Here is a 72,089-nt window from a genome sequence, read left to right as displayed (position 1 = left end):
TTCAGACACAACTATTTATTTTGAGCTATCGTGTGCCCGGCGAGTAAATAAAAAGATGACTGCCGCGTTCCGAACGGAAGATAGGAATTCCCTCATCTCTTTCTTTCTAGAGCGTCGCTTCACCTCTGCTTCTCCTTGTACTCCCCGACAACAGTCACCTACATTGCGAGTTCGTGTGGCGAGTGCACGTGCCATTAGGTCTTCGTCTTTTTCAGCAATACACAATTGTCCTCTTGGAGGGCGCATGAACCTGGGGGCGTTTTTTAAAGATAATTTCTGCCTTGTATCATTATCCGCCCTCCAAGAAACCATGAAGCCGATGAGTAAAGCGATGAACTTGTTGACAAACTGTTGTCCATACTAAAGTTTTATGTGCTACAGAATAGATGTGCTTCGTAGAATATTCACTGCCTGTCATAACCTGGCTTCATTGTGACCACATGCACAGTTTATGTGCGACATCGACATCGTGACGAGCTCACGTGTCCTTCAGGTGTTACTTCGTTGTTTAAGGAACTCCTGCGACGAAGTACTCGGTAAGGGCCGAAATAACGGCGCAACAGCTTTTCGGACAGGCCACGCGACTGCACGGGAGCCCACACACATAATCTGTCACCTCTACTTGGCCGCAAGTTGTATCGGTCCACGTCGATGCGCTGCCTTTACTGAATGTGATTTCGTGCCAGCTGACGTACTTCTTCGACCATCTGTGTAAAGTCGCTGATGTCAGGGTACTGTTCTACGCTGTCGCTGACAGGCAGCATTGCATCCAAGGGTGTGGTAACTGTTCGGACAAAAACAAGCTTGAATGGCGTTACGTGAGTGGTCTCTTGCAATGCAGTATTGTAAGCGTGTGTTGCAGAGGGTTGTATTTTGTGCCCTGTAGGTTGCTTTAAGTTTACGTAAATTCACAGCATATTTGTCAGCGTCCTCTTCAATGCTGCGCCCAGCCCATTTGTTTGAGTGTGATAGGCAGTTGTTTTGCTATGGCTGGTATGAGTCAGTTTCATAATGGATTGCGTCAAATCGGCTGTGAACGCAGTTGCTCTGTCCGTGATAAAAATTGCAGGAGGCATGGTGTCGTAGTACTACGTTGGCGAAAAAGAATTCAGCCACATCAATGGCCATTGCACTGATGAAACATGTCTCGGCATATCGGGTAATGTAATCTGTCGCTACTAGAATTCATTCTTTCCCTGATGACGATGTCGCAAATGGCCCGAGCAAGTCCATTCCTACTTGTTTGAGTCGGGTATCTTGGGGTTGTATTGGCTGAAGGAGGCCTGAGGGTTTTAATGGAGGCGTTTTGCGTGTTTCGCAATCCCGACATGTTCGTACATCATACTGAATTCAATAGCTTTGGCCAATAGCACTTGGCATCAATTCGGGCAAACCTTCTACTTCACTCCGAGGTGTCCTGCCGATGGGTCATCGTGACAGGCTTCCAAGATTTTGAATCTCAAGGCTGAAGGAACGACGAATACTAATTCCTCTGTGCTGCGCTGAAAATTTCTTTTGTACAAGACGCCATTTCTCATCACCTACGATGACAATCCCCGGCTGAAAACTCACGCAACATGGACGGGGTGTTCCTCCACGCGCCCGATAAGTAGGAGCAACTCGGCGTCAGACTGTTGGTGTTTGGCCATCTCAGCTGTGGTCACTGCTCCAAGAAACGGAAAGTCGTGTCCACCTTCCACAGCAGCAGATTAAACCAGTGTACATGTTAAGCAATCAGAGTCACTGTGCTTGCGACCAGACTTGTACATGACCATTATGTCGTATTCCTACAGCCTCAGACTCCATCTAGCAAGTTGCCCAGAAGGATCCTTCAGTTTTGCAAGCAAGCACAATGAGTGATGGTCGCTGATTGCTCCGAACGGTCTACCGTATAATTATGGCCGCAATTTTTTTTCCAATGGCCCATGTTACTGCGAATCGTTCTTTTTCCGTTGTTGAATAGTTAGTTTCAGCGCTAGAAAGATTGCAGCTAGCGTATGCAATCACACTTTCCTCTCCGTTTTGCCATTGAACGAGGACGGCACCAAGTCCTAAGTTGCTGGCGTCTGTGTGGATGTCTGTTTCCACTTCGTCATCAAAGTACGCAAGAACCGGGTTATTTTTAAGTCGCCGTCGTAGCTCATTGAATGCATCTTCCTGTTCACTTAGCCAGATGAAATGTACATCATCTTTAGGCAATCGCACAATGCGTTGGCGGGCTAGTTGGTGCGAATCCATGAATATTTTGTTAAGCGCAAAAGGACAGACACAAGAAAGACGACAGGACACGGCGCCGTGTCCTGTCGTCTTTCTTGTGTCTGTCCTTTTGCGCTTAACAAAATATTCATGCTTAGGCAATCGCGTTAACGGCTCGGCAATCTCGGAAACGTTTTTGACGAAATGTCTGTGATAGGCACAAAATCCTAAGAAGCGCCTAGCAGGCTTTTTAACGCTTGGTCTAGGAAACTTTTCTACTGCTGCGGTCTTTTCAGGTTCAGGACGGATGCCTTCAAAACTAATCACATTGCCGTAGAAAAGGAGCTCACGGAAGCCGAAGTGGCATTTTTGTGGCTTCATCATCAGCCCTGCTGAACTAACAGCTTTGAGCACAATCCACAGTCGTTCCACATGCTGGTCAAAGGTGGTAGAAACAAATCATGACATTACCAAAATAAACAAGACAGGACGGCCGCTTTGACCGGAGAGCGCAGTGTGCATCATCGAATGAAAGGTGGCTGGTGCAGAACAGATGCCGAACGGAAGTACCTTGAATTCGTATAGCCCGTCTGGTGTGACGAATGCTGTCTTCTCACGATCTCGTTCGTCCTCTTCTACTTGCCAGTATCCGATTTTGAAGTCGAGAGAGGGAAATAATTCTGCATCCCGTAGTCTATTGCCACGTGCGTTTATTTCAGCTTCTAGCGACGCGAGCTACGCAGCTCGCGTCGCTGCGACGCAAGCGGCGTCGCTTGACGCGTTTCGATCATGCACGCGAAGCGTATAAATACGGGACCACAGCCTGGGCTGGCTCAGTCCGACGAACGCCCCAGACGCGCTTGCTGCTTTCGCCGTCACCGCGTTATTCGCTTGATTTCGGGCACAAGTTCGCCCATTAAACTCTCTTTAAGTCTACCGCCGACGCAGTGTCCCTTTCTGTCTGCCTGCGTGCCAGGTAGATCACAGTCACCTACGTGACATTTTGGTGGAGGTGCTTATGCTTCGGACACCCCCTCAAAGCCGTGACACCAGCCCAAGTGCATCTGGAGCCGGCGACGCGGAAGACAGCTCCAGAGAAGACAAAAAGGAGGAAACCCGGAGCAGCCGCCGACTACAAGGACTGCCGGCTGAATTGGGACCACTACCTGCCTCTGGTCGCCGTGTGAACCACCGCTCGACGTCACCAATGCAAGCCGCCACCACACCTGCGCCGCTCGTCGTCCAACAGCCGCGAGTACCTCCGCTTTTTAGCGGCTCCACTTGCGAAGATGTGCAAGATTGGCTGGAACGTTACGAAAGAGTTGCAACCTTCAACAAGTGGTCTGACGAAGACAAACTTCGGAACGTCTTCTTCTCTCTCGAAGACTCTGCTAGAACCTGGTACGAGAACCAAGAGCTGTTCCTGACAACATGGGAGGCTTTCAAGAGGCACTTATCTGCAACTTTCGCAAGTATTCTACGCAAAGAACGAGCTGAGGCCTTGCTTGAAACTCGTCAGCAGCATCCAAACGAATCCGTAACCGTCTTTGCGGAAGAAATGCAAAAGCTCTTCCGCCATGCGGACGCCAACATGACTGAAGACAAGAAGCTTCAGTACCTTATGAGAGCCGTCAAGGAGCAACTTTTCATCGCTCTCATTCGCAACCCGCCGAGGACCGTCGCCGAATGGATTAGCGAAGCGGCCACTATCGAGAAGACGCTCGAGCTTCGCGCAAAGCAATACGACCGCAACTTACGCGCTCCTCCGTCAGACTGCGACGACTCCCGAAGTGCCTCCGCAGTGGCCCTTCGAGATACCATCCGTGCCATCGTGCGCGACGAGCTGCGCAAGTTGCTACCGGGTGCGCAACCTCTGCAAATATCCTCGCTCGCCGACGTTGTAAGGGACGAGGTCCAGCAAGCGCTGGGCACACTCGATCCTACCGAGACGGCACCAGCCCTATCGCCACCTTCCCCGGAGCCACGCGTTTCAACTTACGCCACCGCTCTGCAAAGCCAAGCGAGGCCAACCAGCTGGCGGCGGGAAACGTACGCGCCACCTCAACGCAGCCAAGCCTACCCGCCACCGCCGCGCCCGCAGCAGGCCGCCCGCTCAAACACGTTCCGGCAAATCACCACGAGGAAGACTGACATCTGGAGAACCCCAGATCGACGACCGCTTTGTTTTCACTGTGGTGAAGCCGGCCACCTCCTACGAGAGTGCCCCTACCGTCAGATGGGCCTCCGCGGGTACAACATCGACGCCCCGCGACCCCTTCCTGGCCAACGGCCTCGAGAAATCGAAGCCTATCTTCGAGCGACCGAAGATTCCGCCCCACGTCGCTTCAGGTCCCCGTCACCCTACCCACGCCGTTCGTCTTCGCCGTACCAAGGGTACGCGAGGGAGAGGTCACCGAGCCCTCGTAGGGGAAACTAAAGCCAGCGGCGTCAGGAGGTGACGCCGCTCTCGAGCGAAGACCGAAAAACCCTCCTACAACCACGACGCATTCCGCCGCCTCGACGCATTCCGACGCCTCGTTGCATTCCGACAACACGACGCGACCCGACGCAGCGACGCCACAAAACACGAAGCCGCGACCCGACACCACAAATTTGATGACGCGGCTGAAGGCCACAACAGCCCCTTGCAACGAGGCTTCCACCCGACGCAGCCGCGACCGTGCGAAGCGACAGACCGCACAGTCGGTGACCGATCGACATCGAACGCGAACACCAAGTGCCGACTTACAAGTTACCGTAGATGGACATCCAGTGGTTGCACTCGTCGACACCGGGGCCGACTACTCCGTCGTTAGTGGACCATTTTTGTCACAACTAAAGAAAGTCAAAACCGCATGGGAAGGTCCTCAAATACGCACAGCAGGAGGCCACCTCATAACCCCGACGGGACGATGCACTGCGCGAGTGGCTGTTCACGGTCACACCTACCCTGTGAACTTCATCATCCTACAGCGCTGCTCTCGCGACGTAATCCTCGGGATGGACTTCCTGAACGAAAACGGTGCGGTGATCGACCTGCAGACGAAAACCATAACACTGACGACAAAACGGTCAGAAAGAATGCAAAGCAATCATTATCATCGCGCCGCGTTCACCATCCTCGACGATCAAGTGAGCCTCCCGCCAAATGCTGGCGTCATGGCACTCGTTGAAACAGACGCGTCCTCAAGCGGCGATGCGATTGTCGAAGCGAACTTGCAGCTGCTTCTGGATCGCCAAATTTGCGTCGCACGCGGTGTCGTCCACCTGCGTGAAGGCAGAGCGGCTGTGCTAATAATCAATTTCAGCACCGAACACAAGCACCTCAACAGGGGTACGACGGTCGCTTTCTTGGAAGAGTTCGCCGAAATAAGCGACGCATTAGCGCTCTCCGAGTCGTCCCATGAAGCGTCGTCGACTGTGGCTGATGAGGTGAACTTCGACATTAACCCCGCCCTGCCTCAACAAAAGCAAGAACAGCTACGTCGCCTTCTTCTGCGATATTCCGAATGTTTTTCTAAGTTAGATCGACTGTGCGGTGCCAAGTATTTTTCGTCCATGGACCTCCGGAGCGGCTACTGGCAGATTGAGATCGATGAGAGGGACCGTGAGAAGACTGCCTTCATCACGCCGGACGGTCTTTACGAATTTAAAGTCATGCCATTCGGACTATGCTCAGCGCCGGCGACATTTCAGCGTGTCATGGACACCGTGTTGTCTGGGCTGAAATGGCAGATATGCCTCGTATATCTCGACGACGTGGTCGTTTTCGCATCCACCTTCGACGAGCACGTTAATAGGCTGGAGACCGTGCTCGAGGCAATTAGGGTGTCGGGACTCACTCTGAAACCAGAGAAATGTCGTTTCGCCTACGAAGAGCTCCTGTTCCTCGGTCACATAGTTAATCGCGAAGGCGTGCGTCCGGACCCCAAAAAGACGGCAGCCATCGAAAGTTTCCCGATACCCAGTGAAAAGAAAGCTGTCCGTAGATTTTTGGGGCTCTGTGCGTATTACAGGCGTTTTGTCCGAGATTTCTCTCGAATCGCAGAGCCTCTCACTCGCCTTACAAAAGCCGACGCGCAGTTCACATGGAAGAAGCCCCAAGAAGACGCTTTTCGCGAACTTCAACGACGCTTGCAGTCACCGCCAGTACTCGGCCATTTCGACGAGAGCGCTGCCACCGAGATCCACACGGATGCAAGCGGCATAGGACTCGGTGCTGTGTTGATTCAAAAGAAGAACGGCCTGGAGCGAGCCATCGCCTACGCGAGCAGATCACTGTCGAAAGCCGAATTGAACTATTCGACGACCGAAAAGGAATGCCTCGCTGTCGTTTGGGCGGTCACAAAATTTCGGCCGTATCTTTACGGGAAGCACTTCAAGGTCGTCAGTGACCACCACGCTCTGTGCTGGCTCGCTAACCTGAAAGACCCGTCAGGTCGCCTCGCTCGTTGGAGCCTGCGACTACAGGAGTTCGACGTCACCATCGTGTATAAGTCAGGCCGAAAGCACACTGACGCCGACTGCCTTTCAAGAGCCCCTGTTGAATCCGCCCCGACCTGCGACGATGACGACGATGCCTTCCTTGGGCCCATAAGCTCTAACACCTTCGCACAAGATCAACGTGCCGATCCTGATTTACGCTGTGTGGTTCAATATCTCGGAGGGAAGACCGATTCAGTGCCAAAAGTATTCAGACGCGCGCTTTCATCGCTATGCCTGCGCGACAATGTGCTTGTGAAAAAGAACTTCACGCCGTACAAAGCGGCATATCTACTCGTCGTGCCGGTCAAGCTAAGGCAAGAGATTTTAGAAGCGTCTCACGATGAGCCGACAGCAGGGCATCTGGGATTCACTCGAACTCTCAGAAGGATTCAAGAAAAATACTACTGGCCGGGCCTGAACGCAGACGTCGCACGCTACGTGAAAACCTGCCGAGATTGCCAACGTCGGAAAACACCGCCTACAAGGCCAGCCGGCCTCCTGCAACCAATCGAGCCACCATGGAAACCATTCCAGCAGATAGGCATGGATCTGCTTGGCCCCTTCCCTATATCCACTTGCGGGAACAGGTGGATAGTGGTAGCAACGGACTATCTTACGCGCTATGCCGAGACAGCAGCGTTAGCATCGGGAAATGCAATCGAGGTCGCCAGATTCTTCATAAAGAACATCGTTCTCCGTCATGGTGCACCCGAGGTCCTTATTACGGACAGAGGTACGGCATTCACAGCTGAACTTACGCAACAGATTCTGCACTTGAGCCACACGAGCCATCGGCGCACTACAGCGTACCACCCGCAGACAAACGGCCTTACGGAACGTTTAAATAAAACCCTCGCCGACATGCTCGCCATGTATGTCGACGTCGGGCACAAGACTTGGGACGAAGTCCTTCCATACGTGACGTTCGCCTACAACACCGCGCCACAGGAGACAACGCAGATGACGCCATTCGAGCTTGTCTTCGGTCGCCAAGTCGCCACAATGCTTGATGCGATGTTGCCTCACGTTGAAGACGACAACATCCATGCAGACGTTGCCAGCTTCCTTCAACGTGCCGAGGAAGCTCGCCAGCTAGCCCGAATGCGTATTAAAGAGCAGCAAAACGTCGACGCCCGACTCTACAACCTACGACGACGAGACCAAGAGTACGCACTTGGTGACCGCGTTATGGTGTGGACACCGGTTCGTCGCCGCGGACTTAGTGAGAAGCTCCTGCGCCGTTACTTCGGGCCCTAGAAGGTAACTCGGCGACTTGGACCGCTGTCTTGGTCCGACTTGGTCCCTTTCTGTCTGCCTGCGTGCCAGGTAGATCACAGTCACCTACGTGACACTATCATGGGTGTTATCGATCCTCGAAAGTGGATAAACATCCCGCTTTGTGACGATGTTCAGCTTTGTATAATCAATGCAGAAGCGCAATGTATGATCCTTTTTCTTCACCAGCACCACAGGTGAAGCCACCGGGATGGTCGATCGTTAAAGTACGGTCTCCAAGAATTTCTTCGACTTTTTGCTAATGATCTCGCTCTCCTTCGGTGACACTCGGTAGGGATGCTGGAAAATAGGCCTCGCAGCTTCGTAGACAATGATATGGTGCTTGGCGATGGATGTTCTCTGGACTTTTGATATCCTTGAAAGACACGAGGTGGATTTTCGTGTAAGGTTCTCTATTTGCTGCTTCTGGTTCGGCAATAGCGCTGCTTCGATGTCGATGGATGCGATGGATGCAATTCTACGTTGTCAGAATTGAGTATTGACGCATCGGAAGGGCTCAAACCCGGGATCCCTACGTAATCGTCAAGGCAGGCAATGATGTTTTCCTTCGCAACATGCTGGACTTGATTTCCAAAATTAGTCACAAAGACGTTCGAATACCCGTCACGCAGCCGAACAAGGCCCCTTGCCGTACAGATTCCTTTTTTCGAATAAGTGCCCAGTGTTACTGTCTGCTATTCCTGTATAGCCGCTGAATACGGTGCTTCTTACGGCAACACCTATGCTGGATCTTGGTGGTATCGGGAAGTCGTCATCTATAATCCGAAGCGCATCAAATTGTTCTTTACACTGGAACATCGCGATGGTGCGCTTCGTTGAGAACTACACGCAAGATCCCTGCATTTTGATTACCGCCCCGTTCGCCTGCAAAATGTTTCTTCCAATAATAAAATCTCTTGAGCATTCTGACAGTACAATGAAACTAGCGACGTATGTAGAGCCGCATATTCCGGTTCTAGAAGCGCACCTGCCCACCGGGTCGATAAGGTGACCTCCGCAGGTTCGAATTTGCGGTCGCCTCCAAGGAGTCAACACTTTCTTGAGATTTCTGGCAAGTATTTTACTTGTAACGGAATCGGCTGCGCCTGTGTCTACTAATGTAGTACTTTCGCAGCCATCTATAAACACACATAAATCGGAAGCAACGTCATTCTTTCCGCAACTGCTCTCATGTCCGTTGTTATATTTCAGAATCCTCGCTGGATGCTCTCCTCTTGCGTCGACAGCGGCCTTACCTCCACACTATTACCTCCCCGGTATTAGTTCTGCCGAGGTGGGCTTTGGGAGCGTCGGCTTGGGGAGCTTTAGGATGGATGCGGGCTTGGTGATAGATTTGTCAGCGGCACTGTTGACCGAGGTTGGTGTGGATGTGAAGTCTTCAGGCTTTGGCGCGTTTACAAGTACTCCCGGATTTCAAAAGGAAGTTCACCGTTCCTTGGCCAAGAAGCGTTTACAGAAAAACCCCCGAATTCCCGCTCTGTGGTATTCGCACATTCTGTAGAGATGACGAGCTTCGCCGCAGTGGTAGCACAGTGGGATTCTATCAGTATTGCGCCATATGTCAACCTTCCCAAATCTCGACTCAGGTGGAGGCGGCAGGAACAGAGGTTCGGATATATGGGTAGTAGCCGTGACGAAAGTACGTCCTGGGTATCCTCTAGGGAGTACCACGGCGTATTTTTGTGCCCCTCAAATAGCAAAAATAACCTAAATAAATATGACGGAAACCTGCACCACCAAGGTATAGCATGTATAATCCAATCAAAATTAAATAAACAGGGGTAGAGACCCAAAAACTAGTTTGAGGAAAAGCTAATTGTTGAAGAAAAAAATACCGAGGTAAGCCGACAGAAAATGTATATAATAAAAAGTAGGGAGCAGGAATGAACGTCGGAATACCTATCTGCATTGACATGTGGCGTGTGACGTCTCGGGATTCGTCCGATTCTTTATTAAGTCACAGAGCTGAAGGAAAAAAACAACAACAAAAGAAAAGTGAAAAGAATGAAGAAAGAATTAGGACGACAGAAAAGGGCAGGGCCAGAGGAGGCCAGCAGGTCCAGCAGGATGGCGGGCATCTGGAGCAGAGCTTTTGGTAGGCCGGACTGCAGAAGCCCGGAGAAGTACTGGCGTTTGGTAGGTGCCTCTAGACTAAACGCGGTGGTATACTCTTGAAGGCTCTTGGGATGGCGCCCTTCTCGTACATGTGACCGGAGGTCTCCGGTAGGTGTGACTTTGCGTCAGGCATCAGAAGCACAGTGCAGTCCGCTTGACTGCAGCTCGACTGAAGATCTGCAAGAGACCTGAAAGTGGTATCAAGCAGGTTCAGTAGGTGTATCTTGGGCATTCAGCAATGGTTACAGACAGGAAGTGGAAGAAAAACTAAAGGGCCAAGTCAAGAAAGCAGCCATTCCGTCCATAGTGTCTCCGGAGACGAGTGCTACCTTAGTTGTCATAACTAAGGACACTATCAAACAAAAGGCGAAGGGCAAGGGGTGAGGGATATGGAAGGGAAACAGGAAAGAAAGAAAAAGAAAGAAGGAGAGAGAAGGAAAAGAAAGGAGAGAGGAAGTAGACCGATGAAGAAATAAGGCATGGCTGAAGAAAAATAGTAGGAGGAGTCCGGGAAAGTGAACCAAAAAATGACGCGATAAAGACGAATGAGAAGTGCCCGCTTTTTTTGATCGGTAAGAAGAGAGAGGTAAAGATCAGGTGTTACGGTAGTGGGGTGATTATATTTAAGGAGGTTAGCAATGTGAGAAGTAAGAGGACAATCGTTCAAATAATGGAGCAAGTCTGTGCAAGGATTGCCACAGGCACAGTTACTGTGAGATAAAAGATGAAAGCAGAAATAATAGAAAGGGAAGCGGCCATGAGCGGTGATTAGGTGAACAATGGGTCGTTTCGGCGGGAAGAAAGGGGAAATGCGAGTGACGTTTTTAATCGACTTAAATAGTCCAGTGTCGCTGTTCTCTCGAGTCCAGTGAGCATTCCACTGGACGAAGGAACAGGCATGCATCTTTGATTTTACTGGTGAAGGAGTGGCAAGGAGGAATCGAGAAACACCATGGGAGGCGGCGGAGTTAGCGAGGAAGTCCGCCCTCTCGTTGCCTTCGATGCCCTGATGTGCCGGCACATGGAAAAGAGACTCCCGTCGCCGGGTAGAGAGGAAAAAAAGGAGCTTCTTGATGTCCCTGACAGAGGTATTGGTTGTGGTGAAAGAGTTCAATGCAGTGAGCATGGACAAGCAATCGGTGTAAATGTGCTGAGGGATGAAATGGGGCAAAGTCCGTATATAGTCTAGTGCCTCCAGTAAAGCGACTGTTTCGGTGGCATAAGAGGAAGTGGCAACAATACGTTTAAAATTTCCAACTTTAGTGATGTGGCCTGTTGGACTATAAAGTATGAAAACGGCTCCAGCAGAGTGGGAAGTGTTAGAGCCGTCGGTATACAGGTAGTAGGCTGGCATAGTGGTAACAGAGGGTACCTCTTGAAGTCGAAGGCGGTGATGGGGAAAACGAGATTTAAGGCATAGATGACAGTCCCAAGGATTCATAGGGTAGTGAACGAGCGACGGATAATAGGAGTCAGGGCCATAAAAGGTAAGGGCCTTGAGTACAAGTAAAGAGAAGTGTGCGTTTAGGCGGTCTAGTTCAATGTGGAGCGGTGGTGCGTTAGCGAAAACGTGAAGCGACGAGGTACGCGTCGTACGAAAAGCACCGGTGATTGGAAGGAGAAGAGTATGTTGGATAGAGGAAATTTTGAGTTTAGACTGGTGAAGTACGAAAGGTTGGCCACAAGACAGGAGAAGCATATGTGATGGACGGAAGCAGAACCTGATTATAGAGGAGACGGAGAGCGGATGGGGGCATCGAATAGTGCATTCGAAGGAACAGGAGAAGACGGGAAGAGAGAAGGTCTGCTTTAGTACGCAGATATGTTAAATGAGCGTTAAAGGTGAGATGGGTGTCAAATATGACGCCAAGAATTTTAATACTCGACTGAAATTTGAGAGCGAAACCGTTAAAGCGATTAATGGGAAGACGGGTGCGTGAAGACGAAGCAGAGTGGCTATTGGGGAAGTATAGAAAGGAGGATTTGTCGGTACTGATTGTGAGTTTGGTGCGCTGTGCCCAGGTCGAAATAATATTAAGAGTGAGAACTACCTTCGATTCTAAAGCGCGACGATTGTCTGCAGAGAGCACTATAACAGTGTCGTCTGCGTAGGCCTGCGCAACCACGTCGGGGGGAAAGGGGAGGTCAAGCAATCCGTAGATGACAATGTCCCACAGCAGCGGACTGAGGGACGACCCTTGAGGGCTGCCCAAAGTAGGCGTGGCCGACACCTGACCTGCCTGCGATCGGAAAGTGATCTCTCGGTGTTCTAAGAAGGATTTTAGGAGGTGGTAGAGGTTGGAAGGGCAGTTATGCGAGCGTAAAAAGTGGAGGACGACAGGGTGCCAAACACTGTCGAAAGCCCCTTCAAAGTCTAGGTAGATGACTATTGCGTGTTGTTTCAGGTCTTTGTAGGTGTTTAGAGTTTGTCTAAGACAGTACAAAGCGGTGGACGCACTCTTCCCATGTGTAAAACCGAATTGACGCGGATCAAGTAAGTTATTGGAGTGGGGAAAGAAGTAGAGCCGGGAACTTAGAAGACGTTCGAGAATTTTACTAAACAAAGAATTCATAACAATAGGGCGGTAGGATGAAGGAGAGTCGGGAGGGCGATTGTGTTTAGCAATAAAGATAACACGTCCTTAACGCCAATGACCTGGGAAGTAGGATAGATTGAGACAATGGTTAAAAATGAAGAGGAAAAAGGACGGGTTATAGGAAAAAAGCGTCTTGAGCATAGGAAGAGTGAGTCCGTCTAGACCTGGGGCGGCGTTGGTGTTGCCTGAATTGAGGGCATGTTCAATCTCTGCAATAGTGAAAGCGAGGTCCATAGCTTTGGAGGAATAAGGCGTGTCAGTTATCTTACGCAGGTGCACGTGGTCGTCATCATCTGTTGAGGGGAGTCTTGAGTCACGTGAACAGTAAGGAGAAAACGGGCCGACTCAAGCACGCTGAATGTGGAACGACCATCGGGTTCAAGAAGGGAGGGGAGCTGGTTGGTACGGGAGAGTTTGTCAAAGCAGATGCGGAAAGGAAGGCCGAAAAGATTTCGTTTGGAAAGATTGGGGCAGATAGATTTGGAGGCAGCAGATTTGGCCTGGTCGATATGCATTTTATAGTTGGCATGGGCATCATATTACTGAGCCTTAAACGTCTGTCGAAGGAACGGGTCAGTGGTGCGTTGGAAGCGCCGACGGAGAGCACGGATGCGTTTGCGTTCAATAGTAAGTTCGGGAGTCCACCATGAATTAGTCGGAGAGGGGCGCGGCCTTATCCAGCGAGAATGGAGATGACGAAGCTTGTCGAAGAGAATGTAGAACTTCGCCAAAACCAAATCAACTGCATTGGGTGATAGTAAAGTTGTCTGTTGGACCAACGAAAACCATGGAGAAGTGACGAGTGACTGTAAAAGATGAGATGTAGTCGATTTTGTTAATCGTATATGGCGGGGTCTGATATGGCCAAAAAAAGAAAATAAAACATATTTGTGGTCGGATAGTGTTTGGGATTCGTCGACGAACCAGTTGTAGCCGCATGAGGCGAGAGGGACCGATGCAAAGGAAACATCGATCCAACTCTCAGCAAGGTGGGATTGAAAGGTAGGCGGCGAACGAGGGTCATTTAATGGTTTTAAGTTGTTTGTGTATCGTAATCTGTATCTAATCTGCTCAGCATGCAGCGCGCTCTGTGTTCATGGCACGATACGCCCCCATGTGATAAGGGCGTTACCCGCCTGTTCACAACGTGTATAAAACCAGTGCTGAATAAACGCTGGGTCTCACTTTTGCCCAGCAAGTGACACACGACGTGTCGTCGTCTGCTCCACTCGATGCATGGTGTCAGAAGTGGGATAGCATGGCAATGCACTTCCTGCACGACGCGTGAAGACCAGCGATCCTGTGGCGGAAAATGGATTTCCTCAAAGCACCGGAGCCGCTCCTTACAACAGGCGACCTGCGCAAGAACTGGCAGCTCTTCAAACAAAGGTTTGAAATTTTCCTCACGGCGTCAGAGGTCGCAGAAAAGCCTCGGACTGAGTCCAAGAAGACAGCGTTGCTTTTGAGCGTCGCGGGCGCAGAGGCCATTGAAGTCTTTAACACCTTCACGTTTGCAGCAGGCGAGAAGAACGACGACTATGCCACAGTGGTGAAAAAATTTGATGAGTATTGCATTGCACAGACCAATGAGGTTCACGAGAGGTATATGTTCAGGAGAAGAATCCAAGCTGCTGGCGAACCAGTGGAGCATTTCTTACGAGACCTGAAGAATCAAGCACGTGCTTGCAACTTTGGAGCTTTGGCGGAATCGATGGTCAGGGACCAAATTGTGTTCGGGATAAATGACGACACGGTACGTGAAAAGCTCCTCAGGGACAACAACTTGACCCTGCAGAAGGCAGAACAAGCCTGTAAAGCAGCTGAAGCATCAGCAACTCATAAGGAAATGTGGAACCAGGAACACCAAGTGCATCCTATCAGCAGGACTAGCACGAGCCGCGAAAACCGAGAACAGACACGTTATGACTGCCGAAACTGCGGCGGAAAACACTCCCCAAGAAGGTGCCCTGCTTTTGGAAAAACGTGCCGGAGATGTCAGCGGAAAAACCACTTTGCCAGATGTTGTAAAGCGACGGCAGTTGTTGGCGAGTTGCAAAGCGGCCAAGACGATTTCGAGATTCTCGACGTATCCGCAAAGAATGTGTCCAGCAAGCATGACTGGACGGTGGAAGTCCAAATCAAGAACGTGGCAGTTCAGTTAAAGGTTGACACGGGATCGCAGGCAAATTTGTTGCCTTATGGATTATACGCCAAAATGAACCCACAGCCGCCCCTGTACCCCAGCAGCGCGATTTTACGCTCCTACGGCGGAGATGTAATCAAACACATTGGCGTCATGCGGGCCGAAGTCTCTTTAAATGGTTGCATTGCCATGCTGAGCTTTTTCGTGGCACGAAAGGGGCGCCAAGCAATCCTAGGACTTGAGGCGAGTGAACGCCTGGGACTGATTTCACGCGTGAACAGCGTATCGCAAAACAGCTCTGAAGAAGTGGTTGCCAGCTTTCGTCACCTTTTCACTGGCACCGGCTGCGTCAAACGAGTATACCACATGGTGCTTCGCAAGGACGCCACGCCAGTGGTTCAGAGACCTCGTCGAGTGCCACTGGCTTTAGAGGAGCCACTTCGGGAGGAGTTGTCACGTATGGAACAAGCCGGAATAATTGCAAAAGTCACTGAGCCAACAGACTGGGTGAGTCCCCTTGTTATCGTACGAAAGAAAGACGGGAAGCTGCGAGTCTGCATGGACCCCAGGAAAATAAATGAGTGCCTCAAGCGCGAGCACTACGCGATGCCGAGGCGGGAAGACATAGAGGCCGAGCTGGCCGGCGCAAGAGTATTCACTCGCCTAGATGCAAACGCAGGGTTTCACCAAATTCCCTTAGATGACGAGACGTCTAGGATATGCACTTTTGCGACACCCTTCGGCCGCTATCGATTTTTGCGACTGCCTTTCGGAATATCATCAGCGTCCGAAGTATTTCAGCAAACCCTAAGTGAAATTTTTGACGCGCTTCCTGGCGTTAGTGTATGTCGATGACATACTCGTGTGGGGCAATTCCCAACAAGAGCACGACCAACGTCTAAGATCAGCGCTAGAAGCGGCAGAACGTGCGGGCCTTACGTTCAATCCAGCAAAGTGCGAGTTTGGCGTTCAACAAATTGAATTCCTGGGCGACGTAATTAAACGAAGAAGGAATCCGTCCAAATGCATCCCATGTTGAGTGCATGTTGCAGATGGCACCCCCTAGTGATAAACTAGCAGTTCAACGCATGCTGGGTGTCGTGAACTATTTTGGAAAGTTTTTGCCAACACTAGCAGAAAGGACAACGCTTCTCAGAAGCTTGCTAAAAAAAGACACTGTTTTCGAATGGTCGGCAAATCACGAAAAAGAGTGGAGAGCGCTGTGCGACAGCCTTAGCAAGCAGCCCTTGCTATCAGTTTTTGACCCTGAAAAAGAAACCAGGTTATCATGCGATGCGTCACAAAACGGAATCGGTGCTGCCTTGCTGCAGTATCACAACGGTGCATGGAAACCGGTTGCGTACGCCTCCAGAGTGCTTACTGATACGCAGCAACGCTATTCACAAATTGGAAAGGAAGCAATGGCCATAGTTTTCGGCTGCGAGAAATTTCACCATTTCATGTATGGGCGGAAGGTTGTCGTTGAGACTGACCATCGTCCGTTGATCTCCATATCACAGAAGGCGATCGGTGACATGCCGCCAAGACTGCAGCGATTTTTTTTACGTCTGCTACGCTATGACATTTTAATGCATTATGTTCCAGGAAAACAGCTCCTACTGGCGGACATGCTGTCCAGGGCTTCCGTTAAGGGCGCAGCAGATAACGCAGACAACAACAACGACGACGTCGAAGTGCACGCAGTAAGTGTGGTTGATTCTCTTGTCAGCGAAACCATGTGGAAAGAACTGGCTTCCGAGACACGAAAGGACACGCAGCTCGCCGCTGTGCTAAAGCACCTGGAGAACGGGCAACCAATTGAAGGACCGTTCAAGCCTTTTGCCGCTGAGCTATCGGAAGTAAAAGGGGTTCTCTTGAAAGGCTGTAAGATTGTCATTCCGGCCAGTATGAGGCGCGATATGTTGGCCAGAACTCATCAAGGCCACATGGGAATTAACAAGTGCAAAGAAAGGGCACGGCGCCTGGTGTTCTGGCCAGGAATGAACACTGATATCGAGACGTTTGCACAGGCATGTTCTGCATGTAAAACGTACGCTTACAAGTTGCCGCAAGAGCCTTTGATTATGCGTCCGGTTCCAGACCAACCATGGTACCGCGTCGGCATGGACATTTTTAGCCACGCAGGTCGGTCCTACTTGTGTGTTTATGATGCCCTATCGAATTTTCCCGAAGTCCAACAGCTCGTAGACACTTCAGCAAAAACTACTGTAGATGCAGCAAGTGCCATATTTTCCAGATATGGCATACCTGTAGAGGTATGCACTGATAACGGGCCTCAATTTTCCAGTAGAGATTTTGCCATGTTCTCAAAAGTGTACGATTTCAAACACGTGACCTCAAGCCCGTATTTTCCCCGCTCCAACGGACTCGCCGAAAAGGGGGTACAAGTAGTCAAGAGAATCTTGAAGAAAACAACTGAAGCTAAACAAGACTTTTGGCTTGGTCTTCTCGCTTACAGGTCAACTCCACTGGAATGCGGCTGGTCACCAGCCGAAATATTATAGGGACGCTCGCTGCGAACAACTCTTCCAACCGTTCAGGTCGGACAAAGCCGGCGGGTTGACAAACGCCAGCAAACAGACTACTCAAGAGGGCCACTCGCACCGCTCAACAACGGCGAAACGGTCAGAATAAAAGACAGCTCATCATGGAGAAGAAAGGCTCGGGTTCTTCAGTCGTCTGGTCAACCAAGGTCATACGTTGTCATGACTGAAGACGGGCAACTCTTGCGACGCAACCGCGAGCATCTGCTGCCAACTAGAGAATCTTTTCGCCTTAGCGGTCCTCCTCACGACGACGAAGGTGTTTTTCAAGAATACGCTGCCCCTGCCAGCACACAACACGACCCATTGGCGGCGCAAAACCCAAACAGCACAGCGAGCATTGTGCCGACAGTTCCGCAACAAGCAGCCGCTCCAAGGACTACAAGACAACGCAGACCACCTCGGCGCTTAATGTATGACGCGAACTTTCAACAAGTGCCGTGACTGTATTCAGTGCTCTGATCTTTGCTGTAGTTTTGGATGTGCAGTGATTCTTTAACTTTCTTTTTGTTCTCCCGAGCTAAAAGCGCTCCTTGTCCTAAGTTTTTTTTTTTTTCGTTACGAAGGGGGATGTATCGTAATCTGTATCTAATCTGCTCAGCATGCAGCGCGCTCTGTGTTCATGGCACGATACGCCCCCATGTAATAAGGGCGTTACCCGCCTGTTCACAACGTGTATAAAACCAGTGCTGAATAAACGCTGGGTCTCACTTTTGCCCAGCAAGTGACACACGACGTGTCGTCGTCTGCTCCACTCGATGCAGTTTGCGGCAGCAAATTGTGTGAGCTGCGCACCCCTGATATCACCTTTCACTAGGCCCCACAATAAGTGTTTCGCATTGAAATCACCCGCCATCACCAGAAATGGTTGAGTAATAGAGGACAGGTGAGCTTGTAGGGCCTCAAAAAGGGGTTCCAGTGGTTCGTGAGGTGGAGCGCAAACGGCGAGGATGACACAAGGGACTGAAGGGGCAACACAGGAGACCATGACATAAACCGGATGGGAATGGATTAGGAAGAGATCATAGGTATGTTTAGGGGCTAAAAAGCCAGACAGGGAGTTACTGGTGAAGCGAAGGTGATGCGCGTGTGAGGTAGGGGCGAAAGAGAGTTGCCTCATGTATAAGGTTCGGAAATTATAATAAAATCAATGTGGTGCTGCTGAATAAAGTCTGACAACAGCAATGTTGGTTGTCGGGAATGCGCCAGATTAGCCTGCAAAAATGTAATGGGTGTGCAATGGGCCATGGTTGAGAGTGGATGAGAAAGTGGAGGAGAGCGTTAAGATGAGTATAGGAGCGCAGGTGTCAGAAATAAAGGAAGGCAAAATGCGCGGAGTAAAGAGGAGGCAAAAGTTAACCGATAAAAGGAGAAAATGGAGGAAAGAGAGATAGAAGATAGGAAGGAAGCAAATAGAGAGAATGAAACCACTGGAAGGAAGTGAGGGACATGGTGAGCAACGAAATACGAACAAGGATTGAGGAGGATGGAGGGACGTACGCACCCACCCTATGGGGAAAGGGTCTGCGTAGTGGCAAAGCGACACTTGTGTCAAGTCCGGAAGCCGAGGGATAGTGAGCACACAGGTGTATCTGGCGGCAGGAGGTATAGATGGGAAGAGCCACCGCGCAGCCCCCAAGGGATAAGAGTAGGTGGTGCGTGTTATCTTATCCATAGTCCATGCGCATGCGCATACGCGCTATGCGTTCGAGCAAAACTGGACAAGTCGCATCGCCCGTGGGATGCGACGACGCCCTCGCTACCCGCCGGCACTCGGCGCACGACACCGCAGCGTCCCCCATACGGACCGAGCCCGTTTCTGCAAGATGCGACTCTGCACATTTCGTGCATACCATCCGCGAGGGGTCCGACTTATGCGCGCAGGCATGTTTCGAGTGCCCGTACGTCGAGCAGTAGGTGCAGGTGGGGACATGCAAATCTTCCCGCACCGTCACCGAAGTCCATCCAATGATCAACCGCCCGAAGGCGGTAAAAGAGCGGAAGGAGGCTGCATCGACGGCAAGGACATGGGTGAAGTTTCCGGAGCGTTCACGGAAAGTGACTCGCACTTTACAGAATTTAGGATCGAGTTGGATAGATAGATTGCGCGCACTGATAGCGGCGAGGAGGCCATGAGCGGGTGCATTAGGATCGACGCCTGATATGCGAATATGGGGTTGTCGATTTGCACCACCTTGATGGAAATCGCTGTACGCGTTATCGGGTTCCTTTCGATTGCAGCCATAAGATGTTCGAAGGAGTGTAGCTCATTAGTGAAGATTATGATGCCTTGTCGTGTACGGCGCATAGAGACGTCACAGATTCCCTCCGTGATCGGGTCTATGTTTGTCTTCAGAGGGGCTACGACATCGCGTGCCGGCGAGGCGGAAGGAGCGATAGGGATGAGTAACAGGACGAATTCCTGCTCTCGCCTGATTGCATCGGGCCGTGGAGGAACTACCGTCCGGCCCGGGTCCGTTTGTAGAACCTCTGCAGGTGTCCTGATTGGGGGCTGCCGGTACGTGAGCGGAGCAGCCTGCATACCAAGATGCGCCGCAGCCGCGTATGTCCTGGGCTGGCAAGGAGGAGGTGGTGGAACCACCAGCGTATCGCCAGCAAGGCGCCTCGCCTGCTGCAGCTGGTCCCGCAACTCGTCAACGCGACCCGCCTGATGGGCAGCAATCGCACGCACGTCAGAACATTCCTGCAATATCTCGGCAAGCCAGGATACAATTTGCGAGCGTTGCGCACTCGCTACTTTAGAAGAGGCATGAAAGATCAAGTCGGTGATTTGTTTTTGCTTCTCTACAATGCGGTGGATGGAGGCGGTAATCCGTTGCTCGGAATCCAGTGGAACAGTGGAAACCGAGTTGCCGCAAATGGAACGCGGGGAACTGAGGGCAGCAACAAGAGGAGGTAAAAGCGTGGTAGCGGGGCCGCCCCTTGCAGGCGGATCGCGTTCCCCTCCAGGTATCTCGGCTTCACGAACCACCGCGTCTCCTTCATCAGAGAATACTGAAACACTTGAGTCATCCGAACGAGGCGTTTTGACACCACTAGGGGAGTCTCGCCCGGACATCTGGTCGTCCTGGGGAACCTCAGGCTTAGGCATGGCCGCGTACATAGGCGGCCATGGCCATCAGCCGGCCAGCTCATGGTATTAGATGGTCGAAAAAAGCAAACGGAGCGCACAAAAGCCCCAATCGCACGGCGGAGCAAGTCCTGACAGATTTAAAAGGATCCTCAAGACAAGGTGGAGTTGGTGAGGTCGAAAAAACCTCACCTTTTCCGAGAAAACTCAGGAGCCGTACCGGTGACGACGCGTGTGGCTGTGCTTGCGGGTGCTGTTCGCGGACTGCTTGTCTCACTTCTTCGTCAACCACTTTTGCTAATGAAGAGACCACTGTAAGGCTATTGTTCGGCTGTTGCCTCTGAAGCTCTTCTCGAAACCCAGATCTTACGAGTTCTCGTCACACCTCGACGCTGTTACCGAACATTGCCGACACTGCATCCACACATGCGACGTTCATATCGCGGTTGTAGAGGCTCGCTCACTGTTGAAGTATCCTTTCCCTAGTTGTAGACTTGGAGTGGAATTCGGCGACAGTGCGTGCAGGTTTCAGAACTAAACCGGCAAAAAGCTCTTTCCTCACATCATGCATCAGATGCCGAAGCTTCTTGCCCTCGCTTATGCTTGGATCGGCGCGGCGGAATAAGCGGGACGTATCTTTGAGATGCCTTGCCACGCTTTCGTTGTGTCGTTGGCTTCTTGCTTGCAAAGCGGCTTCAGCTCCTTCCGTGCGGTCAGCACTCGGATACGTGGCCAACAGCTCCCGTCGGAAGTTATCCCGTGACCGGAGGCAGCTTCTTGGTTTTCAAACCACGTTAGTGCACAGTCTTGCAACGCGAAGTAGACGTTGCTGAGCTTTCGGTTTTCGTCCCATTCATTGTAGTCCGCGACGCGCTCAACGCCTTCTAACCATTCCTCGGCGTCTTCGAAGGTTTCGCTGCGGAAAGGCTCGGGCGTCCACGGCTGATCAATGACGATGCGGGTTGAAGCGGTCTGGGATGTAATTTCGGTGTTGTCTACTGCTGCTAGTCTAGTTGGCTCCGGCGAAAGAGGAAAGTCAGGCGACTCACTACATAGGCGACGGCTCGTGCGCTGGTGGACAGGCGTGGGCTCGTTGGGTCTGAAACTCGAAATCATTACCCAGCACATTCAAACAGGATTGTAGCGAACAGTTGAAGGAATTCAGACACAACTATTTATTGTGGGCAAACTTCTTTTCAAGCAGTAAATAAAAAGACGAATGCCGCGTTCCGAACAGGAGATAGGAATGCCCTTTTCTCTTTACCCTCTCGACCGTCGCTTTACCTATTTTTCTTCTTGTATCCCCCGACAACAGTCGCCTACGATGCGAGTGCGTGCGGTGAATGCACGTGCCATTATGCCTTCGTCTTTATCATCAATTTGCCGTTGTCCTCTTGGAAGGCGCCCGAAATTGAGCGCGTTGTTTAAAGATGGTTTCTGCCTTGTATCAATATTTCATCTGAAGAGGCTTGAAGGCGGGTGACATACGTGCCGTAGAATAGCTTTGCCGATTTGGCGCGTCAGAAAGCGGTGCCGCAACGGACCCCGTCGGCTGTCCGGTCCACACCCAGTGAAGCGGCGGTGATGTCATTCGCCCTCTAGGCGGCTGCAGCCAGCACTGCTCAGCCCTTCCGGAACACGAGGCCATCGACTTCCGGGTTGGTAGCTGAAAGGGCTTCGTCTACCGAGGCAAATGCTCCAGGACGGACAAACAGCTCGAAATAGTGGGTGTCCAGCTGCCTTGATGAGGTGATGGACAACTCTTCGAGGCAGACGGCGCAGCAAGTGCCTATGCAGCTGCGGGAGTCCCGCGACCGCTCCAAAAAAGCAATAATCAAGGAACGCCGCATCACAGGGCCGGAAAACGGCTTATAGGTTAAGTGAGATTTCAGGCATTAGACACACAGGACGATCCTTTTCTGAAACAATGTACACACAGTTATTATAGTGGAATATTAGGTGTCTTCTAGGCAATGTAGATGATTTTAAAGAACTTCTTCATAAACTAATCCCAGAAGTGCTGTATGTCGAGAAAACATACTTAAGATCTGCACAAACAAACTTTCGTACATAATATAAATTTTTTTCAAAAAAGCGCGGTGAGGCTAACATCTCATCCTGCGGTGTAGCCACAATTTACAAGAGCTTTGCTAGCTAGCACTTGACCCTTCGAACACCGCTTGAAGCAGTGTCAGTGCAGGCTGTTCTTTCTGGTTTGTGTATGTACCACGCAACTATCAGCTCAAAAAAACATATTTCTATAGTCTCATAGGTCAACTGCCCGTACCCTATGTGCGTACTCATGGGTGATTTTAACCTGACAACACTTAGGGCGGAGACCCGCGTTGTGGTACGAGAGGTCCAATCATTGAAATTTTTCTTGTGACGTCTGGTGCGTGCCTGTTTAAGAACAAGGAGTGCATCTATTACAACCTCCAACACAACTCATTTATCGATAGGTCTAAGAATCGCCTCTGCCTCTCTTCTGCCCAATCTGGAATGGAATGTCATCAACAATCCTTTCGTGACTACTTCCCTATAACTTTACACTTAATAAAGCAGCATGGCAACCTTCCCCATATTCGTCGATGAAAATTACCATTGGCTGAGTGGAAGCATTTAGGTACAAACGTATTTACCACGAGGTTTTATAAACAATTTTAGTAGAGACGATGCCGTCGCATATTAGATAGCTTTTATTATTGATGCAGCCGAAAAATTTATCCCACAAATTAAGGGTGTTTCACACAAAAGGCGTGTTCGCAGCTGGAACAAACACTGCAGAGGAGCGCGACAGAGGCAGAATAACGCATAAGGCGCACTGCGTATATGACTGAATGGAAAAATATTACGGCAGTTAACACTATAAATCGCAGGGAAGGCGGGGCACGTCGTCATGCAAAGAGACAAACTTGCGATGCATGTTTATCGGGCATAAGTTCATAGAAAAAGGAGCCTAAAGGGTGGAAGGCCTTAAGAAATCTAAAGGACAAGAAATCGACCCGTTGCCTTTGGTGAACGACCAAGGGAATACCTTACAAGAGCTGGCGTACTCTCTTGGAGAGCACTATGAACGTTTCTCAGGCTCAATCCACTACTCACAATGTTTACTGAAACACACACAAATAGAATAATGCAAGAAATTTGTCCACGGATTCCTACAAAAGAAGCCATATAAGTGTACTTTCAATATTACCCAGTTGAGGGCTGCCATGGTTGCATGCAACAGCTCTGCACAGGGACCACACAGGGTCATGTATGACATGACCAAAAACTTAAACACTAACACACAAATTGCACTACTCGCACTTTTCAACACTATTGGGTCTGCCGGATACCTTCTATCCGTATGGAAAGAACAGATTGTGGTCCCTATTTGGAAGCAGGGTAAAGATCCATCCTCAGCAGCAACTTACTGCCCCATAGCTCTCACAAGTTGCCTTTCAAAGTAATTTGAAATAATGATCATTCGGTAGCTCATACATTTCCTTGAACTGAACAAAATCCTTGACGCCTATCAATATGGCTTCAGAAAAGGGTAATCCACAGCTGTTCATTCTGTGCACATTCAAGGAAATATCCGTGACACATTTCTACTTGAATAGCTTTTCTTATCTATATTGCTCGATATGGTCAAGGCGTGCAACACAACCTGAGTTTGCGGAATCTTGAGGCACTTGAGGCTCTTGAGGAATGGGCATCCGTTGCAATACGCTCAATTTAACAGGCAACTATTCGCATAATCTTGACATCCACGTCAACCTCGGCAATGTATTGTCAGGTACAGTTGTACAAGAAACTGGAGTACCGCATGGAGGCTTGCTCAGCTACACACTCTTGATCGCTAACATGGACACGCTGCGAGCTCTACTTCCTGTAGCAGTGCAGTGTGGGAGAAATAAGTACAGCAGAGCTTGAAAAATGGTTCTAAGTGGGCAAACGAAAATGGGTTTAAAGTTTAGCCCCCCCAAAATATCTTATGTTCTTTTTACAAGAAAGAGACGCCCAGTTCCCAATCCTAGTGCAGAACTGTGTGGACGACAAGTATCTGTGAACAAAGAACACAAGTGTTTAGGGCATCATATTTGACTCTAAGCTTACTTTCAATCTACACATAAATATATCAAAGCTAAATGCCTAAAAATAAATACCTTAACAAAAATTATACCTCACCCAACATGGTGCTGGAACAGGAGGCGTTTAATGAATCTTCACAAAAGCCTCATTTCAAAGCTACAGGATTATGTAGCTGTAGTATATCACTCTGCTGCCCCGAATGCGCTAAAGATGCTAAATCCGGTTCACCACCTAGGTATCCACCTGGACACAGACACTTTCAGAACAAACCCCATTGAAAGCTTATACGTAAAGTCGAATCAGTGGTCACTCCATCTGCTCGTATCAAACATCAGCTTCACATATTTACCTCTAGTACACTCTAATTATAAACATCCGTGTTCTAAAACTGTTAACGATTTGACATGTGTAAAGCTTTTCCATAATACCCTCAGTAAGAGAGCCTTTCTCACACTGTGGGGGAGCTTGGCATTCAATTGGGTGTGCCACAATTTGAACATATCGTAATGCCTCCAGCTAAGGTGCTAACACCTTGGGAGTGGCAGCTGATAGAATGTGATATAGTTTTGTAAGTTAGAAAGTAGGCACCAGAGCTCGACATACGAATGCATTTTAATGAACTCCAATTGGTGTTCTGGCCCTGAATTCTACACCGGTGTATGAAAGTCGCATGCTGGCGTATCTTACGCGGATGTTGATCCTTTATTTTTTCCGAATCGGACGTAGCGAAACCTCATACAAGTATGCGTACTCTAGAAGCCTATATATTTGAGTCTGTGGTCACACAAATAACAAAATTAAACCTAGACAAGGAAGTAGTATTTGTGGACTTTGTAGGTGTCACAAAAGCACAATTGTCCTTAAGAAAGCACAAATGACATGTTTTATTGAACTTTACCCGCACTTGCGTAATATTGATTGAGTTCGTAGACATCTGACAATATTGTCCGGGCTCCCCGTAAACAAGAGCGGAGAGGCATATTTGATGGAGACAATTGCAACAACGGCTCAGTTCAAGGTTCTTCTCTAAAACCTCGCTCACACTCTCGCAGTCGTCGCCTTCATCTGCAATGTATAGGCATAGATAGGGAGGCGGCATTTCTCCCCCCCCCTCAAGAAACAGCATCGTACCGATACTCTTCGGGTACCACCCGGTGTCTACCAAACAAGAAAGTATTGGTGTCATTCAGAAAAATAGTGTTTCATGGGCACTACGCGCACAGCCTCAGCCAGGTCCTGCGGCGCCTGGAGCAAGCTCGACTTTGAGGGACGACTTCGTAGTTGACGTCGCTAGGGCTTCGTTGAACCTAGTGTTGTCCAAATTATGGGTGTCGAAGTTTCTCCGAAAGGCCTCGATGGTGTAGCGGAGTCCAAACCCGAAGTCTTTCACTGGGCTGGTGGACGGCGCATCGATGATGTTGATTGTAAGGTAGGGGATCACGGTCTTTCTGGACCGTTATTAGAAGACGCGCGAGCTGTCTTGCTGTGAACTGAGCTTGAACAGAGCGAATAAAACAACAACACCAGGAAACAAATACCACAGACAAGCGTTATAGACAAATACCAAAGACAAGCACAGACAGCGATTGTCTGGGGTATTTGTTTCCTGGTGTCGTTGTTCTTTCGCTTAGTTCAACCTCAGTTCTAAATATGAACCAACTAGCCCTCATCAAGACCTTAGTAATGCAAACTGTCTTGCTTCTCGGCGCGCACGGTAAAAATCTACAGCGTCAGTCTCGGAATCGCTGGAATCATGAGGTAGCATAACATCCAGCATTGCAATCATTTCTCTATCGAGAAGGAGACTGATTGAACTCATTTGTTTCGTCTCTTTCCGAGCCGTATTATAAGCGACCCTTACGTGGGCAATATTTTGTCCCAGTTCTTGTCGACATACATACATACATACATACATACATACATACATACATACATACATACATACATACATACATACATACATACATACATACATACATACATACATACATACATACATACATACATACATACATACATACATACATACATACATACATACACAGCATGTCTGTGAGAGCCTTGTTCAGGCGTTCCGTAAGCCCACTGCTTGCACCGTGCCACTGAGCGTGAGTACGCTTCGCAGAAGCCGAGCCGTGAACGCGGTTCCCCCGTCGGTTACGATGACCACTGGAGCACCGTGCCTCAGGACGACGTTTTCAATAAATTGTGTGCCCTCGGAAGTGCCTTGGCTCCGCATATCGCGTGAGGTAATCTGTCGGAGCTATGATCCACTTATTTCCAGAAGTATATATAGGCAATGGACCCAAAACATCCATCTCAATTTGTCCGAACGGCATTTGCAGCGCTGGAGTGACATGTAATTATCCGGCAGGTCTTGGAGGTGGCACTTATAGTCGCTGGCAGTGCAGATACGTTCAAACGTACAGCTTCACCTGTGGTACGAGCTGTGGCCAGTAATACGTCTTGATTCGCGCTACTATTCTTGTGCAGCCAAGGTGGCCTAAGGTGTCTTCAACGTGAAAGGCTTGGAATATCTCGTCGCGGAGAGTTCTAGGGACGAGTAGTATATATTGCTTCTTTATTAAAGAGATGTTCTACCTAAAAAGAACACTTGCGTGTGCAGAAGGTTGACAGGCCCCTTGAGAAAACTGCAAGCATATTCATGGTGCCGCCTTCTGTGAAATAAATGACTGAAGCGAGCTCCTGGTCCGCTTACTGTTGAGAGATGGTACCGCATTACCGACTCCAAAGAAGAACCTGCGGATTCGTCATTATCTACGCCTCTTGACTCGAACAGCGATCTGGAAAGGCAGTCAGCATCTAAGTGCTACCTTCCCAAATCGTAGACCACTGTCATGCGCTCTTGAACCCACAGGCTCCGGCGTTCAAAACCTGCAGATGGATCTTTTATCTTCATCAACCAACAGAGAGTGGTGATCACTTATGACTTGAGAAGGGCAGTCATATTGGTACGGGCGTGGCATGGTAACTTCTCTTATGACAGCCAAACATTCCTTCTCTCTGGAGGAGTAGTTCGAGCCGGCACATGATAGTGCTCTATTCGCGTAAGCAATAACTCTCTAAGCGCCATCTTGCCACTGAACAAGAATGGCACCTAGACCCACGTTTCTGGCATCGGTCTGGATTATCGTCGGCGCATCAGCATCAAAGTGGGCAAGAACAGGCGGAGATTGTAGATGATCCTGGAACTCGTAGAATGTTGCTTCCTGCTTCTATCTCTACACGAAGGTAACGCCTTCTCTTGTTAGGCAAATGAGTTGTGAAGCCATTCGTGCAAAATCCGCAATTAATCGACGGTAAAATGCGCAAAGGCCCAGGAAGCTTCTGACTGCCTTCTTGTCCATGCGCTTTAAACACATTGCCACGGCTGTGATTTTGTTAGTATCAGGTTCGACACCTTTGTGACTTATAACCTTGATCAAAGTTCTTTATAGCCAAAGTGTCACTTCTCTGGTTTAAAAGTGAGCCTGACAGACTGTATGGCTTGAAGAACTAACCTTAGCCTTCTGAGATGAACATCAAATGTGGCACAATAAGCAATTAGATTGTTTAGGTACTCTAATCAAACCTCCACTTAAGGTCTGAGAGAAATTTATCCTTCAACCTTTGGAGCATGGTTGGGGCGGATCAAAAACCAACAAGTAGAACTTCAGATTCATAGAGTCCATCAAGCGTCACAAAAGCACTCCTTTCGCAGTCTCTGCTCATCGGCCTCTAATTGCCAGTCTCCACCATACACCCGCAAGGAGTCCATACCAACGATGAGTGATCTGCAGCACCCTTCTAAAATTATAAAATTAACGCCAAAATGTATATTTCCTATCTGGAGCCCTGCAGTTCGCTATAGGTGCCCACAGCATTTTCAATATAAGGGCTCGTCCATTGCGTTTTGATTATCTTAAGCCGGTGTGCCAACTGGTCACTCATATTCGAAAAGTCTGCGCCAGTGTCAACTAAAGCTGTCACTTTGTGCGCATCAATCGATGAGTGTAGGTCGGCACTCGAACATTTGCTCACTCACAAGCCGCTTAAGTACAGAAAGTCCGTATAGATTAGAAAATGGTGAAGTATACCATTTGTTAAAAAGTGGAAAACTTATAAGACATCTAATTATAAAATAAAGGTGGTTGAGCGCAGGGTTTAGAGCCTGGGCGTCGAATGTGCCTTCCCTTGTATTTGTGTTTCCCTGTGCTCAACCTCCTTTCGTCAAAATGCACCAACAAGCCCACATCGCCACCCTTGTCTAATTATTAGCCTATTTCTTTGACATGAGTTCCCTGTAGAATAATGGTCCCTCGTATTTGCTGCGATGTTATAAGTTAACGCGTATCATGAATTACTTTACTCCCAGCGAACACGATTTTTCCTATATGTTCTCATGTGACACCAAGCTCCTTTTATTATTCAAAAGTGCTACTGCTCCTATGAATAGATGTCTCGCCCTCGTGTTACGGTCCATTCTTCTGCAAAAAGAAATCAATGTTTTTCTCTTCTTTTTTTGCAATGTGTCATGCTTTGCTAATCCCAAGCAGAAAACATTATGTTCTGTAAATATAAGTGTTCGATATAAGTGGCGAATGCGCAAGAAATGCACTATAACTATTTATGTAACTCAACTTTCACTATTCGCCCATATTACCATGTTTTCACAATCATTTATTCATCAACCAGTCTCAGCCTTTTTCTTGTGTTTCGTTGCGTCTAGTTCATTCGATTGTACATTAGTTAATGTTCGAAATTTTGAGACGAACGCTATGGCGAATGATCTTCAATAGAACTCGATAATTCAATTTGCGAAATTTTTGAACGGTAAATTTTTTTTTACTAACGTGTAAGAGATGCAATCACTTATGGAAGTCTCACGGAAGATAGAATCGACTTGAATGATGCGATTGTACGTGTGAAAATCACGATTTGATTACGAGGAACGCCGTAGTGAGGGACCACGGCTAAATTTTGACAACCAGGGGATCTTTAAATGGCCATTCATCAGGTCTGGCCATTTTGAGCTGACAAGCGCCACCATGCAATGTGCGCTAACGATCGCGTTTGCTAAGTATTGCATCACAACGCGCCGCGGGAAGAGCTTAAATTTGAAACCGAATGAGCATTGTGCTTGTACTCGAGGACGCAGCGCTGCCAGCCGTAGATTCGATGCATATCGCAAAAGGGCGCCTGCGTGCATGGCAGTGCTGTGACGTCGCTCGTAGTGGCACGTGATTTCGAGAATTATTGAAGGCAACATTTGTTATATGTGTACTCTGTTGCTTCAATGGCCGAATTAAAGTTTATACAAACAAGAAATCATAGAAACACGTATGCCTGGGTGTCATTGTTTTGCTACGCACCGCAGCAAAAGAGATCTACTTCCGTTCTTTTTTTTTTTTTGCCTGTTGCCACGTCGTGCAGTCGCGTGCGCAGACAACGATACTGTGTCGTTTTCTACCGTGCTCCAGCGCCTGATCATGCTCCGTGATGCGCTTGTGTCGACTTCAGCATTCGTGTAGCACTGACATATACTGATAGTCAGGTGTAATCGTGCGCAGAGCGCAAAATTGTGTGCTGCGCCATGCGAGACAAACGCAACAGTTCGCGCGCGTCATCGTCAGCGGAAGTGCGCCACGAATCAAAAACCGAGGGAAAAAAATGAAGTCGGCGCCCGTGACGTATGCGTCACGCGATCCTCGAGGTCGGGTATGGGCGAACGCAGGGGAGGAATTTCGCTTGCGGAGACTCGACGGGGCATGTGGTTAGAGTGCTTCTTTTTGCTGTTCCACTCGCCTCCCTAAATCACTGGTTCTCGGCACGGAAATATTCCTACCTCGGCTATTATTGAACCAATTCCAAAATTTGTTGCGGCATAACATTCCCAAGAGGCACGTAGCAACTTCCAGCGTATAACTAAATAATAATATGTGTCCTGATCAGGGGCACTTAACGTGCCTCCATTGCACTGGACAAGGGCAATTTCGCATTTCGCCGTCACTGAAATGCGACCACCACACCCGCGATTTCATTCCCTGACCGAAGGGAAAATTATTGTACTAGGACGAATGCGGGGAAGATCACTTCTGATGAATACTCTCGGGCACAATTTTTCTGAATGCATCAATTTTAGGCAGCCTGCAATTGAATTTGTTCTCTCACTTGAAGCAAAGTACTTTATTATGTCGATATTCACATCGTTTTTATCTTTGAAAACAATGTGGCGTTGTAGTAGCAAACTTCCGGCTTTGATGAACGGAACACTCTAGGCGCATCCGCTGCTTTTTATGCCCTCTGTTTTGTTTTATTGTCCTTACTATTATACACCGAACACACGAAATCAATTGTTTAAAGGTTTCGAGGAAGGCCGGACACCCATCTCGTAATGGCATTACGTGCATTTGGGTGTGACTGTCATAAGCCATGCAACGTATAAATCAGTTGTTCTTTTTTCGACCAGCCAGGCTTTCTTATCGGTGCTACGTTTCATTTTGCCCAGGAAAAAAAATGTCGGACAATCTATTCATACTTCTCGGGCGGTTTTCAGAAATAGTTAAGTTCTTTCGATTCGGAAATTCTGTTATTCAAACAATACTCATTTTACCTATTTATATCTACTTCTTCGCGATTTTACCAGTACTGTACTCCTCAAATATTATAATTTTATTGTAGAGAAAGATAATAAATATCTTAGGTCTCAACACTTCATCTTCATGACTCCGAAATACGAATTTAATTTCAGAATGGAGACTCGGGAACCTGGACAAAACGGCAAGTATAATAATATAATTAGTTGACTTGGTCTTTAATGTTACTGACGTGGGAAAACGGAACAATTCATATTCGTTAGAAAACGACATTTTACATAGTTCCATTTCTGAGAAAGCCATGAACAGAGAAAACGCAAACAGACTTTATCGCATCTAGGCAGTGCAGCTGACAAGGTTTAATACAATTTTTGGAAGTGTGACCTACTGCGCATTTTGTAAATAATTTTATCACTCGGCTTTCTTCTTTTTAATAATTGCAATTGCTCTTTTTATCACGTCTACCTTAGATAAAATAAGCACTTGCATGCATACAAATTATTTAAACTTCCTATGTGCATACTACAAGATTGGACACACTACGCTCCTAGTGAGTGCAGAATAATTGACTAATGCATAACTCTACGCACTCTCCTCAACATTTATCGCTATAATGTCGCAATCGACGGTGCAAAAGGCCCATGATGCAATATATATCAATAACCGGGTGTCACTATATAAAAAATGGAAATGAAGTTATGAAAATAGATCACTCAAAAATATGGCCTTATTTAGGCACATTCTTTGTTTTCTTTTTATGTGTTTCAAGAACAGTCATTTAATGTACAGTGGCTTACCTGTAGAAATGTGAATATTGTTACGTAAGAAGATGCAGATGAAAAGCTATATACAAGTATATTTACAACGTAATACGCCGCACTTGGCCAAGAGGCAACAGCCCGCGCTAGCCTCCAATCGTCGTCATCGTGTTCTTACTGCACGCCTGTTCGTCATTGGAAATACTATTCCGTAGCAATATGATCGCATTGCGCAAAAAATTTCTCGTCCTTTAAAACTTCCTCCTGCTGTTTTTTAAACCTGTAACTCACATAGCATGCTGTCTGCCCAAAGGATGACGTTTCCAAAGGACACAGTGCACACAATCGCTACACTAATGGCGCCCAATATGACTGATATCTTCAATCGAGTTGCTTAAAAAGCAACTAGACATACTTTAGAAGCCTGCCCTTTCTTGTCGTTGCTCATAATGGGATGCCGTTAAGATAATGGTGCTATCATTTAAAGTCGTGCATTGTCAAGAAACGGAACTACTAGTGTTGCTGATTCCCTATACGAAAATATGTCACCACCCTCCTTGTAGTAAAACTTTTAGGCGACGAAGGGCGGTAACTCGTGCTCTTGATCGACAATAAGTTTTAGTAAACGCTTACCTCATAATTTTGCAACTTAAATATATGAAATACACGGTGCGCCGCAGGAAATATTGTACCAGACAAAAACACATGCAGGCAGTTTTTCAGCCATCCTTTTAGAGGCTTCTTCTACATGGCGGCGGATTGCAACGTGAACTGCTGCTGGTAGGTGCATGAATGGAACTCCTTAAGCTAAACAAAGAAAATAAGACGATCTTGATTTTATGACGAGTATTTATGCAAAGCAGGATAAAGTGTGCCTCGGTGGTACATGAAAACTTAGTGCACATAACATCGAAATCAATATATTAACAAAGTAACTTTCGCCGTAACAGAAAGAAAACTGTGCGCAGAAGAGGGTTAGATAGCGACAAACAATCTGGAGGAATTATTCAATAGGATGGATACATTCTTAATGAAACCTCGACGAATGGGTAAGTACTGGACGAGTCAAGCGTCTTGCAGTGAACCTGCAGTGGATAGGGCTGCTGGGTCAGCAAATATCTCACATTTACTGATATCTTTTTATACCATTCTCTGCTATAGTTGTGTTACATGTCATTGCTTTTAATGCTTCTTTCCAAAAATCGGTGCCATTTCACAAACATATTATTCATCTCTTTGTTTTACAGCAAAACTGTTAGCCTCTAGTTGGTCTAGATCTTTCGTGGGCTCTTTCTGTTTTCAGCCAAGTACCATACCAGCATCTAGCGGCCGCAGTCACTCAGACCGACCTGAAACGGAAGCTGTAAAGTTGTTTTTCTTTGAGTTTCCGCGCATCAGAATTATGCTATCTGGTATATTCGAAATATAATCCTCAACTATAATTTCTGCAGGTTATCTGTGGGCCGTACTTTAGGAATTTCTGACGCATGTTACTTTGCGAAATTCACTTGGTTCAATAACACACTTGCGCTAGGTGGAGCGCCTAGGAGAATGAGAATGTATGCTGCACTCATGCGCACGTGCATGTGCAGCATACAATGCGTACGTGTGCACACAATGTGTCTGTCTTTGATGCGTGGATGCTCTGCCCGTTGCATCTGGTGAGCAGCGTGTGCTGCGACCCTAATCGACATTGTGGCAAATACTGCCCAAATACTGTACCCCCAATTAACGGCTGCGGACACTGAGGCAGAACTCAAATGGCAGCAATAATAGGCTTTTTGAGGGGTTCCGCCTAAAAGAAGTGTGTTTTCTCATTTTGCCAGACCCTATATTGCTGCCGCGGTTATGTGTCAGGCCATGAAAACGACGCTGAAGTAGTGCGCGGGTAGAGAAACAGAGACGACAACGACGTCGCGTTGATTGCTCTCATAGAGTGCTGTTATACATCCTGTACAACAGCTTTCCCGTCTCCAAATAGACTGTGACGCTGGTGGAGGTGCTGGGTAGGATTGCCTCATGCTTGGCACCCCTTCGTGGAGCCATACATCGAACGCGGAATCACCATCGTTTGTCGAAACTCCTGTTCACCGGTATAGTCGCCGCCTGCTAGGTTGGTCACCCGAGTGCACACGCTCGCAGAACTCTGCAGGAAGGCGTCTCCCTATTTCCGGCATGGCCATAGCAGGTGACGCTGCAAAACTTTAGATCACCGAAAGTTTGCATGGCGATGCTTTTGAAGATGTCCATGATTGCCTGGACCAGCTCGAGAGTGTTGCCAGTTATGACTGGGGTTCCCAGCAACAGCTGGCCAATGTCTATTTTCATCTTCAAGATAGTCCGCGGACGCGGTTTGTGAACCTGGAGAGGAGTTTCACCACATGGGATGCCTTCCGCGGTCGGCTGCTTGACATTTTCACTAGTAGCTTCAGAAGACGCAATTCACAGCGCTGTATCGATTCCCCTATTCAAAAAACAAATGAGAGCGTTGCCATGTTCGCAGAAAATATGGCCCACCTTTTCCGTAGAGCAGATCCTGAGATGGCCGAAAAAGTTGCGGCCTTTCCAGAGAGTGACGGAGAAACTGTTTGGTGACTCGTGAGGAATCCATCGACGACCATGGGCGAGTTTATCAAGGAGGCTACCGCTATCGAACCAACACTGCAGCAGCAGAGATACCGCCAATACGATCGCAATAACTCAACGTTGAGTGCTTCATTCCTACCTGAGAGCTGCGGCAGTTCTGAGCATGAAGTCATTTGAGAGATTGTGTGCGAGGAGATCCGGCAGCTGGGATCGTTCCTATGGCACGAGAGGTGGCCTCTGTCACTGATGTCGTCTGGGAGTAGGCTCAATAGTCCTTTTATTCTACCGAATGGCATGCGCTGCCGCGACGATTCAGCTATGTGGAAGCTGTTTGTCATCCACTTCAAGCCACTTCACTGCTGCTCACACTGTCGTCCACTCCGACGAAGCCACTACGGCCACTCTCTACGTCCTGTCTTCGACAGTCACCGCCACCACCAGCTATGCCGTCCACCGTGCATATGTCTGCCACTGTGGTTGATGTGAGCCTCCTTTATCGCCCGTCGAACGCAATAGCCTTCTTGAGATCATCAGTCAGTTTCATAACTGCTACTTCACGAGTTAACGAGTTAACCAGACGCCGCTCACGAAGCAGCGTATTATCAGCGAAGCCGATGCCAAACCCACTTGGCAGGATTCTTATCGTGTAGCACCGAAAGCGCGGGAGGCAATACAAACTTCACTGCAATACAAAGACTTCCCTACTTCAATATAGACGCGCGCACTCGGTCCCTCAAGAGTTCACGAGTACCACCGTGGTGCAGAACGAGGTGATGGATGATGAAGAAAGCGACGTCGTGCGCTCTAGCAACTGGGATGGCAGCGGGTTCCGCATGTCGCCTCAGGTGATCGACCGCGACTTTGACCCAACGGTTGCCATCAGCCGCACATAGGAGAGGACCATATAAATCAATCCCGAAACGAATAAATAGGCGGACTGCTCATGGAAGTGGCTGTAATTGAGCGGCAGAATGAGGAGCAACATTGTGACGCTGGCAATGAAGTCACAAGGGCACCCATTTGCTCACCTAATTGTAGATGCCCCGCAGGTAATGTCGAATTTGAAGGCGCGTGTAGGTATCGGACCCGCCCCCATAGTCATACTACAACTCGACGTGAAATGAAGCGCAGATATTCCTACGAAGTTGGCGCGGGACCACTAGAAGGCACTTGCGGCCGTCGCAGTGGTAATTTCGGCGGTAGAGAATTCCATCTCGAACTGCGAAATGTAGTCCTCGACAGCGAAGAGCACAAGGCACGGTAATTCGACAGGATTCCTCTGAAGGTTCAGAACAGTGGCTATCTATGGGTCCTTTTGGTGCTCTGAAGTCAGGTCGGTGATGTGCAAAGGTAAAAGACCGGGTGTCATGTGCAAAACGCTGTCGAGGTCAGGTGGAACCGGCGAACAGAATAAAGCGTAGCCAGCATGAGTACGCATTCAAAATTCAAAGGAACCATGACTACCTCCTTAAGATGAAGGAGCGCGCATGTGCGACCTAAGAAAAGTAAGTTCTTTATATGTTAATCTCAAACAGACAGCTCACATTTATTTTGGAACACAACAGCACCAAAACTACAAATGTGGTGTGTCTGTTTAAGATCTTATAAAATCGCTTCAACTTCACCTTTCCTCAACCTTCGCCAAATAGAATGAGAAATTTTTCCTCCAAAAAGAACGGTATATGTATAGCGTCTCATATCGCTCCCTTGCTGAGCGATATCTTTTGGCTTACCTAGACAGGAACCTTATGGCACGGTTGGAATAAATGAGAAGAAGGGTGTTAAACGAGGGGCGCGATTTTTTTTAGTCATATCATAAAAAGCCAGCAGACACTGACCCCAAGGAAAACATAGCGGAAATTACTTGTGCTAAATAAATGAAAATAAAAAAGCGACAAATTAATTAAATTAAACCGGTTTTCCGCCCTGAGGGGAATGGATGGGAGAATCCTGCTTTGAAGCTTCAAGTCTGAACGCGTACCCTGCACCCACACCAAAGGTGACGAGGTTTATTGGAGTTGTCGTGGGAGTGCCAGGAACATCGCTGCAACAACGGTGACCCAGCTGTATGGGTGAAATGGCCGTGGGACACGCGATGGCGACGCCACCTTCTAGCTTGCTGATCTTCTGGCTTCGAGACAAGCTATGGTGACGCAACTTTTAAATTATGGGGTTTTACGTGCCAAAACCACTTTCTGATTATGGGGCACGCCGTAGTGGAGGACTCCGGAAATTTCGACCACTTGGGGTTCTTTAAGGTGCACCTAAATCTAAGTACACGGGTGTTTTCACAGTTCACCCTCATCGAAATGCGGCCGCCGTGGCCGGGATTCGATCCCGCGACCTCGTGCTCAGCATGTGACGCAACTTTCTAGCGAGTTTCTTCTTCTCTACACCTGTAATATTTTTTCAGGTAGCTGCGTGTTTCAATGCTTACTGACTTCTTTCGTGGTCGTAAATAGTAAAAGAAAATCTCTTGGTAGAGATACCATGAGTGCATTAGTCCGTAGATGCTATATAGGCGCGCACTGGTTTCATTGTTTCTATTTATTTTCATAAAAAGGCGCTATTATTTGGTTCTGTATGGGTTTATAGGTGTAATTGTTTGCAATCGCCACATCATGAATCGCTATGATATCCATATGCTAGAAAAGTTGTTATCTCAAGCCTTACTTCACCAACACAACTTCGCATTTTTCAGGGAATTTGTATTCACGTTAAAGAGCTACGAAGTGCACATCCCGTCTTCAGGTGAGTCTTCACATGAACATTTTATATTTATTATACCTCTGACGTAGTATTTCTGCGGAAACCCGCAAGGTGGAGAGAAGTAGTGAATAAACGGAAAATCGGACATCCACCCGTTCGTAGCAATTGCTACAAAGGAAACCCATACGGGTTCCTCGAAAGAAAACGCCTCATAGTTGAAGAAAAATTCGTCCTGGTCCGGGACTCGAACCCGGGACCACCGCCTTTCCGGGGCAGCCGCTCTACCATCTGAGCTAACCAGGCGGCTAGCAGATGGCAGGGCGAAGTCGAATTTGTCGACAACACGAAGCAAAGGCAAGTGTTTGACGTAGTATTTCTGCGGAAACCCGCAAGGTGGAGAGAAGTAGTGAATAAACGGAAAATCGGACATCCACCCGTTCGTAGCAATTGCTACAAAGGAAACCCATACGGGTTCCTCGAAAGAAAACGCCTCATAGTTGAAGAAAAATTCGTCCTGGTCCGGGACTCGAACCCGGGACCACCGCCCGGGTTCGAGTCGAATTTGTAGCAATTGCTACGAACGGGTGGATGTCCGATTTTCCGTTTATTCACTACTTCTCTCTACCTTGCGGGTTTCCGCAGAAATACTACGTCAAACACTTGCCTTTGCTTCGTGTTGTCGACAAATTCGACTTCGCCCTGCCATCTGCTAGCCGCCTGGTTAGCTCAGATGGTAGAGCGGCTGCCCCGGAAAGGCGGTGGTCCCGGGTTCGAGTCCCGGACCAGGACGAATTTTTCTTCAACTATGAGGCGTTTTCTTTCGAGGAACCCGTATGGGTTTCCTTTGTAGCAATTGCTACGAACGGGTGGATGTCCGATTTTCCGTTTATTATTTATTATACCTCTGTTAAAACGTTCCGTGCGCATTCTAATACTGCCATATGCTTTCCTTACGATTCTTAAGGAATGATGGAACATATAGGTAATTTATACAGATTTTCTGGTAACTTTAGTGAAACTCACGAAATACTTAGAATGACAGACACAACGTATCAACAGGGCGCGCGAGCTACGTATTCATAATGGCTAATGAGGACAGACTGAACGGCAAGCCATCTGGTAAATATACCTAAATATGTACTTCTTCTAGCAAGTTAGGAAAGTGCAATGCCTGTAAAAATATAATTTGCTGGCATTAGGCTGCGCACACAATGTCAAAGATATAACCTTTACTAATTGTGAAGTCTATGAAAACATAGCAGTGTTTAAAATAGGCTTGTTTTTGTTGTACACTGTATTCAAAACCAGAATTCCCGCCGGCTTTCCGACGCTATTTCCCTCGCGTGAGCTTTCCTTAAGTCAAGTGAATTGGCTCCATATCGCAAAGGATTTCCGTACGGCCACTTCGTACCAGCATATTGTCACGTGGTACTGACGGTGGATAATACAGTTGTAAAACCTAATGACAAAACTAACTTTTTATTGGGTGAATATTGCAAGCAAAAGCAGGTTACACTCAAAGCACAGCAATATAGGCAAACCCAGTCGGCGATCGTTGAAGTCTGAAGTTGAAGTTGAAGTACGGCAGGACGGCATCCCAAGTCTTGTGTTGGACGTCGACGTACATTGCTAGCATGTCGGCGAGGCTCTTATTCTGGCGCTCAGTAAGACGATTCTTCTGCGGGTCGTAGGCAGATTTATTCATTTTTTTATTTATCGATACTGTCAACCCACACTCGGTCATCACAGGAATGGAACAAGGACAGAAAGAAGATTAAAAGTGTTACATTCCTTGGAAGGTAGTTGAACATCATAAATAAATATTGATTTTCTAGGTGCAAGAATATTCTGTCAGATGAAAACTTAGAGAAAACAGCAGTTACTAGGTATTCAAGATCAAGAAAGTGTGTTGCACACAAAGACACTCAAAGTGGCATACAAATGTGATGCATAGAAAGGCATACAAAGAATGCCCAGACCCTAGCAAAAGTAACATGCGGTATGGATCGCAACATTGCAGTTCTATTACTGTCTTCATAGTTGAGTAAATATTGTAACGAACGAACACTTTTAGGAAAACTCACTATGGAGGTATGCTCATGAACAAATTAAGGTCACAGGGAACTAATTGTGTAAAATATGTAGACTTAACTTTTTCCTGAAATTAACCTATTGATGATAGTTTCACTATAGTGTCTGATAGCCAGTTCCATTCATTCATAGCCCTAGGGAAAAACTAAATTAAAAAAAATCAATAAAGACAGAGGGAGTGGTCTGTGCGTCTGTCTGCGTCTGTGCCTAAAATAGGGGTTTGGTTGGATGACGAAGTAATCGTTTTTATTTATGCTAATGAGATCATGAATGACAAGAAAGAGAAATTTTAGTCTTTCGAGGGAAGTCCTAGATTCTAGAGAGGGTAGATTTGCAATTTTGTTAAGTTCTGAGGGAGAGTCATGCCGTCGATACTTAATATAAAAAACCTTAACGCGAGGCATTGAATTTTATCAAGTTTAGATTTATTCGTTACCGTGTAAGGGTCCCATATTATTTTGGCGCACTCCAAGATAGGTCTAATTAACGTTTTGTATGCCAGAATATTTAATTCAGTAGTTGCGCTGTGAATGCGTCTTCTTAAGGACCATAGTGCATTGCATGACTTGGAACACACGTCATCGATATGAACATTCCATCTTAAGTCGTTCGCATTAGTAACACCAAGATATTTATGAGTGGAAACCCCTTTTAAGGAAGTTTTCTCAATGGAGTATGTATGAAACATAGGTTTCTTTTTTTCTCGTAACCGTCATGACAACAGTTTTTTTTTCTGTTTAATACCATTTGTGATGTGTCACACCAGGTTTTAATCTTCTGCAAGCTTAATTCAAGAAGTGTCTGGTCATCGGGATGTTCTACCTTGTTACACAAGACACAATCGTTTGCTAACAGCCGAATGGGTACTGTGATATTACTGGACATGTCATTAATGAGAACTAAAGAAACCAGCGGACCCAAAACGCTACCCTGGGGTACACCGGATAGTACCACTCAGGGATCAGAGCGACATTTTTCAAGCACAACGTACTGTTCTCGGTTGGACAGATACGATGAAAACCATTTAGTGATCATTGGATTTTTGAAAATTTTAGCAATCTTTAGGAGTAATTTAGGGTGGGAAACTTTATCGAAGGCTTTGGCAAAGTCAAAGAATATTATGTCTACTTGTTTGCGTTCGGTCAAAGCACTTCCGAGATCATGTGTTAATTCGACCAACTGAGTTATTGTCGAGTGCTGCTTACGGAAACCATGTTTGCAGCGACTTAGGATATCGAAATCAGCGAGGTATATGGATAATTGTTTGGTGACAATATGCTCTAGTATTTTGGCACATGTAGTAATTAATGAAATAGGTATATAGTAATTAACCTCCAAATTATTACCACTTTCGTGAATCGAAACAATTTTCGTACACTTCCAAGCAGATGGGAAGCAGCCAGAAGAAATGGAGGACTGATAGATAACTGTGAGGTATTTAGCGGTCCACTCTGCGTATGTATACAAACACTCACTAGGAATGTTATCGGGTTCTGGACTCTTTTTACTATCGATGTTCAATATGAGATTTAATACACCCTGTTCATTTATTTCAATGTCATTCATAGGAGGTTGATTGGGAACTTCGTCAAAATTAGGTGGGGTGCAATCATCTTTAGTACAAACGGTAGTAGAAAAACGGTTGAGAACTGAGCTCTATCTAAAGCATTATCCTTACAGTCAGTGCGAGGCGAGGGGTGGACATATCTCCAGAATTTACTAAGAGCTTTTTGAGGAATGATACCAAGGTAGTGTTGAAGAAGTTAGTTTTGAATCTTTAATAAGTTGCTTGAATTCCTGGCTCATATTCTTTATAACATTAATGGAATGTGGGCTACCAGACTGTGCAAGCACCAGACGCCTTCGCTTTAATCTTCGTTCTGCATGAATAATGTTACTGGTTATCCATGGATTTATTTTTCTAGTGTTATTAAGGAGGTGCGGAACATGGCAATTTATGCAACGTCGAACCACGTTGGAAAAATTATTCCGAGTTTGTCAACGCTCTCACCAGAACGGTACATAGAAATAAAGTCTTCAAATGATAAGGCAAGGTGATTTAGTATGAATACATCATTAGCATCTTTAAAATTCGGGATCAACTTTCGCAAGCAGTCCTCCGAGATCCTTGCATCAAGCCTAAAGCATGTGATAACCATTTTGTAGTCACACTTTCCAGTCTCAACCGAGCAGCTAGAAAGATAGGTATGTAACGGCTCAGAAAGAAATACAAGACCCAGGATTGAGGAAATATCCGCACACACCCTAGTATTTTCTGAGACAATCTGGGATATATTAAAGCAGAAGGTCAAATTAAGCAGTTCTTCACAGGATCGAGGTTCAGGTGAGCCAGGTTCCAATGTTACCCAATTGATTACAGGTAAATTAATGTCGCCAATCAAGCATGTATTATCCGTGTGGCAATAACTTGCTTCCATATATGCTCTAAGGTTTCCCATTACGCTGTCGGTTGACCCTGGAGGTCTGTAAAATACACCAACGCAAAGTGAATGGTGTGGAAGTTTTACTTTATTCTATAGAGCTTCGATATCTCTGGAATCCGGCAATACTGTGTACATAATAGAATTTTTACAAGTGATTCAGGCCCCCTCCTCTACTTCATCGGTCCTTTTTCAAAAGAGTGCAAACGCAGAGAGTAACCTCAGCGTCAGAAATGTCATTGAGGAGCCACGTTTCCGTAATCCCAACAATATCTGGCTCATGCTCGAGTAGAATCCTTACTAACCCATCTGATTTATTCAGTATGCTGCGGACGTTCATATTTATGATCTTGAAACATTCATGGTTGTTTTGTTGAAGTCACGCATGCCTGCTCATTGAAGGATCCAAGCACGCGTACCGTTTACGATTTACGTCATCCCAAGCGTATACGGTGTTAATAATTTTTATCTTATCAAAGATGAGCTTAACTCTAGCATTCCTCTTTTTTCCTGGACTGCTGAATTCCACAGGCCTTCGCGCGCGCTATGAACTCTCATAGAAAAATCCTCCTAGACGTTGAAATGTCTTCCCTTAAACTTCGAACAATTGATTAGTACCTTCCTTCTTTCCCTGAAATCAGAAAAGTGCAAAAAAACTGGCCTGTTTCTTGTCTGACTTGTCTGGCTGTATTACAGAATAGATTGGGTAAGCTCCGCTGTAAAGGCCCTTCCTCTGTCGGTGATCAGGACTTCTCGGCTGCTATGTCGAGCCGGATGTTCTCGACGAGAATTTTCGCCACTTCTGCTGCACTGCTTTTCGGTAGAGCTTTCGTCTCAGCGAAGCTGGTCGGGTATTCTGTCGCCACGGGCTTCCACTTATTTCCGAATTTTGGCGTAGGAAAGGGTCCCAAAAAGTTCATCTCGATCTGGTGAAATGGGCGCTAAGGAGGCTCGATCGGCTGTAGTAATGCTGGTGCCCTTGTCGGTGTTGTCTTGACGCGCTGACAGGCTCAGCATGTCTTGCAATAACGGGTGCCATCGGCGGTCAAGCGCGACCACTAATATCTTTCCTGTATCTTCGATAGCGTCCGGGAGTAACCGAGGTGCCTAGCCGTCGGATCGTCATGTAAGGCGTGCAGTACTCTGAACGCAGCGCTGAGGGAACAACAAGAAGGTAGTTGGCGCGGACTGGTTAGAAGTTATTTACGAGTAAGTTGTTTTGAAACGAGAACGAAGACAATCCTCACCTAAATTCCCCAACGACAACGTTGGTGTTCCCTTCCAAATACTCGACGAGGTTTTCTCGCTCTAAGTCTACTCGCTACTGTTCAGCGAAGTATTCCGCGCTTATTATTCGAAAGAAGGCCTCGTTGCCCTGGTAATCTTGAGGCGGCGGCGGGTCAGTGGGGGCGTCTGATAGGCAACCGGCAACCAGAGTGTTTTCGTCTGGACTTGTATCTTACAGTAATGTCATATTCTTGCAGCCTCTAGCTCAACGGCGCCAGCCGTGCTGAACGGTCCTTTAAATTCGCTAGCAAACACAACGCGTGGAGGTCGCTGACGACTTTGAACGGCCTGCTATATAGGTATGGGCGCAATTTCGCTGTAGCCCAAATGATGTCGGGGCATTCCTTTTGAGTCGTAGAATGATTGCCTTCCGCTTCTCACAGCGACCAGCTAACGTAAGCTATCACCCGTTAAAGTTCGTCTTTCCGCTGGACTAGGACGGCAGTGAGGCTTAGGCTACTACGTCATTGTGAATTTCGGTATCGACGTCCTCGTCGCAGTCCGCAAGCACCGGCGGCGAGTGCATGCGTCGTTTGAGTTCTTCAAATGGGTCGGCCTGTGGCATTTCCACCTTGAACTCGACATCGCATTTAGTTAGATCAGTCAGAGGCTAAGCGATGCGTGAAAAGTCCTTCACAAAGCGGCAGTAGTAGGAAGACATGCCAAGGAACCTAGGCACTGCCTCCTTGTCCATGGGCTGCTTTAATTTTGCGATGGCCGCTGTCTTCTTCGGGTCGGGGCAGACTCAGGATTTGCTGATAACGTGGCCCAAGAACAGAAGCTCGGCGTAAGTGAAGGGGCACTTTTCCGGCTTTAGAGTGAGCCCTAACCACTTGATGGCCTGTAGTTCTGTCGCAAGCCGCCTAAGGGTATAGTCAAAATTTTCAGCGAAGACGACGACGTCATCCAAGTAAACAGGACAGATCTGCCACTTCAATCCTGCTTGCACTGCGTCCAAGACACGTTGGAACGTTGCAGGCGCCGTGCACAGTCCAAATTTCATGACCTTGAACTCATAGATGCCCTATGGCGTGATGAAGGCGGTCTTTTCGCGACCCCTCTCGTCGACTTCTATTTTCCAGTAGCCAGTCTTGAGATCCATCGGCGAGAAGTATTTAGCGTCGCAGAGCGGATCCAATTCGTCGTCTCTCCGTGGGATGGTGCAAACGACCTTCGTAATATTGTTCAGTCGACGATAATGGCTGCAGAAAGGCAGGGTTCCGTCCTTTTTGTTCACTGAGACTACAGGAGACGCCCATGAGCTTTTCCACAGCTAGGCGATGTCGTCACGCCGAATTTCATCGACCTATTGCCTTATAGCTTCACGTTCTCGTGCTGAAACTTTGTAAGAGCTCTGGCAGAGTGGTCGAGCGCACTCTTCGGTTATTATGGAACGCTTTGCGACTGGTGCTCGTCGAATCCTCGATGACATCAAAAAAGTCTGTATCGTCGGAGAAGATTTCTAAGCTGCTGCTGCTTACTCCGGGGAGATTTGGATTTATGTCGAAGTCTGGTTCGACAACTGTGGTCGTCGGGGTGAATGCGGCGGAATCCGAGAGGACAAACGCATTGCTGATTTCTTCAATTTCCTCGATGTGGCCTTGTTGGTGTGCTTGAACTCCTGGCTGAAGCTGGTCAGTATCATTTTCACTTTTTTTCCTTGCAGTCGAGCGATCCCTGTTGCGAATCCAATTTCACGATCGAGCAGTAGACGTTGATCACCCTCGATGGCAACTACGTCTGCGGGTGTTTCTGTGCCATCGGAAATGAAAATGCTGGAGCTAGGCGGGATGCTGACTTGATCTTGGAGAACACTCAAGGCGTTGTGACTACGACCGCTATTTCGCAGTATCGCTTGGCCTTCCGACAGCGCTATCGACTTCAACTTCAGCTCGATGATTGCGCCATGTTGGTTCGGGAAGTCACTGCCGTAAATGACGTCTCGTGTATACTGTTGGAGGATAACGAAGTTGGCAGGGTAGGTCCCGTCACGAACCGTAATTCTTGGCGTGCAGATTACAGTTGGCATTATTAGGCGTCCTCCAGCTGTCCGGATTTGAGGGCCTTGCCATGCAGTTTTAACTTTCTTCATATAGGCGGGGATGGGCCCTCTCAACCCGGAATAGTCAGCTCTTGTGTCCACTAAGTCGACGGCTACGTGGCCGTCGAGAACCTCGTAGAGAACTGGTTCTTTGTTTTGCCTTGCACTGAAGTCTTGGCCTCGGATCACGGCTGAATTGCGTTGACGTGTGGCTGGTACGTCGCGTCGTCAGGTCTTTTATCGCTGCATTCTTTGCTTGCAGCCTTCGTTGGGATGGTGCCGTGTCGTCGAGATAGTGTATTCGGCGTCTTCGTCGGCGGCGGAGGATCTTCATCAGTGCGACGAACTGCAACGGTACCTGCATCGGTCGCTGGTTTTTGTTTTCCGGATATGGGCTGACGGATCGGCCCCGGGCTCGGCCAGTGTATGGTCGACGCTGCAGGGGATGTAGTGGCCTGGCGGGACGGTCGTCGAGGGCTCTGCTGAGTGACGGCTAGGTAGTCGGCAATATCGCGTGGGCGTTCACATTTCTGGGGCGTTGACGGTAAACCCTCGCACTCCCATTCGCGGTATGGGCACCGGAAATTGACGTGGCCCACTTCTCCTCAGTGCTAGCATAGCGACGACGGTCGGGTGCGCGCCAACCGTTGGTCTTCCTTGTGACGCTATGCTGGGCCACGGTCGAGCTTGCTGGACGCAGCGGCGGTGAACGATGGAATTGCGGCGCTCAGCGGCTCTGGCGTGAGCGTGGAAGTGGGCAGAGCCGGCGGGCGACGGCGGACTATGTCATGGCTTCTGGCTGGGGGTTGCGTCGGTTTGGGCTGCACGTGAGGAACTCCAAATGATTGATGTAGCTCATCCTTGAGCATTTCAGTGACTGAGACTACCTGAAGCTGCGGCGAAGGTAAGATCTTGCGCCGTTCTTCCCGCACAATGGCCCTGATGGTCTCTCGAAGGTCATCAGAACCCTGATGACCTTCTGAACTCTGATCTCTCGAAGTTTGGATGGTGCACTGCAGAGTACGCACTTGGCGGTTTTTATTGCCTAGTGCGCATTTCCAGACTTTTCCCAATCGTCTATGCTTCTGTAGAAAACTCAGCTACGGTCTTCGACAGGCTGTGGATCAGTCCGGCGAGAAGTTCTTACTTTACGCCTCGCTTCAGGAATCGGACTTCTTTCTGCTCCGACATTTCTGGGCCGGCATGGCGGAAAAGGCATCCTACATGAATACCGCTATCATCCCATGGGGCAGCGGTAGTCGAGCTTCTAGTACAGCTTGGGCGCGCTCTTTGCGCACGATGCTTGTGGATGTCTGCAGGAAGCTGTTTCGGAACAGGTCCCACATCGTTAAGGGGGCTTATCGATTCTCCAACCACGTCCTGGCGGCGTCTTCCAATGCGAAATAGACATGTCGCAGCTTGTTGTCGCTGTCCCAGCTGGTAAACGTATCGACCCTCTGAAACATGCCTAGCCATCTTTTTGGGTCCTCGAATGTTGAACCTCGGAATGTTGATGGCTCCTTCGGCTGCTGCAACACGATCGGTGTTGGCGACACTGGGGCAGTCATTGTATCTACCGTCGTGGCCGTGCAGTTCCTGGTCTTTTCAGACAAAAGTCCGTGGTCCGGGCGTAGTCCTCGCAGCGTGCACCTAGCTCGTTGGTCCTTGGCGACGTTAGTGTCGTCTTCATGGCTCAGGGTTCGATCATGGATTTGCGGTGGCTTTCGGTACATGAACGCATCAGTAGCTACACGAGATGTCACGTCGTAGTGACTGTGAATAATAGAGCTGCAAAACTGTGAATGACAAAACTACTCTTTACTGGGCCAACTTGCGCCCGCAAAAGCAAGCTACGCTCAAAGCACAGCATTAGCAGCGAACACGGTCGGTGGTCGTCGAATTTTTATCTGCCGGTCAAGCGCATCGGCTGTTATACGGGAGTCGTCCAAGCTTCCAGAGTAATCGGTGGCGCCCGAGTGTCTTCCATAATCTTTTACACAATTTGCATCGCACATGGAATCAAATTACGCAAGCTTCGGTGATAACCATTAATAACTTTCGAGAAACTTCCCATACATTTGGGCGCGTCCCGCACTGAGCGATAACATTCGTTAGACGGTGAAAAGGACTCACCCGTAAAAGATAAGTTCACGTGTCGATATCTGTGTCTACGACGTGCACTTTTTACAGCTGTTCAGTGAATTGTGGTGGTTTTCGACCATATTCGCAATATGTACGACCGTAGCATTATTTTTACCTATTCTGGGAATTATTCTCGCTTGTTACCACTTTCGAACCTGCATTGTTTTACGTTTTCTGGCTACCTGCTACGCACTGAAGGTACGAAAGGGCAGTTTTTTCTCTTAAGTTTGTTACTGGATAACACACTCCATGATTGAACACCGTGTGAAGTCAGCAAAGGAGGCTTTCTGTTCCAAAAATCCCACTGTATCCATCCTCTTTAGGTGAACGGAAAGCTTAATGCGATGAGTAATACATCTTATATTGGGTGGGTAATTGTTTATGGTATGTTTTACATTATGAATAATATTACAAAACTGTACATACTGGGTGACACATAGCGAGCGATCCAGATGCCGTAAGTAAGGTTTATGGAGCAGTGGTGCTTACCCTGTGACCCAAGGTACCATCAAGAGGTTCATTTAGGAGTGTCGCATACCGAATCACGCATGTTATCGTCAAAGAGGTTCCTTGAAGAACAGCGTATGCCCACCGGCTGAAATTATATTAATGGTTGGCTTGCAGGTTTCCTGAGCACAGCAACAAAACGCTGAACCCGTTCCACCATCGACTACCCAGATGCCCATGTCTGCAGGACACACATACAGACATAAAAAGAGAGACATAGAGAGACAGATAAACATAGGCACATACATACTGTCATGTGCGTTTATCTCTGCCTTGTCGTTCCCACATGTTATAACTTCTTTGTCTACGCGCAGTGACGCGTGGCGTCGCTGGACGCGTCTCGGTCATGAACGCGTATAGAATATTCCGCTACCTAATGTATAAATGAGGGACCACCGCTTGCATTGACTCATTCCGGCGTACGCCATAAGCGCTTGCTGCTTTCTCCGTCACCGAGTTCTTTTTGTTTGCTTGCGTTCAGAAGAAATTATCACAATAAACTCTTAGTTTGTTGCCGACGTAGTGTCCCTTCACGTCTGCCTGCGTAGCAGCCAGCTAACCGTCACCTACGCGACATTTAGTTGAGGAGCTTATGTTTCGGACACCTCCGCGAACCGGGACACGAGCCCAAGTTCCTCCAGAAATGGCGACACCGAAGACGCCTCTAGTGAAGACGAGAAGGAGGAAACCCAGAGCATCTGCCAACTACTGGGGCTGCAGTCTGAGCTGGGACCACTCTCTGCTACTGGTCGCAGCGTGAACCGCCAGCGTTCGACGTCATTAATGCAAGCCTCCGCCACACATGCGCCGTTCGTTGTCCAGCAGCCGCGAGTACCTTTGATTATTGCGATTGCGCTTGCCAGTATATATAATATTGGCTGAAGCGTCACGACCGGGTTACAGCCTCCAACAAGTGGTCTGACAGAGAAAGACTTCGAAACGCCTCCGTCGAACGCTCTGCTAGAATCTAATACGAGAACCAGGAGTCGTCATTGACAACGTGGGGTGCTTTCACGAAGTACCTATCTGCAACATTCGCAAGGGTTCTTCGCCAGAGCGAGCTTAAGTCTTGCTTTAAACTCGCCAGGAGCACCCAAACGAGTTCGTAACTGTCTTTGCCGAATAAATGCAAAAGAGATACCGCCACGCGGACGCGAATACGACTCAAGACAATGAGCTTCAGTAGGTTATGAGGGCCGTCAAGGAGCAACTTTTCGCTATCATATGCAACCCGGCGAGACCCGTCACCGGGTGGATTAGTGAAGCAGCCGCCTTCGAGCTTCGCGCAAGCAGTACTTCCACAACTTGCGCGTTCCTCCGTCAGACTGCGACAATCCCCAAAGTGCCTACGCGGAGGCACTTTGAGATATCATCCACGCCATCGTGCGTGATGGTGCGGATGATATCTACGCCCCACCATAACGCAACCAAATTTGCCCGCCAATCACTCACATACGTTCCAGCAAAACACCCCGGGGAAGAATGGCGTCTCAAGAATCCCTGATCGGCAACCGCTTTGTTTTCACTGCGGTGAAGCTGGCCACCACGAAGTTGTACGTGGGTACAACTTCGACGCCTAACGAGCCCTTTCTGGCCAGCGAGCATGAGAAATTGAGGCCTACCCAGGAGTGACCGAAGATGCCTCCTCACGTCACTTCAGGTCCATGTCGCCCGACCCACACCGCTCGTTTTCGCCGTACCAAAGGTAAACGAGGGTGAGGAAGCCGAGCTGTCGTAGGGGAAACTAAAGTGAGCGATGTCGGGAAGTGAAGCCGCTCTAGAGAGAAGAATGAAAAACCTTCCCGCGACTACTACGCAACCCGACGCCACAACGCATTCCGACACCACGACGCGACTTACATCATGATGGCACGACAGTTTGCTACGCCGCCGCTAACCCTCGTAACGACATCACAAGACGCGAAGCCCCGACTGGACACCACAAATTCGATGACGCGATTGAATGCGGCAGCAGCATCTTGCCCGCTTCCACCCGACGCAGCCGTGACCGGATGAAGCGACCGACAGCACAGTCAGTGACTGACCTGCATAGAAGCCGGACCCCAAGTGCCGACTTGCAAGGTAACCTAGACGGACATGGCGTGGGTGCACCCGACGCCACCAGGGCCGACTACTCTGTCCTTACTGGACGAGTTGTGGCGCAATTGACGAAACTCAAAACTGCGTGGGAGGGTCTTCAAATACGCACGGGACGATACACTGTGCGAGTGCTCACGGTCATATCTACCCCACGAACTTCTTCATGCTGCAGATGTGTTCTCGCAACGGGCTCCTCGGGATGGACTTCATGAACAAAAACAGCGCAGTGATCAACCTACACCCGAAAACCATAACACTGACGACAAAACAATCAGCAACAGTGCAGAGGAATTGTCATCACCGCGCCACGTTCACCATCTTCCACGATCAAGTGAGCATCCCGCCAAATGTGAGCTCCATGAAACTTGTCGAAACCGTCGCATTCTGAAGCGTTGATGCGATCGTCTAAGCGTATTTGCAGCTCCTTCTCGTTCAAAAACTTTGCCCTGCACGTGGCGTCGTCCATCCACGTCAACGTAGAGTGGTTGTGCTCACAATTAATTTTAGCCCGGAACACAAGCAACTCATCAAGGCTACAATGGTCGCTTTCTTGGAACACTTTGCAGAAATGAGCGACGCCTTCGCCCTTTGAGTAGACCCATGAGGCATAAACGACGATGACTCATGATGCGAACTTCTACATTTATCCCGTCCTGCCTCAACAAAAGCAACAACACCTACGTCGCCTTCTTCTGTGATATGCCAAATGCTTTTCAATGTCATTGATCATCTGGCAAACGTCGATAGCGAAGCATCGCATTATCACCGATGAATCGGCTCGTCCCGTCCGCCGAAGCCTCTACCACATTTCAGCGGGAGAACGTGACACAATCGTGTCAAAAGGTAAAGAAATGCTTCGCGACATCATTGAACCCTCCAAGAGCCCATGGTGTTCAACCGTGGTGCTCGTAAAGAATAAAGACGGTACCCTACGACTTTCCTTCGATTGGCGGCATCTCAACAACGTCACACAAAAAGAAGACATGGAGGACGCTTAGGATTCACCTCTAAGACTGGAACGCCCCATAGCATTCAAATATTCTTCACGCTTCTTCGGCGACAACAGCCTATGTAGCCGCGATGATTACCGGGAAACGCTGGCGGCAAACGCTATGCACGTAGGCGAGCTTTCTTGTAGAAACATGGCTTGTTGTGTGGGCCGATTCCGTAAGTTGTGCACAACCAAGCCAAAAAACAATCGCCTCATTTTCAGGTTTCTGTTATTGTTTTGCAGTTTCAATATTTGGATCTCACAAGATTTAACATAATAGACATGCACTCTCTTTGTTTTGCTTAATGACATTTGTGTGAGGGCTGTCATTTTCAAAGTTCCGAGAAATAACCTTGTCAAGAATGTAAGACAAGGTTTTAGAAACTTCAGCGACAGAATGCTGTCGCTGAAGTTTGAACATCCAGTCTTCCAAAAGTGATGAAGCGCTGCATCGCCCCAGGGGCCCTTAGGTATGCGGTCATTCGCTCTTACCCCCACTCGATGTCCTGCAGCTTCTGCAATCAATTCCAGCGGCTTAAAGCATGCGGCTATGCACAACTGCTGTAGTCCTTGACGGAAGTTTGATTGCAAGATGTTCGTCCCCCCCCCCCCCCCAAAACAGCGCGAAGCGGTTGATGACTTAACCAAGACTGTTGCGATCCCGTATATACATGGTGTGTCCCATCGCATCAAGAAAGCCGCAGGCCGGGCCGGTTTAAAGGCGGTGTTTACCGCGCCTAACAAATTGGGAAGGTTGTGCAAAAAAGTCAACGAAAGCCGGAGAACACCTGGACAGTGCAGTGAGCAACATGTCGCCAGGCCTGTGCATTGTAGCACCAATGTAGTGTATTCCATTCCCACCTCTTGCGGCTGCACTTACATAGGGTAAACAGGATGTTGTATCAATGATCGTTTGCGTGAGCATGCGTAGTGTCGAGATTATGACTGTCAGTAATCTGGCTGTTCATTGTGCAAAGCGTGGCTGTTCACCACTCCTGGACGGCACACGTGTGTTGAAAAGGTAGATCAATCAGATGGACAGAGAAATCTTCGAGGCATTTTCAATGTGTCAGCAAGGAGCCACCCGTGTTAGTTCCCCTCCCATAGCAATTTGTGATAAACAAGATAAGTTCCTTAGAAGTTAATCAGGTTGGCCTGTGTCCACTATGTGTATGGTTACATTTGTATTGTTGAATGTTATAGACGCATGCGCAGCAGGAGTTGACCGACAATGACTCGCCTTGCCTTTCTTATTTTACTCTTTTTATGCCCATTGCAAATTGTATGTATTTGCGCAGGCTTCATTTAACATGTTGTTGGCAGTGAGCGCTCGTCCTGGTGTCCTCCCTTGTGCGTGTATTTTGGCACTGTTTTAAATATGAATAATCCGTACCTACTAGCTCGCACCCAAACCCTTCCGAGTTCCATTCTCGTTTTAAGTGCTCGGATAACGGCCCAGAATTCGGGCTCAAGCTCTCTCGAAGGTCGTCAATAACAGTAGCTAAAAACATTTCATTCTTAAAATGTCGCAGGTTCGCCCCAATAGGGAAGCACCAATTGCGATAGCAAAATGGTAAATAGCTATGCAAAGTAAGGATAATAGTTCTATCCACCGTATAAACTTGTAAATGTTCGCTTACTAAGTAAATTAACACCCACGGCGACACGTACGCACAGCTAAATTTGAACATATCTCGCTCGATAACCGCGGAAACTCCCTGTCAGAACGCCGCAGTGAGGAATCGCGGTAGCAGCAGGGAGCTAATTGACCTTCGTGCATCTCTCGCTTCGACGTTAAGGAAACATCGAAAGCACAGCGCATACAAAGCTACCGGCACTCTCTACAAGGATCGCAGATCACTGTGACGATGAGGCCCGTGAGTGTGCGCCCTTTCGCTACCTCGCAGATTGCTTTCAAGATGCCGCGCCCGCACAGGCGCGCCGTAAGCAGCAGCCACCGAAGCTGTAATGATTTAAATACGCAATCATCAATATACAAGTTCTGGAGCCTATTAAAAATATCAAAATATATTTTTCTTTCGTGATAGCTGCTGCGGATTTATCTTACCGAACTCAAAAGAAAGCATGAAAAATTTATAAATGTACGACATAACAATGCATTTGTCCGCAGCAACACAAGTTCCCTCATACAAGTCACGAAGGAAACAATAATTATGCACGCAGACTGATAGAGCGTACAGGTCTTCAGTACCACAAATGGATTGAACGAAATCGTCTTAACTGCCACTTTTCCTGAGATATCCCGTCGGTAAAAGCGGTGAAATATGCTATAAATACCACATGTATATTCCTGAATGTTCTGTCAGTGTTTTGGCTGTGGACAAAAAGCGTAAAGGTCGATGAGGTTCGGGTAGCGATGTATCGGAGTTGACTGGTGGGCTCATCACGTATCCTTCTACAGCGAAGCTGTTAGCCTATTGTTTGAGACTTTTCGTGTCCGTCAGTAAGAAAATAAAAATAAACAAGAAAGGTGCATATCTCTTTGGAATCAGGCAGACAACGCACAGCTCAGTGGGCATTTCAATAAAGATAAGTGCAAAACAAGCGTCAAAACCACATGATGGATGACAACACGCCTGCGAATATTGTGAGGCACGTTGCTTCTCCCCGCGTGTGTTTCCCAGTAAAGACTACAGTTGCATAAGCTGCTCCCGTGGCAATGCGACAACAGCAGCATACGAATCAGCGAGTAACATCACCAAACTTCATGTACAAAGAGAGACCTGCCCGGCAACTTATTCCGTTCATTGCAAGACCGCTATGGGTAGACCACGCGAAGTTAAGACTCCGCAAGAGCAGCGTGAATACGATGAGCGTCGAAGAGTGCAAAATTGTAATGATCAACAACGGTATCCTGCTAATACTGGTCAGAACAACAAAACATTTGATATCCCCATCGATGGCATTTGAGTGGTTTTCCAGCAGCTTCGCCCGCCATCCACTCTCCCAGGGTCCAGATAGCGAGCAAACTTTTTTCTCGCGGCTATTCAAGCTTTCAGCCTTCGTGCGGCGTCGCTTCCACGTTAGGAGCATATTTGAGGGCATGTGTTGTAGAACTCGTGCAGTGCAACGTGAAAAGAAAGAAGCGTCGCCACGGAGCATCGAGAGAGCCGTGGGATGCAAAAAATTACCGTCGGAACAATGACATCTACCAGCGACTTCCAGGAACATTAAGGTCAAGCCTAGAGTTTCAATGAGAGCAGCTGTGTTTTCGATCGTCCTTCAAAAACCCAGGGATGCGCCGATCTTTCGCAGATCTTCGGCTGTGGACCCCTAAAGCGGGCTGGAGACGCACAAGAAGGTGGCGACGTTCAATAACTGGAAATAGGAAGACGAGTTGCACTATGTGTTCTTCCTCTTGGGTTTGGAAGATACCTCGAGGACCTGGTCTCAGAACTGGATGTCGACCCTGACAGCATGGGACCTGTTTAAAAACGGTTTCCTGCAGACATTTATGAACGTGGTGCGCAAAGAAAAGGCAGAAGCTTTGCCAGAAGTCCTACTGCAGCTCCTAAACGTAAATGTTACCATTTACACCAAACAGATGACGCGTCTGTTCCACAATGCCAACCCGAATATGTCTGATGACAAGAAAGTTCGTTTCCTCATTAGTGGAGTAAAGCAAGAACAGTTTGCTTGAGAAATCGCAAGCTGCGAAATACCGTTCCGTAATCCTCCATCAAAGCCACGGCCATCGAGAAGACGCTACAGATGCACAGTAGGCAATATCACCGCCAAGTGCTTCTGCGGAAGTAGGAACTCCAAGCATTTCACTTAAACGAACTCATGGCTGTCGTGCACGAATAACCACGTAAGATGTTCACGGCACTGCAGCCTCAAGTGGCCTCGATCACCGAAATTGACAGATAAGAAATTCAGCAGTCATTGTGAGTTCCCGATGTGCCACCCGAATCACCGTAGCGCCAACCTGAAGCAATCACCACCGTCAGTTTGCTTTTCCGCACCAGCGCCTGGGTCCGGTAACGCCGCGATTTCGTCGCCAGCAACCACCACCGCCGAAGCCAGCCCTTTCGCCTGTCATCTGCTCAACGCCTCGGGGAAGACGGACGTCAGACGCACTCCTGAACTCCGCCCACTTTGCTATCACTGCAGAGAAGCAGGTCACGCCTGTCGCCGATGCCCGTACCGTGAGCTTGGACAAGGAGGTGTCGTCGATAACGGGTGGCGCCCACAGCTTGGCGAGCGACCACGTGACAGCGCCAACTACATTGCCAGAACGCAACGCAGGCAGGACGTCCTTCGGTTCCAACGTCACCGGGACGCTACGTTTCGACGCAGTGCGGTCCGCGCACAGGACCAGCCCGCGGCCCGTCTGTAAGCCCATAGCCGGAAAAGCAAAAGCAGCAACAGATTGAGCTGTGGTTGTTGTTTGTCGAAATACCGAGGATACTCTGGCGCCGACGACGACACTGTAAAGACCTCGTCAACGATGAACTCAGGTTCCTCACGTTCCTGTTCGAGCTGAAAGAAAAAGAAATAATCACCTTTAAAGTCAAAGAATATATTTCTTTTAAGGAAGCCCGTAAGAGGTACTCACCTTTCCACAGCACACCTTATGCTAATGCGGCAGATCTGGTTGGCAGCGTCGCAGCGGCCACCGACAAGTGCCCAGCCCACGCGCAGCGAGCAGTCACTTCTGGCTCCTGCCCTGGTGTGCAAGTTGTTAAGCCTACTCAAGCAACCAGCAAACAGGCCAGGCTACCCTAGGGTTGTTGGCAAACAAAAGTTGTCGGCGGCAACCTGCGCTACGCGTAGCGATCCCGCAGGACCACCAGCAGCACTCTAGGCGGGCGCAGTCAAGGCTGCCTCACCCTCTCCGGCCCCTGCTGGTACTGGCAACAGCTGGCGGAGCTCAGACCTAAAGGCAGCCCCATGGACCCCCATCGCCGGTGTACTCAGGGGTCTCGTCTTCCGAGGCGAGACTCTCTCGCGGAACTTCTCGCTTTCAAGAGCTCTTGTCCGCCGCCTCACAAGAGGCAATATACGATACACCTATCCTGACTGCGCCCCGCATGCGCGTCTGCGCCAGCAGGCGTTTGGTGTGTGCGACACCACGTACTCGAGCACATGAGGGTTGGACCCTCCCGCATCTAACCTTGCATGGCATAGCAGTGTCCGGAGAAAAGGGGATGCTGGGGTTTGAGCCAATTCCGAGTGCTTGGACCTTTACGGACCCTCGGCGCGGACCCTTGTCCCGGCTTCATGTAGACGGCACCCCCGGACTTACCCACCCCAGGGAAATCGGTAGTTGCCGTTTCTCGTTTCTCTCTCCCTCGAACCTTCGTCTTTCTCTTAATTTTAGTCCTTCCTGTTCTCTCTTTATTTTCCTCATATTTACGACTTCGCGGGCAGCTAGGGCCAACCTTGTGCATTATATCCAGCGTTGGGTTTATGTATTCGGTTATAGCCGGGATGTACCGCTGGCATGTGCAGAACTGAACACATCCCGTCCTATGTGGTCCCCTAGTTGGGCTCCATGGCGGGCGGCGGCAATCCCTGCAAAACACTCTATATTACTGGTGGCTTGCTCGTTCCCCCGACTCCTTGATCGCCCTCAAACACGAGGGCACAAAAGCTGTTTTTAAGTTTTTGGGCAACAAATCGCAAAGTGTCCCCAGATTTTATGTCATTCATTCTGAAAAACATGAAAAGACGATGAGAATGATCTCACCCTTCCTCGTGTCAAAGTGTCTCGCTGAATCTCTTGGCACAGGATACAAAACGTCGAAAATGGCTCGCGGTGATCTCCTTTTGAAACTCCGCTATCCTGACAGCTTGGAACCTTTCCTTGAGTAGTGTCATTGAGGGAACTCCCAGTGATAATATCCCCACACCGAATTATGAACACCAAACCAGCCTTGGTGTTGTCTCTGACGGTGATTTGATGGAGCTAACAGAAGCTGAACTGAGGCTGGAGCGACCAAAACGTGAACAATGTGAAAAGAATAATGCTAAGGTGTGACGGCAAGGAGATAAAAACCAAGCATTTCGTACTTTTCGCTCAAACATCCTGCCTGAGACACTGGAGGCCGGCTACGTAAAGCTACAGGTCAGGCCGTATGTCCCAAATCCTCTTCGCTGCTTCAAATGCCAGCGTTTCGGCTGCAGTTCCAAGAACTACCGAGCCCGCCAGACTTGTGCAAAATGTAGTTCCGGTGATGATGCTTCTGAAACATGCGAGAACGCTCCACACTGCGTGAAGTGTGAGGGCGAGTATGGCGCATACTCGCGGTCATGCCCATCTTGTAAGCATCAAAAGCAGTCACAACCGTAGTGAAGGAAAATATAGTATTTAAAGAGGCTCATATGCGAGTCGCATACCTGCCAAAGAACAGCTTTGCCGATGTCTGGGGGCAGTTCCACAACAGCTCGCTGCGGCTCTGCGGCCCACATGCAGTGAGCCGGCGCTGACGCCATCTGCCACCTTGGCGGCTACAGCTAGCACTGCTTCGCCACCCCATCAGAAGGGGCCATTGACCTCCCGGCTAGGGGCTTCAAAGGTCTTTTCCAAAGTGTCGAGGCCTTCAGGTCAAGCACAGCGCCTCGCAAGAGCTGATGGACACAGGCACCAGCGCCTAAGGAGCGGCGAGATTCTCGTGATCGCTCCAAAAAACATGAAGCTTGCGTCACGGTGCGTGAAAAAGGCCCGTGAGCTAATTTCATCTCTTACATACACAGCACAAAACACTATTATTATAATGGAGACACAACTACTACAATGAAATGGTAGAGGGCTCATTCATAGCATTGACGATATTAGAGAACTCTTACACAAATATAATCCAAAGTTGATGTGTGTTCAAGAGACGCATCTGAAACCTACGAACACAAATTTTCTTCCAAAAAACAAATTCTTCCGAATTGACCATGACGGGTCTACGTCTCCAACGGAGTAGCAATAGCAGCCGACAAGTCTGTAGCTTACCGACACGTCGCGCTCCAGATGCCCCTTGAGGCAGTCTCACTTCGGGCCATTCTTTATAAGTTGGCCACTGTATGTACTATTTATAGACCCCCGAACCGTCATTTCGATAAAACAATCTTTTATATACTCATTGATCAGCTTCCCAAGCCTTACCTACAAATGGGAGATTTTAACGCTCATAACACGATATGAGGAGACTCACGATGCGACGCGAGAGCTCCACTTATAAAAAACTTCCTTTTAAACTCAATTGTGTGCCTCATGAATAAGATGAAACCAATGTAATATAATCCTCACCATAATTCATGCCTGTGAATAGACCTGTCGATCGGCTCCCCTACGGTCTTCCCTAACTTAAAATGACGTGTAATTAAACATCATTTCGGTAGTGATCACTTCGCAGCAACGCTGAGCTTATTAGCCTAACAACACAACATGGCTCCTCTCCACATGTCCCACGCTAGAAGCTGGCCTCAACTGACTAGGAAGCTTATAACGAATCCAGCTCCTTGTAACGAGATTTCATAAATAATTTTAGTATAGATCTTGCTGTTTCGTAACTTACTGCTTTTATCATTGACGCCGCTGAAAAGCTCATTCTCCAAACAAGTGGCACCCCGTTGAGAAGACGGGTCCCCTGGTGAAATGAAGATTGTAGGGAGGCAAAAAGACAAAATAAAGCTTGGGGTAACTTATGTGGATGTCTTACAACCGAAATCTACTAGAATTTAAACACGTTCAGTCCCAGGGACGAACTACGCGACGACAGGCAAACAGGGCAAGCTGGCAGAGGTTTCTTTCAGGTATAAATCCGTATACTCAAGTTGCTAAACTACGAGACGGGCGGAAAAGGCTCAAGGGCCAAGAAATTCATCCGTTGCCCCTAGTGAACGATGAAGCGAACACTTTGGAAGACCAAGCTGCTTGTCTTAGCAAACACCATTCAGTGCGTTTCCAGTTCTAACCATTATTCCGAAGCACTCCTAAAGTTCAAACAAGTAGCAGAACGTAAGACCATCGACAGCAAGTGCATACAGAACGAAGCCTATGACCTGCCTTTTAACACTGCCGAGTTGAGATCCTCCTTGACTGCATAACAGAGCTCTCCAACTGTACCTTACAGGATCATGTATGGCATGGTTAAACACCTCCCCAGTGATACTCAATTACCTCTACTCGCACTTTTTACCGCCATATGGGCTCCTGAGTACCTCCCTACCGTACGGAAAGAAGCCCTTGTCGTTCCGATTCTGAAACAAGGCAACGACCTCACTTTATTAAAAATTGACCGCCCAAGTGCCCTCACAAGTTGCATTTCCAAACATTTTGAAACAAGAATGATAGACCTCGACTTCTACACTTACTTGAATCAAACAAAATTCTTGATCTATATTAGTGTGCTTTTAGAGTAGGGCGGTCTACAGCCGGACCATCAAATGTGCACAGAAGCAAACATTCGCGAAGCCTTCGTACGTGAACAATCCTTCTTATCTGTTTCTCGATGGAAAATGCGTACGATACAACTTGGTGTTACAGAATCCCGCGCGACCAGTTGACTACCTGCAGCATCCGCGGCACTATGTAAAACATTATAGAAAGCTACCTACCTACCTACTGTACATTCCGGGTGAAAATAGGAAATGCACTCTCGCGTGCATTCATACACGACACTGGGTTACTCCAGGGAGGCGCACTGACTAGCACGCTCTTTGTCCTTAAAATGAACAGGCTTCGTACATCAATACCACCATCTATTTTTATTCCGTCTACATAGACGACATACAAATAGCTTTCAAATCATTCAATAGTCTGTGAGAGGCAAGTACAACTGTGCTTGACTAATGTTTCTAAGTGGGCAGACGACAATGAGTTCAAAGTCAACCCTTACAAAAGGTATTGCGTTCTTTTCCCCAGGAAGAAAGGGCTTGCTCCTGATCCCTTTGTCAAAATGTAGGGGCAAAAAGTACCTCTGCACAATGAGCACAAATTTCTGGGTCTTATACTTGACTCCAGGCTCACTTTCATTCCACATGTAAAATAACTTAAAGCAAAATGTTTGAAAACAATGAACTTACCTAAAATCCTATCCGACACAGCATGGAAAGCGACAGAAAGTGCTTATTGAATCTTTACAGGAGCCTAGTTCGATCACGACTGGACTATGGTGCCGTGGTTTATCACTCTGCCGCTAAAGATATTAGACCCTGTCCATCATGTGGGTATCCACCTGGCCACTGGCGCATTTATAACATGGCCTGTCGAAAGTCTATACGTAGAGCCAGATGATTGGTCACTCCATTTTCAGATTACATACATCAGCTTCACCTATTTTCTCAAAGTGTGTCCTACTAAGGAACATCCGTGTTTCACAGCAGTTGACGACTTGACGTGTGGAACACTTTTTCGTAATGGACCCTCTATGAGACTACTTTTGCCACTGCGTGTGACAGAGCTTATCGAAGAAATGAATATCCCGATTCTTGAACATCGCTGAATGTCTGCATCTGTACTATTACCGCGCTAGGAGTGGCAGGCGATAGAATGTGCCTTTGTAGAGGCCATAAAGCACGCTCCGGAGCTCGAAATCGCTATGCATTTCCGTGAGCTTCAATCGAAGTTCTCCTGCTCCGAATTCAACACTGACACGTTAAAATCGCATGCTGGCGTATCTTACGCTGCTGTTCGTCCCTGTTTTCCAAATTTGACGTTTTAACCCGCTAGAAAGTATATTCAGTGCAAAAGCCTATGCAGCACCCTCGGAGGTAAAACATATAAAGGAATTAAAGCTTGACAGAGCAATCATATTCACAGACTCGTTAAGTCTTCTAAGAACGGTAATGTCCTTACAGAAGCATACAAACCCTGTTTTTATTGGAGTTTACTCAGTCTTGTGCAAGATTTATTTATCCCGTTGACATGTAGTGATATGCTGCGTTCCTGGCCACAGAGGAATCGAAGGGAATGCTTGCCGACAAAATCGCCAAGTCAGTATCATCGCAAGGTATTCGTTCTGCTGCTGTCCCTGCCATAGGCGCGGGGCCTTTCCTACGAAACAAACTGCGAAGCCACTGGCAACGCTTGTGTGATGCTGAAACGAGCAATAAACTTCACGTGATTTAGCCGAAATTAGGTTTCTGGCCCTCAACTACGAAAACACGATAAGCAGATGTCCTATTCACGAGACTCAGAATAGGGCACACATTTGCCACTCATAACTTTCTTTTCACTCATAACGAATTTCCAACCTGTGGTGGACGCGGTGACAGGCTGACTGTCCTCTACGTCTTCCTGGAGTGTCGGGAAGCCGAAAGAGACTATGAAAAACATTTTCCTGTTGGAGACCGCCATTGTGCCTCTCTTCGTCCGCCTATGTTTCTTGGTGAAGATCTGCTTTTTAATGCCAAAGCGCCCTTCGGTTTCTTGAATGATGTTGCGCTAGATGTTATAAGCCCCTTAAATTCGTAATGCATCGCCTTTCCAGTGGATGCCGCTTTGATAGTTGTTTTGTATAGCGCACGCTTCTAGGCCCTTGTGTTCATAGGGATGTCGTGATGCAGTAGTGCTCTAGCCAATTTTATCATTTCACATATTTTGTATATTGCATGACTCTCTCGCAATGCATTTTAAAGCTCATAGGACACTTTATGAGTCATTACCATAATTTTATTGCACACGGATTTTACACTATTTACAGGAACTATTTTATGCCCCTTTACAGCCACGTCACGGCAACTTCACAGAACTCATCTATCCACTGCGAACTTCTGAACACTGGCACGGCACTCTTTGGCCATTCCAGCTCCTTGCGCTACTAAACATCGCACATTCATTCATTCCCTCTAGTACACATTAGAGCCGACACTCCGACTTCAGTGTTTTATTCGCCGCGAAGTTGAAGAAATTCAAAATTGCATGGTACGGCTATCAAATTCCGATAGCTGGTGGAGGCCTGATGACGCCGACTGGAATATGCATGACAAAAATAACAGTACATGACCTCGCCTAACCAGCGATGTTTATTGTCCTCCAACTGTGCTCTCGAAACGTAATTCTCGACATAGACGATCGAGCCAACACTTCGCTTGGAATTTTGGCGATCACCTTAGGTGGCATGGGACAGTGGTAAAGGCCATCAATTCATCAGACCACACTCTGAAGGCCGAAAAGTTTTGCTTTGCTTACGATGAGCGTCTATTCTTGGGTCCCGTTATCAGCGAATCTGAACTTCGTCCCGATCTGCAGAACGTATCTGCCATCGCTGACGTTTCTACAGGCCGTCGACAGGAAGGGAATGCTGAGATTCCTTTTCCAGTGTGCTTATTACAGACGCTTCGTCAAAGACTTTTCATGCATCGCCAAGCTATTGACGTATCTGACGAAATCTGACGTCGAGTTCTAGTGGGAAACGTGGCAAATTGAAGTATTCGAAGAGCGTAAAGGACGCCTGCAGTCGCCATCAGTACTTGCCCACCTCGATGAAGACTCCAGCACCGAAATAGACGCCGAAGCAAGTGGCATGGCCTTGGCACCATCCTTGTCCGAAGAGAAGACGGGTTTGAGAGAGCCATTGTTTACGTTAGCCGATCGCTGTCAAAAGCAGGTACGAATTATTAGACGGAGGAAAAATGATCCTTTGCATTCATTTGGGCTACCCCGAAATTCCTCTCTTATACGATAAGCCCTGCAAAGTCGCACACGACAACCATACCTTATTTTGGCTCCCAAATTTAAAGGATGTTTCAGCACGCTTCACGCGATGCAGTGTCAGTCTGCATGAATTGGAGTTTACCGTCGGCTACAAGTCCTGAGGCAAGCAATTTAATGCTGGCTGCCTTTCATGCGCCCCCATTGATCCGCCGCGATGAGTATGATGACGCCTTTCTGGGCACAATTCGTGACAAACTTCGCTGAAAACAATTGAGTAGGCATGAAGTAAAAAAAAACCTCGTCGAGTACTTCGACTGCAATACAGGTGCGGCGCTTAGGGCATTTAGGCCAGGATTGTCATTGTTTTCTCTGCAGACCGTGGTACTTGTAAGGAACTCCACCCCAATCCGCACCAACGATGCTCTTGTTCTTCCCATAGCACCGCGTCCAGGAGTACTGCACGCTTTACATGACGATCCAACCGCTGGGTACCTCTGCCACTCCCGCACCTTATTGAGGGCAGAAGAGAAGCACTAGTGGCCGCATCTGACCGGCGACGTAGCCCACTACGTCAGCATATCGGACCTTCCGAGTCTACCAGTGACGCAAGAAACTAAAAATAAAACCAGCAGGATTGCTGCAGATGATCGAGGTGATCGGAATAGTCTTGTTGGGGCCATTTGCGACCTCAACACACAGGAAGAAGTGCATCGCCGTGGCTGCTTACTACGTCACCCGCTCCACTAAAACGAAGGGCTACCAAAAGGTACTGCAGCCAGAGTGGTTAAATTCTTCGCTGAGAGCATCCTGTTACATGGTTCCCCAGAAATACTGATCACCTACAGCGCAACTGCTTTTACGGTGGTGCCCACTCAAGCCGTCCTGCAATGCGGCCAGACAAGTCAGCGCAGGACAATCGTCTACCAGCCGCAGACGATTGGCCTTGCAAAGCGCCTGAATAAGCCCTTCACCGACATGTTATCCATGTACGTCGACATCCAACAGGAGACTTGGGATTGCTCCCTTTGCTATGTAATCTTAATTTATAACACGGCAGTGCAAGAAAGTACGCTGATAACGCCATTGAAGCTGGTTTATGGAAGAAAGCCGACGACGACTCTTGACGCCATTCTGCCACATGTCACTGACCAGGAGAATCTCGACGGCGCCGCCGATCTGCAGTGCCGAAGAAGCGTGTGCATCTAGAGCCACAAAAGGCTGGACAGCCGACACTACAAACTGACGACGCTACGATAGGATCATCCCACGTATTGATGCAATGGACTATGAGATCCACCAGACGGCATTACGCAATCACATCGGTGCCTCTCGCGACCTGAAGTCTTAAGCCTTTCTACGCCCGCTTACCAACATTGAAACATTGTTTCTTTGTTGCTTTGTTGTTTGTTCTTTGCTACGGGTACCTTTGTTTTTGGAGCATGTGGTTGTCTGCAGCATCGGGGTGATGCTGTTCCAGAGGGCAGCATTGACTTGTGTACTTGTTAATTTTCTCGGGCGACCGTCTTTACTGGCTAAATAAATGTTAAACGCTATCACTCATCCCATGATACGCCTACTTGTATCAGTAGTTTCTCGAATGTTGTCGATAGTTCTATATGTTATCCATTATCATGAAACCTTGCGTAACCTGATAGTATGCCCGACACAAATTATGTAGTATTTTGTGGGAGGCACGCGAACACCATCGATTAAGCTGGAACCTACCATGAATCACATTGAGCATGCGACGCACTTGACCAGCAGATCAAATTTTTGATGATCGCTGTCTGTGCTTGCCGCTGTCGTTGTGTTTTGAGTGTTACCTGTTTCCTGGGCATAGGTTCGCCCATTAAGGAGGTAATTTCCTGATTCCATTTCGGTGCTGTTCTTCATCGCCAATGAAAGGTGGTATTATTGTTCATTAATTATCTAAACTCAGAATAAACATTCCGCAAATTGCTATAGAGAAGACGAGCAATACCAACTTGGTTGTATTCTGCTAATTTATACGTGTTTTTAAAGCATAGCCCGACTTAGTCGAAACAATCTTTGTACAATGAATCTTTATAGCGTAAGTCGAAAATGAATGCAGGTGTATTTTATAAAGTACGCAGGGTGTATGTGTGTGCAAGAAGGGTTTGTGTAGTCTCGTAGAACATACGATGGCCTTTAGGAATAATTCGTAAAAGTATTTTTGCTAGCTCAAACAAATTTCAGAGATAGTTGAAGATATAAAAAGAGAATAACTATCTCATCGGATTGGGATTTCTCCCGGTTTCTTTCTCGCGGCTGATAAAGGTGACAATGCTCAAGTCTTGACATTCAATAAATAGATGACAATGTTGCAGTAAATTGAGATACATGTGGACAATTTTGATATCTTATGCAGTTTTTATAGATAGAAATCTTGCATTCACTATATTAGCGCGCATTGAAAACTGGGGAAAAATAGAAAACCACAAAGACTCTGTATAGATAATATTGCAATGCCAAGCGACATACTTCATAGCATAACTTAGGAGAATCTGCATTCGAGTACCATAGGTTGGCGCTCTCGAATGATAGTTGAGAAATTGCAAACTAAAATATGACCGAGCAAGTCATTTGAAAGGGTTGTAATGCAAGAAATTGATTGTGATCGCAAGACAGGCCGCCGATATGCTTACTGAATAAGCAACCATTGGGGCAAGCGCTGAGTGCTCAACTCTTCTAAGCCTGTACCCGTCGTAAAATATAATATGTTCTTTTGAGAAAAAAAACAAAAAATCATCTATGTGATCTGCTTCAATTGCCAGAACTGAACAGCACCTCTCAAGCAAACAATTACGGCCGCGAAAATGCTTATTTTGCCATCAGAAGGCTGTAGGGTCTGCATCAAGTTAAATTTTTTCTACTAAGCATTTAATTTCAATAAGCTCGAAGCTATAGCATGCTGTTGCGTACATATATCATCTTATTCTCCCATAAAGGCCCCGCATATTTTATAAAGTGCAGTGCAGTCCACTGCTAAAGGGAACATTCACATGTGCGGCCCTAGCTTGGCTGGCACACGAGCTGCAAGTGGCTGTGGAAGCAATATTAGTGCACGGCATAGGCGTGTCTTAATGGCTGAGAGCTACCAACTACAAGTTTTCTGCTGCAAAACTAGGAGATCGTACTTTTGTTAGAGAGGAAAATCTGCACATGCTGGTGCACTCAAGTTTTCCCTAAACGGCGGACCCCTCTGTGCATGATCGTACCTTTTTGAGCGGATGACTGCTGCTTTTCTATCCAACGTAAAATGTACTCCACTGTTTTATCATTGCTGTTTTCTTATTTCTGTATATCCCTTCCCACTTGCTACAAACGTAAAGGTATTATGCAATCTTGTGCACAATAATGAACACAGCATAAATTGTTCTTTCAAATAAAACAAATTTACACCACTGCTGCAATTCTATGCTTGTCGAATTGTTCTGTAGTGAAACCTTGCTTCCCTGCTTAAGTGCACCAAGCTGCTTAATAATAGTGGTAGATCCTTTCATTAGAAGAATTGTTCATAGCGCCCGAGTGAAACGTGTATTCTAGAAAGCAGTGGTGCCTTTCACACTCACAAACATAGGCTACAAATTCGCATAGTTTTTCACTAGGCACGGTTTAGTTTGAGGGCTAAGCTGTAACAGCAGTAGCGAGCACGCAAGGCCTGTGTTGATCAGCATCGCAGTGAGCACATCGAAGGCTACCAGGCGTCAATGTGCATACGACGCGACGGTGAGTGCGTAAGTGGCAGATTTGCGTCCTGAAACGAGAGTTCCGGAGACATCGCGCGCACGCGATGCCCACACACATTTTAATACATGAGCGGGCGCGCGAGAAGGGGGAGAGCGGCTGCCGTGCCACGGAACGGTGGCAGTTGTCGAGGATCAACTTTAACTCAGTGCTATGTAAGCGCTAGGAGCCTCGCCCCTCGTACGAATGTGTTAGATCATAAAACGCTTCCAAGCATTACCACCTTCAATAGTCTTGTAGGTTTTCAGGCAGGCGGCGTTGTTTTCAACGATGCTACTGTGCGACAAAAACAAATTATACCTAAATTTCCTCATTTCCAAGAAATATAAGTTGTATAGAGCAGAGTTCATTTATTGAGCCAAACCTTTCGAACAATTCTATGGTTGTTTTCTAACCATTGGATAAGCAAAAGAGCCTCGGAGTATACATGCACGGAACAGATCTCCGCTGGGTCGCGGCAGAGAGCACTGTCGCGTGAAAAAGAACTACCAGATACGACTATGGGACCAATGGTGTTTTGTTAACAGCCACGTTGTGGAGGATGATAAACTTTTTTCTTTATATCGATTAGCATAGTAGTCGCAATAGTTCCGTATTTTATACTTACATGCATAGCTCGAATGCCAAATTGTGCATCGCATTTGATGACGCTGTATTCAAAAGTCTTCAACTCTCTACACTTTTACAATGTGTTTGCTCTGCGGTTCAAAACTGTGGCACGAAGCAAGAAGAGCGCTCTCAAAGAGGGCTTCTAGGAATCAACACTACTCAATGTCTGACCTGGCAACCACGTAAAAGTGACAAAACGATAGCCTAGCTAGCGGCCTTCTGCTACTAGAAAGCAGGTGCCGCTTCCTCTTTTAACAAGAGGAAGCTTTAGCTCGAGTGCTCCTATCTAAATACATGTAAAAGGAGAATTCGTTTTTCTCGGCAACCACTGCAGAAAATTTGACTAGGTTTGTTGCACTTAAAAGACAAACCTAAAATCTAGTGACTGTTGGTTTTGAATTTTTGAGTTAGGTCGTCAATTTTTTATTAAAAATTGGCGAAAATCGAACATTTTCAAAAAACGAAACTATCAAGTTTACAACTCTGTAACTCAACCACTAAAAATGATAATACAATTCTGTGAATTGCATCTAGTAGTACATCTAAAGCGGACAAAATTGATGTGTTACACATGAATATAAAAAAATTTAATCATAGGAAAATACAACTTTTGCAACACCGTTGTAACCAACGTAAGAAATTCACGTAAGATGTAAAATGACATATTGAATTTGTCCGCTTTGAATGATCTAATAGATGCCGTTTACAGAACCGCGATATCAGTTTTTGATGCAGAGCTATGAATTTGTAAACTTCGTGCTTCTATTTTTTTTCAAACGGTCAAATATTTGAAAATTGTTTTAAGAAAATTCAAGCCCTAAATCGAAATTCGGCTTCCAACAGTCACTAGAACTTAACTTTCTCTTTCAAATGCAACAAATTTCATCAAAATCGGTCCAGGGGTTATCTCATAAAAACGTTTTTGCGTTTTACATGTACTTGAATAGGCCGCGTCGGAGTTGGGCCCGAGCTAAAGCTTCCTGTCACAGGAAGCCTAGTGTCGGTGTCGGCCTCGGCGGAGTTTTCCGTCAGCGGGAATTTCCGTATTTAGCGTATACGTGTAAGCCACACCTTCTTATTTGACATGCAGTATATGCGAGTAATATGGCTACATCATTATATGACTAAAACTGCTCGTACTTCGTCTTGCATTTTTCACAAAGTTATTCCTCGAAATTCTGAGAATGACAGCGCAGAAGCAAATGTCATGAAACAAAACACCGACAAGACATGCCTTATATGTTAAATCTCAAACTTAAATAACAAAAATACGTAACAATAACAGAAACTTTAATCAAATCTAATTTTTGTCACACGGCTGTAAACTACCTCAGCAATCGGCCCATGCAAGAGGCCCGGCTTCCACCAGAAAACTATGCCTTCGTGCGTGGCATTCGCCGCCACCGTTTTCCGGTAAATATTACGGTTACTTAGCACGGCCTTGGCGCGAGTTAGTTGCTTGATGATCTTGACGCAAACTTTTACCAGCACGAAAAATACTTGTCTTAGTCTCTTCGTGTTCCCCGTCCTTGGTCTAGATTTCTTCGCGCTGGTAAAAGTTTGCTTCAAATGACGGTTACACAAGGAGCAGTGGCCGGGAAGCGTTACGAACTGCCGAGAATCTTTGAATGCTATCGCATTACCCTCTGAAAGGCAAAACTTCAGCGTCCTGTAAGTTTTTATAGTTCGCTTCACTGCATTCATATTTCTTAAGGACACCCTAAGGCAGTGCACAATGCTATGGCACGCAGCTTGATGCATATGCTAGTTAGCAGGAGCCAACAGCAACGCCATCGCCTTGTCACATTTTCGTGGTTACCAAGACAGCCACTCTATGGTGTTGATCCCTTCAGACCCTTTTTTCAGAGCGCTGCGAAAGTGCGCGGGAAAGGCTTGAGCCCGCCTTCCATTCAGATTTCTTATTGCGTTTAGCGCTACAACATTCAAACGCTGAAAACATAACTGGGGAAAACGTAGCGAGTTGGGAAGTGTTGAATCAGGTGTTTTTGGAGGCGGTTCCTAATTTGTCATTCGAGCTTACGCAATTGTGCAGTTGCATAAAATTTAGGCACGTAATTTGGACTAATGAGCTGATTATTGATAACAGAAGAACTCGCTAGCATGTGCCAAGCAACTGTTTACAAAGCACTGCTGGCCCCATCCCCTTATCTCGTCTCCGTTCTTTAAAGCTTGTACTACGCAGGCTAGGAAAAAGGTATGCACAGGTAATGCATATTTGTGTGCTATTGTTATTGCTATTGCTATTTATGCATGCATAGAGAAAATGACTTAGTAATCTGATATGAAAGTTTGTTTGTCCAATTACATAAGTCTGATTGCCGCACACATACCGGGAATCTGAACGAAATATTTCATTTCTTTACAGGAAGCGATGCCCAGTCTCCGTTGTACTCAACTTACAAACTAGTGTTTGGAAGGCGTGAATGTTTGATCCTCGGACTTGAATTCGATCGAACTGGTGGTAAGTACACAAGTAATGCACAAAGTCCTAATACTCAATTCTTACTACTGAAGCGAAAAAGATCGGCATGCTAGACAGCCCCGATGCCGATCGCGGGGCTTGGAGCCAGTTCGCCATCTCACCATCAGCACTTTGGTGCTGCCGCTGCGTTCCTTGCCAACTGCTCACCGACTCCAATAAGCCCCCTTCACACTTAGTGTAAGTTACTGCGTACCCAATTAATATGGAATTTTGCGATCTGACTATGCAGTCCATGTTCGTCAGGTCTTCATGTACATCGCAACCTGCTGCCACGATGCCTCCGTACCGCTACTCCGCAAGACATCGAGCTTTATGGGGCACACGTAGCACGCGTCGCCATTTGGGAAGTCCATTACGTCATACAATTTACTGTATTATTCTCTTCGTCTCGCGACTTATATAAGCGCAAGATTTCTCTCAACACAACAGGCTATGAGCCCGAACTAAAGTCGAACTGTTTCAATTTTCACCAGACGTTCTCAATGAAAAAGTCCTTCCCCGTCGCAAAATCACAATCTCAATAGGCATCGTTAGTCATACCCGCTGCTGCGGCTCATCGACTGTGGTGTTGCGCTGCTATAAGCACGAAGTCGCGGGATCCAATACCGGCCAGGGCGGCCGCATTTAGATGGAGGCGAAAGGAAAAAAACGCCTGGGTCCTGTGCATTGGAAGCATAGAAAAAAATACAAGTGATCCAAATTATTCCGCAGTCCCCCACAACGGCATGCCTCATTGTCGTATCGAGCTTCTGGCGTGGTTCCTGCACAGTCTATCCGGCACAACCACAGAATTTAATTTTAATGTAATCTTTATTCATACTCCATGTTCTGTTCACCGATATCTCCTGTACCTGTCCGTTAACACCGCAGTGCTATCTACTAAGCTCTCTCAGCTCTCCATCATCCGACAATCTTCACCACTGCCATTCACCCCACTCAACATCAGTGTTTTAACGCGATAGCGTTAAGGAGCTCGTGTCGCAGAAAAGCCGGTGTCGTCGGCGTCGGTGTCGGCGTCCGCGGCGTTGGCCGTGAGCGATAAATCACGGCAGGCACTTCATAAATAAAAAGCAACTTCCAAGATGGGCTGGGTGGGAATCGAACCAGGGTCTCCAGAGTGTGAGACGGAGTCGTTACCACTGAGCCACGAGTTCGATGCATCAAAGCGGTACAAAAGCGCCTCTAGTGAACACGGTGTTGCCTTAGAAACGAGCTGTTTCTAAGGCTCAGGCGTGCGTCGCTTGCTCAGGCGCACATTTCGTTGTCGCGCCGAACGCTGCGTTGATCGACGCTCACCGCGCCCCATGCGGTGCGCGTAGTCGCTGCGCCGTAGCCCATTGTCTTACACCCCTTGGCGGGTCGACGGCAACGCTGTCGCGTTCCACTCTTGAAGGCGAAGCTTAAGCGTCCTCCAATTTTTTGTGCCTGTACTGTGTTTCGATCCTGTCAACCACATGAGATACTTTTATTAGCCGTGAGAACTTCGTGCACGCCCAGCCTCTCGCCACACAAGCAGTGTTTTACGTGTTAAGCCTGTTTCACAGGATGCTATTTCCGTCGCACAGGAACTGCGATTTCCGTCGTTTCCGACGAAAATCGCAGTCGCAGTGTCGACCCGCCAATTTTCGGCTGCGACAAACCGGTTGGTCGCACAGTCGTACCGTTGCAACGATCGCTGCAATTTTCCATCGAAATCGCGCGGAGAGCTATTTTGCCGGCTTGTTTTTGGGAAATGGCGTCTCGCTCAACAAGTGCAATGCGCGGAGATGTGTATTGCCGAATTCGGTACATACGGAAAGGGAGAATAAAAAACGTGTACCGCAGATTCTATTCACCCATTTCTATGCGTTCACTGACACGCTACGCAGCAAATGAAGTGCTTTTTCACGTTTCTTCGTACACCTATATATGGGGGTTGTAAATACTGCAAGGTGTTGGATTCCAACGAGACGACGTGGCCTTGTGGAGTCGTCTCAATTTTCTTTTGTCTAGTAGCATACGAAAAGCGCGCGTACGGAGCAGCTGACATAATTTCAACCACCGCAAGGGCAAATGAAAAGACAGCCAAGTACACGAAGTTTCAAGGTTGCGCTGAACGTGGTGCCGTTCAGTTGTATATTGTTGTCGCCTTTCAAGCGTGAATTTCCCGATGCATATTGAAAGGTTATCTCATCTCAATTACTTATTAAATTTGACAGAGAAAACGTGTAGGCTGAAGTGACCAGATATCAGCACTCCTGATGCCGGCAAGGAAAAAGCCAGCTTTGTTGACTTCTTCATGAAAAAGAATCGTAATGAATTTTCTACGATAGCATAAACTCGGTGGCTTGAATAAACAGCGTTCTTAATTTGTTTTCGAATACTACATGCACCGATCTCTGGGGAAAGTTGTTTTGCACGTATATTTTGTAAACTTACTGCACCTGTGTTAACATTTGCTTTGAACGGTAATTAACTCTACAGTTAGTAAATTAGGTAAATTTTTCGCCTGCTATAGTGGCACAGTGACAACGTTCCCTCCTGCACTGTCATTTAAAATTCGTGCAGCAATGCGAAGAGCAAACAAACAGGCTTGTCTTGTGGAGATTAAGCAGTAGAAGACGACATGTTAAAAAAAGTAAATCAGAACTGTGCTGTGAAGCCAGCCAGTTGCATCCATTCCTGTGAATCTTTGAATCTTCAGTACAAACGGTTCTTGCACGATCACAGCGATCGAGTTTGCAGAAGCATCCATCCCTTACATGTTTCTCATAAGTTTGTGATCACATATATTAGGGTGTAA

General features: G+C 47.7%; 1 protein-coding gene and 1 non-coding gene across 2 annotated transcripts; both read left to right on the top strand.

The window, feature by feature from the left end:
- Positions 1-14,001: 14,001 nt before the first annotated feature.
- LOC142591584 (uncharacterized) lies at positions 14,002-35,397 on the top strand. Its single transcript, XM_075703894.1, has 2 exons — positions 14,002-15,483; positions 35,269-35,397. The coding sequence occupies exons 1-2, from the start codon at positions 14,002-14,004 to the stop codon at positions 35,395-35,397; spliced, it is 1,611 nt and encodes a 536-aa protein (XP_075560009.1).
- A 2,531-nt stretch (positions 35,398-37,928) lies between these two features.
- Positions 37,929-38,003, top strand: TRNAS-GGA (transfer RNA serine (anticodon GGA)). The gene has a single exon. It is a non-coding gene; the product is annotated as a tRNA-Ser (tRNA).
- The last annotated feature ends 34,086 nt before the right edge of the window (positions 38,004-72,089 follow it).

This window comes from Dermacentor variabilis, chromosome 8 (assembly GCF_050947875.1).
Source record: "Dermacentor variabilis isolate Ectoservices chromosome 8, ASM5094787v1, whole genome shotgun sequence".
Classification (NCBI taxonomy): domain Eukaryota; kingdom Metazoa; phylum Arthropoda; class Arachnida; order Ixodida; family Ixodidae; genus Dermacentor; species Dermacentor variabilis.
Note: the sequence above shows the minus strand (reverse complement) of the source record. Positions and strands in the feature narration are given on the sequence as shown.

What these genes read in the sequence shown, in the direction of transcription:
- LOC142591584 (XM_075703894.1), top strand. Translation starts at nt 14,002, where the DNA reads ATGGATTTCCTCAAAGCACCGGAGCCGCTCCTTACAACAGGCGACCTG. An exon ending in CCGAGCTGGCCGGCGCAAGA is followed by an intron (nt 15,484 to 35,268) that starts GTATTCACTCGC and finishes ACCGTGGTGCAG; the next exon opens with AACGAGGTGATGGATGATGA.